General features: G+C 45.5%; 5 protein-coding genes across 6 annotated transcripts; 2 read left to right on the top strand and 3 right to left on the bottom strand.

Annotated features, from left to right (window-relative positions):
• Positions 1-1,961: 1,961 nt before the first annotated feature.
• LOC119404502 (ATP-dependent DNA helicase PIF1-like) lies at positions 1,962-14,038 on the bottom strand. The gene is given in 7 exon segments (XM_037671024.2): positions 1,962-2,359; positions 3,383-3,649; positions 5,011-5,176; positions 7,949-7,963; positions 7,965-8,221; positions 11,408-11,633; positions 13,171-14,038. Coding segments are annotated over 7 exon segments (1,791 nt in total). The 5' UTR covers positions 13,702-14,038; the 3' UTR covers positions 1,962-2,030.
• Positions 14,039-15,497: 1,459 nt separating this feature from the next.
• On the bottom strand, positions 15,498-24,125 carry LOC119404504 (putative hydroxypyruvate isomerase). Of its 2 annotated transcripts, XM_037671027.2 has the most exons (10): positions 24,078-24,096; positions 23,901-23,973; positions 23,612-23,832; positions 22,527-22,638; positions 21,141-21,240; positions 21,000-21,075; positions 20,883-20,932; positions 20,745-20,814; positions 20,540-20,674; positions 15,498-15,593 (listed from the first exon to the last, which is right to left on the bottom strand). In XM_037671027.2, exons 1-10 carry the CDS (start codon positions 24,079-24,081, stop codon positions 15,541-15,543), a joined length of 894 nt encoding a protein of 297 aa, XP_037526955.1. In that variant the 5' UTR covers positions 24,082-24,096; the 3' UTR covers positions 15,498-15,540. The 2 variants fall into 2 exon arrangements, with proteins under 2 accessions (XP_037526955.1, XP_037526953.1); XM_037671025.2 differs by having other exon boundaries at positions 23,901-24,125.
• Positions 24,126-27,050: 2,925 nt separating this feature from the next.
• On the bottom strand, positions 27,051-37,604 carry LOC119404505 (isocitrate dehydrogenase [NAD] subunit gamma, mitochondrial). The gene is made up of 3 exons (XM_037671029.2): positions 36,994-37,604; positions 28,610-28,893; positions 27,051-27,480 (listed from the first exon to the last, which is right to left on the bottom strand). Exons 1-3 carry the CDS (start codon positions 37,478-37,480, stop codon positions 27,061-27,063), a joined length of 1,191 nt encoding a protein of 396 aa, XP_037526957.1. The 5' UTR covers positions 37,481-37,604; the 3' UTR covers positions 27,051-27,060.
• A 4,872-nt stretch (positions 37,605-42,476) lies between these two features.
• Positions 42,477-51,189, top strand: LOC119404508 (28S ribosomal protein S35, mitochondrial). The gene is made up of 8 exons (XM_037671032.2): positions 42,477-42,699; positions 43,415-43,491; positions 44,906-45,131; positions 45,615-45,754; positions 46,263-46,372; positions 47,548-47,617; positions 48,956-49,081; positions 50,786-51,189. The coding sequence occupies exons 1-8, from the start codon at positions 42,552-42,554 to the stop codon at positions 51,008-51,010; spliced, it is 1,122 nt and encodes a 373-aa protein (XP_037526960.1). The 5' UTR covers positions 42,477-42,551; the 3' UTR covers positions 51,011-51,189.
• Positions 51,190-52,574: 1,385 nt separating this feature from the next.
• LOC119404507 (uncharacterized) lies at positions 52,575-60,624 on the top strand. The gene is made up of 4 exons (XM_037671031.2): positions 52,575-52,723; positions 54,386-54,787; positions 55,718-56,084; positions 57,521-60,624. Exons 1-4 carry the CDS (start codon positions 52,719-52,721, stop codon positions 58,253-58,255), a joined length of 1,509 nt encoding a protein of 502 aa, XP_037526959.1. The 5' UTR covers positions 52,575-52,718; the 3' UTR covers positions 58,256-60,624.
• The last annotated feature ends 5,047 nt before the right edge of the window (positions 60,625-65,671 follow it).

The following is a 65,671-nucleotide window of genomic DNA, read 5'->3' on the forward strand; positions in this document are numbered from 1 at the left end:
TGCTTTTCCTTTAGAAAACCATTTAGAAAATACAGTATAACATCCAGCACAGTTTGAACATTGACAAAACTTTTCCCAGTGGAATCTGGCCAATGGTAGCGCAGCAAGAGTGCATGAGAGAGCTGTCACCAATTGCAGTTAGTACCATTAGTGATAACACCAAACAGTAGGCTACAAAGATTGTCACACGCGAGCAAGTGAAAGTCATTCAACACGTATAAAATGAACTGTTAATTAAGATTACGTTATTCATATGGGTAACCACAAAAGGCCAGGCCCTAACTTGGACACTGTACACATTAAGCGGAAAACAGATGTTTGCAAGTTGTTGAACATCACAAAAGTAGTAAAACAAAGAAAACACACTCAAATTACATTGTGACACATTTTATTCGCAAACAATCCTCTCAGGATGAGCTAGCTGTCTGAAATCACACAAGAGAAAAAAATCCTCACTCGATACTCTTCAACAAAAAATCACAATAAGGGCATAAGCTAAGGAGCTCTTCGTCACCATCAGGGTAGAAAACTTTTTTAAAAATCAGATCATTAAATAATGAAATGGTCCAGAGCTACATGATCCCCCACCCACTGCAATTTCCTCCTACACATAAACAACCAACAACACGAAGTCCGGTGTATGCTCACATTTTCACGGCCGTACTTTTTACAATGTTCACCATCTCGGAGAGCTCAGTTCCGGTGAAAATGTTCAGAGGCATAATGAAGCAACCCAGTCAACTAGCACAAGGCTCTCATTGTACTGCACCAATATGAACACAGCAGGGTCAAAAAGGGAACACAAGCAAGTCACAACTGTTTCACCAACAGTTGCTTTGTAACAGCTCTTGATAAGCACAAGATGTTCATACGTGTTTGTTGCACGTGTTTATTGTTTTACCACGTGTGACAACTTCTGCACTGTTAATCTGTGTTTTGATAGGGCAAACATTTACACATAAATAGGCAGGGCTTTGTGCAAATAAAACCACTTGTTAGTCAGCACTTGTGATGTCATGTTTCTTATTGTTCTGTTCTATTTGCGCTGCGCTCTTTGAAGAGCTTCTCAATATTAACAGCAAATTTATTCATAGAAGAGTCTAATGTAGTTTTATGAACCAGTAATTGTGATCACTCCTGCATTACTGACTGTAAGGAAGCTCGTTCAATCGACAACATTGTGCACTCTGGTCATGAAGATGCCCTTTACAACTTGCATGAAAGAATTATGCAAGCCTGACTGCTCCTAAGCTGAAACTCAGTGGGATAGCACCCACCCCTACTGAGGTAACAGACAGACATCAAAGATAAACTCGGCATTCGGAATGAAATGGACGAGATCTTGGAGCAAGGCATAGTACAATTTGTTCATGAATGTAATAATAAATAACCTAAGCGACGAACAAACAACACAAAATGATGGAAGACTTGAAACCATGTTGCAAGCAATGTAGAAATAAAATGGGCTACTACTGCGAGCTACATATATTATTACTTCATAAGTCTGAGGCAAGATATACAAAAATAGGATGACCTAGCCATATGTGGAACCTGTGTATATACGTCACTGCAAGAAATTTTAGTTACGATTGCCACTTCCTTTGGCTGCACACTGCATGCAGTGCCGAGAGTCAGACCAATCATTTACAATGAGAATCGCGACACACGGAAGGCCAACAAATACGTAATGAGTGAGGTAGCATGTCCAGCACATGAACACAGCATGCATAGTGCACTACAAATTAAAGCTATCGAATGCTTCCTACTGTCATCACAAAGTCCTCCAGTGAAGACCACACAATTCATTGCCTGGGTGACAAGAATGCATCTTTCTAATGTCGCCCCCCCCCACCATTTCTCATCTACTATGTTTCATAAAAAAAGAGATCAGCAAGCGTGGGCGGGAGGGAGGGTTCAGTGCAAAAGGGGCACTGGTCCCCCCGAGCCACACCAGCACTTGCCCGCCACCCAAGCCACACAGCCACACAAACGCCCCCCGCCCCTAAGACGAAATCCTGCCACCATCCATGTCAGCAAGCACCAAGGTCTCGGTAGAAGGAAAGCACACGAGGGTCAGCCCGGACGCAGTCTTTTCTGAAGTCTAGAACCCTCAACCCTTCGAGCGTGGCCACCCTTGAAAGAGCGACGTATGCTTGACCTGCCTCAAAGACGCGACCTAGTGTCAGCTCGGCAAAGTCAAGCGTCAGGCCCTGGGACTTGTGAATGGACATGGCCCAAGCATGCCGCAATGGGAGCTGCCGCCGCACGTGGCACCTACCCTCCGCACCTGTCCGAATGGCCCAGCGCTCCTTGGTGATGGTTTGCTTGCACGAGTTCATAAACTGGACAATGGGGTCTCCTGCAAATGGTAAATTGTTAAATTGTGGCTCCATGAATCCATTTGTCGGCGTAAATTTGAGTAGACGTAAATGTGCAGTCTCTCTCACTGCATCGTCAAGGTGTCCGCTATGGTGGCCCGACAATTATGGCATCTCGTTGCCAAACACAATGTCACAAGTTTGGTTCACTGCTGTGGCTGTCGCAATTCAATGCAAGCAGAACAGAACAAGAAAGCACTTACATATTAAGCATGTGTATGTTAAAATTCCAGTCATGAAAACTAACACATGCCATCCACTGCAGCACTGCTCATAGCCCTTGTGTTCCTTCTACATTACTCTACATTAATCACTTCGACATTAACAACATATGCTGATAATCGAATAAGTGACATCACTGATTAGTTGGTAAATTGATGATGGTTTCGTTACTGGCACAGCCAAATGTAATATTTTATTGCTTCTTAGCCTAATTACAAGTGGTAGATCTGCCTTCCAAGGAAGTACTAACATTGTTTAAGACAGAGCTTTAGCTTATCAGGCTACAGTTAGCTAAAATACTGATAAGGATAGGTTCTTAGGCATGTTGGCAATAAACACAGAGCAAAACTAGCCCAATGAAAGACTGGGAGACAGACACACAATCCTGTGTGTGCGTCTTTCTACCTGCGTCGCTGTCTTTTGTACTGTGCTAGTTTTAAAATATAGTATGCTCATTTACAGTGAGCATGGGTGACAGTAATAATTCTACTAGTGACATATTATGACACTTTGTCCGACAACAAGATGGCACAACAAGCCAAGTTGCTCATGTGTGTCTAAAGTAATCAAGCATTCCATGAAAGGTAGTTACGTATAACAGAGAGCTGAGCTAGTTGGTACGTATTCATGTTAAAAGACTGGATGTGCAAACACAAAAGCAAGAGATAAGTCATTCGTGGTGTCTTGACTTCTCTCTCTCTTGTGTCTATGTTTGCATGCCCAGTCTTCTAACGTTATTATGTACTCAATCAAGCTAGAACTCTATTTTGCAATAAGCTTACCAGATGCAGAGTCGAATCCCACGACGACTCCACGTGAGCCATTTGCAAGGCCAGCTTTCACTTGAGTGTTCTTGGTCAGCATGACCTGTGTGCCCACTTTGAGGCTCAGAGTGGAGGGTGCACAGACTTCAAGCAAGTCTGCTGATGCACCTTCCGAGTCAATGGCTTTGAATATGCGCGGTGTGCTCGGTAACTGGTCAAAGCACCTTTGGTTTATGAAGTCCACATCATCCGTGTGTGTGCTTAGCCGAGTTGCCACTATGTCACCTAAAATGGCAAATCAATAATAAAAAAGCACATTTTTGCCGCAAGGGTGAAGAAATGAATGCCGATAGCAACAAATTGTAATGTTATACATAGTAAGGCTAGCAGCTAACTTATTTGGATCCGATCTCGTGTAACTCAAACGCTACAGGGAGCGAAGAGCGGTTTTCGTGCTGCTGGTCATCTCAACGCAAAGTAAGCGGCCCGTTTGCTTATGTCAGCCAAGACGGTGCACACGCCAGCGCTAGCAACCGTGCCCTTCTGGGGAAAGTTCGCAGTTGCTGCTCGAGCGACACAGCGCCCCCAGCCCTTGCCCACGGCTCTCTTCATGCTTCTTCCCCTGACGAAATATGGGCGAAACATTTCCTTTCCACTTGAAGAGCAATCCACGGCAGGCCTCGCATGCAAAGCAATGTTATCACATGCACCCTCCATGCGATGGAGATGGCTGGCTTGTTTCATCTGTTTCAGCCGCGTTCATCACCAGTGCTCGCCCGCCCACTTTTACTCACGGGTAGAACATATCATGTGCAGGGCGATGTTATCGATTTGGACTTCATACAAGAAACGACAGTGACACTGATGGCAATAAACCTATCGAGGCGGGTCCATATAATTGCTGTCGCAATAAAATCGATCGCATCAGGTTACCCATCAGGCTACACTCGAGGACAACTTTTTGTGCTGATGCAGGCAAAGCTACAGGGGGGAAGGGGGCACTAGCACATACGTATCGTCACAAACAAGTAGCCTGGAAAGGACTGACGTCACCTTCGGTTTTGATGGTGCAAGCGCTAAGCTTTTTATCTAAAGACTCTTTCTGAGGGCACGTTGAAAATTTTCAGGCAAGCTGTAATCTTGACATCAAAATTGCCTGCGGATCGCACACACACTGGTTGATGAGATTCGTCGTGACTATTGTGTACCATGCACATAACACGGACAGTTTGTGCAAATGCTTTGAGCTTCCCGCTGGCTTGTTCTTGACTGGCCAAATGTGGTAAAGTAGCACCACACCACAGGAATTCCGCAAAGTGAGCATGCTGATTGTCTGACATACATCGCACAAATTTGTCTTGGAGCTCAAGATAAAGCATTTTGGTCTTAAAACACATGTCATAGCATCATCTGTCGTGAATACTGTATTGTATTGATGCATTTAATTTGTCAAAAAGCCAAGGTTTAAATTTATAGCTATATACTAGTACTAGTCATATTATCACGTATGCTCGGTACTGTAGCTTTGTCTGCGCGGCCATGGGAAGTTGTCCCCTAGTCTAGGTTACCATTATCTTTGCTACCAGACACTATTATTGTGTAGTAGTACTAATGCATACGTAGCGGGAAACTACAAATGAGCACACCTGTGTCAAGACAGCGACTGGCCGTCTTCTTGAGCACTTCCTCGACCCAATCAGGACAGGAGCCCACCCTCACTTGCTGCAGGAGGGAGATGAACCTAGGATCACTCTGCCTGTGCACCTGCTTTAGCTCCAGGGTGATGTTGATGCACTGGCGCCAAGCGGACGTCTGCAGGTTTTAGCATGCTAATTAATTGTTGGAACGGCTTGGTGGGCTAGTTCGTACTGCACCACAAAGGTTAGATGGGGATATAGACGGAGACGAAGAAAGTAGATACGTTTGTTTGGCACATGCTACGTCACAGCAACACGTCATATGCTAATCAAGATTCACGTGTTTGTCAAAAGCATTTATATGTATCAGTAACTGCCGATAATTGTGAATACGAATCAACATGGCAGCACCCATGCAGGCGCAATCACCCGCTTCAATCCAAACTCGCCCTTGCTACTTGCCCACTGTCTTCAGAGAAATAACTAAAAATGGTGGAGTCGGCTATCGCTTTGTGTCATCTGACGCTGAGGACAAAGTATCAGGTACGTCTTGTCCTTATTATTGAGATTAGCTATTTGTTCAGACACGCCTGCTAAGCCTTGTACCCGAGAATTTGAAAACGAGTTCTGGAAACACTGCAAAACAGACATGTATACATTGCTGTCAAAGCGTCAGGACACAAATATAACACAAACACAAGCGTTGCTATAGAACTCACAGGCCATGCAGCTCACGACGGCGACTTCATAATTTCGAGGCGCAAGGAACCAGCGTCGACGTGTGCTGCCATAATATAGCGGAACAAAACAAGGACAGAGAAAGAAGCGCACAGGACGACCTTGTCTTGTTCCACTATATTATGTATTTAAGTCAAGACCAACTAGCCCAAATTTCAGCTTTAACCATGATATGATTATGAGGGACGCCGTAGTGGACGGCACCAGAAATTTTGACCACATGGTGTTCTTTAATGTGCACCTAAAGCTAAGTACACAGGCCTCTAGCATTTTGCCTCCATCGAAATGCAGCCACCACAGCTGGGATTCAGTACTGCGACCTTAAGGTCAGCAGTCGAGTAACATAACAACCAGACCACCGCAGCAGGTAAGGCTTTAGCATGCGTTAAATCTTCCGTCACACAAAGGATGGTGCCAGAGGCAGCCAAGAGGCCCTGCAACACTTTTCCAAATAATCGTCTAATGGCTTCATTAAAACAGCTTATTGCCTCACGAATCGATTGCCACAAAAATTTTTAGAATCCGTCAAGTACGAGCGGAGTTAGAAAGATTTGCCATACGCTTTAAGTGCTCTCTCTCTCTTTACATACCAGCGAACGTGCTGAAAGCTACGCAGGGAGGGAGATGACGAGGGCGCAAGATGTGTTCCTTCGTCAGCGTGCGTCATGACCTTGAGCACTTTCTTTTCATTTTTTCTTTGAACGCACGACTTACTTTCAGTGTGATCAGCAAGTCGTGGCATCTCACAGCTGTAACAATGCAGCTCGCCATGCTGAAGTCGGCCAACGGCCGTGGACTTGGGTATATGGCATCATTTGTCGAAAGGGAACAATTTCTAGCTGACCTGGAGAATTAATTGTAAATTCCAGGCCCCGTGCTGCGCTATAATGTTTGGCTCGCGTGTTCTCGGGAGCCTCAACTACCAATCGGCAGCATTTTCTGACCATGCTGAAAAAAGTGTTGCAGGGCTCCTTTAAGACTGACATATCAAGTGAAGCATTGAGTTTAATTTGTTGCTTCAAGGTTTCAACACATTAGTTATTCCTAGGAAATAATGCACTTTGACATAGTCGCCGTGGTGGCACAGTGGTTACAGTGCTCGGCTGCTGACCCAAAAGCCGTGGGCTCAATCAATCCCAGTCGCGGCAGTCGCATTTTCGATGGAGGCAAAATGCAAAAGGCCTGTCTGCTTAAATTAGGTGTGCGTTAAGGAGCACCAGGCGGTCAAAATTTTCGGACTTCTCCACTACGGTGTGCCTGATAATCACATCATGGTTTCGGCATGTAAAACCCCAGATATTATTATCATTATCAGACTTCAACATAAATATATAAAGTGGAATAATAAGCAGGTCACTAATCTGTGAAATCTGTTAAATATGCAGGCTTTGTTAACCCTTTGCGGTCCGAAGCCTTTGCCACCTTTCGTCCCTCTTGGTCCAAAACTTCAAAAAAAGTAAAGCTCAAGTAAAAGGAGTTTACTTATTCTTTTAAAGGATGGGGAATAATGCAGTGACAAAACACACGCATGAATCAACCATAAAAGAGCTCGTCCACTGTTCCGACAATGGACCACTACGACCGTGTTGCATTGTCGGGAAGGGCCAGACAATGGACCGCAAGGAGTGGAACTGACATTTCATCATAAGTCACCTTGCCTTATAAGTATCAATCCATCCCACTGGTGCATATTGTTGATGAGCTGGAACAGATAACACGTACTAGTTGATGAGCTAGAATGGATACAACGAATGGCAGCCAGGTTTTTTTACTCGTGTTACCAGAGGACGCAATCAGTGACTGCATTACTTCACAGGATTAACCTTCAGAAGCTGCCTATGCACAGACAAATCGCACGCTTAAAGTTCTTATACCAACTGTATAATAAAACACTAAACATAGAGCCCACCATGTACTTTTACCCTTCAGCCCGAGTGTCACCGTGTATCAATCATCCATATGCTATTTTACCCTATACCACAAGAATTGATGTATTCAAGTTTTCCTGCCTCGTACAATTATCGACTGGAACAAGCTCAATTCCAGTGTATTTGTTGATTGTGAATCAGCTTAAGTTTTTCAGCGACGTTTGGAACTGATTCGTACATAGTATTTTTATAATATCCTTTCCCACCCCTGCTACAGCCGGCGAGGGCTTACAGCATGATAAATAAATAAAATATAGCAGTGAAACAGTACAAAGCCAAACCTGAAAACAATAGACTTGGCGCCGGTTCCTCCTTCCGAGAGACTGGCGGAAGCTGCAGAAAGTCGCCACAGAGGACTAGCTGGATGCCACCAAAGGGACGGTCGTTGCGGCGCACCAGCCGAGCCACCCGCTCCAGCTTGTGGAAGAAGCGGCCATCCAGCATGGACACCTCATCCACCACCAGCACCTTGCAGCGCCGCCAGTGATTCACCCAGGGTGGCCGCATCGCTCGCTGCATCATCACTTCCACTGTGGCCGTGCCTGTTCCTACGCCTGTTGGAACAAGCACACATTACCTAGTGTGGGGCACAGGAAATTTAAGGAAAAAAAATTTTCAGCCAGTTTCACGTCGTGAAAACTGTCAGACAGAGAAGCTGTAAGCGTGCAAGTGTACGTGATTTTGCTAGCAAGATCATGCGGTGTCGTAAATCCACCGCTAGATTTGAAATACGCGCACTTAGACATTTTGAGCAACATCGTCATTATGTAGCATCATCATCATTTCCATTTATCTATTTCTTTGTTCACTCCCCTCTCTGGTCATGTGACCTGTGTGATGCCTACTGCTACTACTACTACTACTACCACCACCACCAATACTACTATTACTACAGCTACTACAACGAGGACGACGACAAGGATGGCCCAAGGTAGACTGAGACAGCTTCTCCTGTAAAAGAAAAACTAAAAAATACCCGCCACAGTGGTCTAGTGGTTATGGTGCTTGACTGCTGACCCAAAGGCCACGGGATAAAATCCCAGTCGCAGTGGCTGTGTTTCGATGGAGGCAAAATGCTAGAGGACCTCGTGCTTAGATTTAGGTGCACGTTAAAGAACCCCAGATGGTCGAAATTTTAGGAGGCCTCCACTCTCATAATCATATCGTGGTTTAGGGATGTAAAACCCCAACAATTATCAAGAAAAACTACACAAATGCATATGTTACACCTGTACACTTAAATGCCTGCCTAGTCACCCTGCAACGAATGGAAGCCAGTGGTACACTGCCACATCACTGCATCCTCACCGATTTGATACCCATCGTTGCCACAGGATGGACAACTTCAGCCAACTCTCTGCTTTGGCACCATAGAGTTTCTCACAATAATACCTAGAGGGAAATCTGGTGCCACCGTCTATGCGAATTTCTTAAGGGGTGCCGTTGGCACGATGGGAATGACGGTATATGTGGCTGTGAGGCTTTTGTTGGCTGGTGTTCAGCGAGGCTTCGGCTAAATGATGGATACGACTGTGCAAATAGAGCTTCTCTGAAACAAAGCTTTTATAAATGGATCTTATTCACTCGTATTATATTCTAGAATAAAAGTCCACCCACCGGTACAGCACAACAAAGCAACGAAAGAAACAGACAACAAGCAGTCGCAGAGTGAACGCTGGCCTTGTCGTCTGCCCTCTAAGTTTAGCAGCCATTTGTTACTTTTTACGTTTCATAAAATTGTACATCGACGCATAAGTTTCCAAAGTTAAATAAAACTAGTTTCTGTGCAATGATAAAAAGGAAATAGCTTACTACATGCTCCTTCATTACGAAATCAACCATTTTGACACAAGGAACGCGTTGAAGCCAGACGCTTCTTCGACGTGTCCGGGCTCTTCGTGAACAATACCAATCCGAGCCAAGTCCGAAGCTCACATATCCCAGCATTCCCATGCGTACAACAGCTCGCAGCGCCAGTTTTCCCTCTAAGTAATGGTAAGAAACTCAATGTTTGGCACAATGCGTCATACTATAGGATAGTTGATGCGAGCCTAACCATGCCCCATAAACAGTGACCACCTACTGAAAATGTGGCACCCTGTCAGCGACCTCCAGACTGGGCATAACAACTGGGCATAACAACTGGGCTTGCGTGAAAATACAGGAGGATATACAGTAAAACCTCGGTGATACGACTATCGCGGAGTTACCAAAAATATTCGTATCATCGAAAATTCGTATCACCATAAAACATGGAAAATTAGTATGCGACAAAAGAAAGTTGGCATACGTTTTGATTTAGTGTTTCTCAGGGCCGCAGCGACGTCATCAGCAGCTCTGAATGATTGCCAGTGAACTTTTTAGACGTCAACGATCATACTTGTACTCATAAATATACGGTGCATGCGCGCTTGTGTAATTAATGAACCAGATGTGCTGTGTCCCGTGACCTCTAGTAGCTTTTCGTGATCTTACTACACTTTTCTGCATGACACCAAAGTACTGCAGCAAAAGTGACTTAAGAAGGACTTTGCACACGATAGATAGAGGCCAAGCTCCTAAGCCAAGACTGTCCGCTTCGTCTCTTGGGGTCTTCGTCCGCCTTTAATGGGGCTTTATGACGGACCCGCAGCCCAAGTTTGTCTTGTTTCATAGAACGTCTGGTTGCGGGAACATGGGCTTGCATCGACGTGGCAGGCACGTGTTAACACAGTACAAAGACGCTGCTGCCTCGAGCACAGAAGCACGCGTCAACGCGTCGGAAAAAAAAAGCGCGACGTCGCCGTCATCTGTAACCTAAACGCGAATGCGCCTAAAGGCCTCCAAGATTCGCGCACACTATCTCGGAGACAACGACGCACCGTTGATGGTGGCGCAGCGCGCATGCCCGCGCCCCCGCATGTCTGCCGCGTCTTCCGCGGCAGCACCTGTTCGTACCTGTGCGCTAGCGTACGTTCGTATCAAACGTCGCAGGGTGCAAATCGGTTCGCAACAACCGTACTCCAATACATTGCTGGCTAATGGGCCTTGTCCAGGGCCGCAGAAAAATTCGTATCACCCAGAAATTCGTACAAGCCGTGATCGTATCACAGAGGTTTTACTGTAGTTGTGCAGCGTGTAGCAACACTGTCTAGGTTGCAACTGAGAACTACTCTCAGGATTAATTCTTTGCAGGTGACCATGGCAGCTGTTCCAAGTGAGCCCAATGAAGTAGTAAAGGGTCATTTGTAAGCTCTATAAAGCATATATGGTTATATATTTTTTTTCCTTATATGAACAATGATTCTGACATTGTCAAGAAATCTTCTGACATCAATATCCTAGCCGTAGACAAGTAAACAGCCACAGATTTATTGGAATGTCACTGTTAGGTAATACACTACACAGGCATCATTGAAAATTTAAGCGCAAGCCAAGACACGGACAAAAAAAAAGGAAAACAACACTACAGGAATCCAGAGAAACTTTAGGTTACAGTCACGGCAGAGTAGATCGCCTGCTGATCTCTGCAATAACGTGTTGGTGTGACCTAAGCAAATAATAGTTATCCTAGAATACTTCACAACTGGTTCTGTCCAAGCAAATCGGTGCGCATTGCTACCGTTTAGAGGTTTGACACTGACACACAAGATGTGAGCTGCTGAAATTGTGCAATGAATAGCGTTCTGCCAGGCACTATTAGAGCACTGCATGCAGTTTAAGCAATACAAAAGTATAATTTAAAAAACTAAAGAGGTTACCAGCAAACGAATGTAGCGTAGTGCCACCAATCTGAGCAGCTGCAATGCCAGTCGTAGCCGTGGCAAATGCATCTTCTGGGGGTAGCGACGACAAGATGTGCTTCAAGAGATAAGACTTTCCCGTGCCTGCACCACCAGTGAAGAACACGCTGCGGCCAGCCAAGACTGCACTGAGAACAGTTTTCTGTTCCAAGGTCAGCTGCACGGGATTCAGGCTCCTTCCAGGCTGAAAACAAGCAAGTGTGCAGTACATGGCTGTATTTCACAATGAAGGAAAGATGATAAATTTGAGAGCTCTTTTTTTTTTGTTAGACACAACCTTAATGAAAGCCAACAGACAATGAAGCCAAAAAAGGTATAGGGGACATTATTTGCAGTCTTTCAACTGTATTGTAGTAATCATGATATAAATACAAAGAAATTAAAGTGCAAGAAAAGACAACTTGCCGCCAGCAGAGACCAAACCTGCTTTCACATGCCTTCAGGCAGTATGCGTGGGCTTATTGGTCAGCTGCCAGCTCGTAAAAACATCATGTGCTATGTGTCACCAGCTGGCAAAAAGAGTGTTCCACACTCGTCGTCACAGCAGTGAGCGGCGCTGACTAACACTCCCAGGTTCACATGCACATAAATACCCGATAAAGTGGACGGGAGGACCACCACCACTGTAGCTCAATTAGTAGAGCATCGGATGCGTTATCCGAAGGTTGCAGGTTCGGTGCCTGTCGGCTGCAAGTTGTCCTTTCACCCTCTTGAATTTCTTCACATTTATATCATGATTACTACAATACAGTTAAAAGGCTACAAATAACGTCCCCTAACCTTCCTTGGCTTCATTGTCTGTTGGTTTTCATTAAGGTTTAACTGAAATATTTGCCAGCACATCTTGTTATGGCATTACCAGTACAATAAACTTACTCTTCAAGAAGATGGAACCATGAACTTCTTTTAGTGGTAGAAAGAAATTGCGAGAAAACACACTGCAAACACATGTGGTAGAGCTAGCATAACGTACGGCAGTTTTCGTTTTTGGCTCTGCTTGAAATGAATTCTTGGCTGCACAACCTTTTTCTAATGTCACATTTATGTCCTCTAGTTATTTCCATATATGACTTTATACTCTATTGGTTTACGCATCTGCTCCCACCATTTTAGGGAAAAAAGACGCGCTTTACTCTTGGTACCCCACCATCCTGAAGATGTATGCCTTATCGATGTCACCGCAAAAAAACAAAATAGCACGGTGCACAGGACACCTTTTCAGGTTACCTGGTGTTCACATAAAGACATTAGAAAAGATACATGTAGATCACAGGCACTTGACAGCTGTATATCTTCTCTGTGCATACTTCAAGGAACTGTGTAAAAAACGACAAATATACAGAAGTAGACGCACGCAGCGCTGAATCTCAACAATTTTTTTGTTGAGAAAGATTGTTCAGAGCGCATTATCTTCTATATGTCCTGTCGTTTTTTGTGCTGTACCTTGAAGTATCTACAATCAACAAGGCCAACTATCCACACTTTTGGAATGCATGTTCTCTGTGGTTGCAGTTGTGCTACGATGCCTTTTAGCACTGTAAGAATGAGCATATAAAGTGAAAATCATTCTTTTTTTCTGCACTACCTTCACTAGGAGTTCATCATATAAACGAAAACAATTTGGGTGGAGGGGGGGGGGGGAGGGGGGCGTCAAATTTTTCCTGGGTAGGTAGTGGGCTAGGAGGTGTTGTGTAGAAGAGGGCATGGTATAAACCACTGACCTTCACGCTGCTAGGTCCCATCGGTCGGCTCTTCTTCCCCGTCGGCGTAGTTTGATCGTCTTTGGAAAGAGGTCTCTTCAGACCCTGCGACTGGGTCGCATTGGCGTCGCGTAGCATCAGCGGACTGATCTCTTCGATCACTCTCGGCTTGCCCGACTTCAAGCGTTCACGAACAGAAACGTTGGGCTCTTGCGTCGCTTTCTTGGCGTGCAAGAACTTCACGAACGTGCAGAGCTTGCTGGGCGGACAGTTGGAGAAGTAGAGGTGCACTTTTTCGTCCTTGAGGGCGACGGATATCTTACCTTCCCGCACGAACTTCTTGTGCACGACGGCATTTTGCAGGGAGTAGACGACCGAGCGCGGTCCCAAGCGCGCCCTGAGTAAAATGTCCCGAAATTCGTTCCTGTACAGAGCTGCCTCGGCGTTCTGATGCGTCACCTTGCGAGCCGGAGCGCCGTTGCTTTGTAGGTGCTCCACTGTCACGGTTCCCGTAATCGTCACGGGCGATATTTGAACGCACGGATTTTCCATGACACGCACGGTCCTCGAACCAGTGAGGAAAACGCACCAGAACCCGAGAGATTGCGGTGAACGAGTGGGAGCGAGTTATGGAGGCGATAGCTGTCAGAAAACACCGGCCCGCCGGAGATTTAAAAAACTTGCTCTCCGCTTCACTGGGCTCGCCTCGAACATTTAAAAAGAAGTCACGTCGTCATTAGTCTCGGGGGCCACAAGTAAAGCGGTAAAGCCAGAGAACATTTATAGAAGATGGCGCCACAAATTAAACTAACCATGTCTCGTGGCAGTATTTCATTAATAAGTGTACTTTCAAAATGTTTTTATATTCGGCAACTAAAATATGATCATCACTGCTTTTGGTTATCCACTTGGCTTTCAAACACATTTTTTTGGACGATTTGTAGCTTTATAATCTCGGAGGCTATTATATTTTCATATTCTTTAAATCTTTTTGACAATTATGTAGTACACAAATTGAATTGAGGTTACCAAATAGCAATTTGGTATTTATAAATGTACTCTAAAATGGTAGGATATTCAATACTCGAGCATCCGCCAGATTTAATACTTTCTTTTATATACGTCCTGTAGCGCCCTCTATAGATGACAGGGATTCCGCGGGAAATTTGTCTTGTGATAATCGTACAGACAGACGCGCTGCAATGTACTATGCACCCACGCAGACGCTATTAGTTATTAGCTGACGATCAACGTTACAGCAACGCTGCATGCTAGTTACAAACTAACAATGCACTGACAACGCATGTTGTCAGTGCATTGTTAGTTTGTAACTAGCACCTTGCCTTAGAATCACTGTTATGACGGCCAAAGGCACTAAACTCTTTGTACTTTCTAGATAGCGCCCGGCAATGCTTCAAGGGACAGACAAGCATGGCAAGTACACCTAGATGTAATGCTCAACAGAGAAACGGCATGCAAATTACCTGAACCGACCTAGTGACCATAATTAAGGACCTGTGCTGGTCTACAACAGAAAACGACACAAAGTCCCCAGTATGCTCCAGAAAACTCAGACTCGTTCAGCTTCAAAACTGGCTACATTCTTTAACTGGGCCAGACAGCTAAAAAAATTTTCTTTGAAAATATGCTTCTGCACATGTTCGACAGGAAGTTGGCTCATAAACTTCGAAACACCTGATTCTCACATGCAAATGCCTTACACTTTCATCCGTATAGTCAGTACCAAAAGATGATAGTAATTAAACTGCTAAGCAACACAAAATCATGCACGTTCATGCGGCCGAGCAATGCTACTGGACACTAGAACTGTGCAGTTTATTAACTAACTTCCGAGATTTTGCATGCCAAAACCACGACATCATTATGAGGCATGCCTAGGGGGACTCTGGATTTATTTTGGACCACCTGTGGTTTTCTGGTTGTGCACTTAAATGTAAGCACACTAGCATTTTTGTGTTTGGGCCCCGTGGAAGGTTCTTATGATATGTTAACTAAATAAACTATAGCCACTATAGAAGCTGAAATGGCAGTCTTTTTTTTACAACCAGCATCAAGAGAATTTCATTGATTAACAAAATAAAATGAAGCAAAAAATAATCCTAAAGATTCATGTATATACCACTGCATATGAAAAGTACGCGATAATGCAGAGCTGTGAATGTTTTTACTCCAGTGCAATTCTACTGTTACAGGTGCCGCAATAGACTAACCAAACGGCAATCATATAGTGATTGGTCACAGCTTATCGTAAAGCAGTCTTTGGGACCGAAATAAAGCGTATACCATTATATCCACTTTAATGGAGGTGTATGTACATTCAATTCCAGAAAAATATTTCAATTTTCTTAACTCTCACATTTTTGACATTGTTCACAGGCTATAGCCATAGTCTTTAATCCACGAAATTCCATCACCACTTTGCCCTGAAAAATAAAAGAGACAGTATATGTCAAAGACAACAGAACATAATGCCAGTATTCTTAGAGATACCAGAAGTTAGGTATCCGAACAAGACAAAAGTTAAGGGGGTACTGACACCAATTTTCAAAGGCGAGTTAACCGAGCCATACAAATTTCCTGTATACGGAGACGGCTCTGAGCAAGTGTGAAGCTCAGTAAATGCAGATAAGATGCTTTATTTTGACAGTGAAGTCACTTCCGCATGGTGCACCTACTGACCATCACTATCGTGACGTCACGCTACAGTGTCAATTCTGGTAACTTCACGCTCCAGTATGGCTACCTGTGATGATGTGAGGTACCAAAACATTCAAAACGGCTGTTTGTGTGGCATCAACAGAGTGTAGCAGCCGTGTAAACATCACGATATCTTGCGCGAGCACGTGACAAGAAGCTCATACCGTGTTTTGACGTCAGGGTACATTAGGGAACTGAAACTAGCTTTTAAAAACATGCTGTACAGTGCAGTCCACTTATAACGATACCACATATAACGATATATCGGTTATAACGATGGGTCGAGTTATGTGTGTCATTTTATGCATTAAGTCTATGAGGGAAAAAACCATATATAACGATATGTTATTGGCCGCATATCGGATATAACGATCAAAATTTGCCGTATGGGCGGCATTTTCTGTGTATAATAATCGTTACATTTGCGTTTCCAAGTTCCCCTGAAACGAACGATGCCGAGACGGGGCGAAACGTTTACCTACGCGAGTTCGTATCTGCCGCCATTTCCGCGCTGCGTGCGCCGCCCGCCCGCGCAGCCCACGCGCCGAGTGCCATCGCGAGCTTGCGCAGCGCGCCACAAGATGGCGCTAGCCGCACATGTTGTGCCTCGCCACTCGCGCGTGGCCCACAATCGCACCGAAAGTACTGTACCGAAAGGAAAGGGAGAAGAAAAGAAAAAAAGAGGCGAAAAGCAAGTTGGCGCGCCGCTGCGGCGTCGCGTGTATCGCGGCGTCCCAAAGAATTACGTCATGATTACGTCACCGACACCATCTTGTCGGCCCGCCTCCGTGCCGACAAAGCTGTGCGCCCCGCGCCGGCCGCGGAGGCCGCGCGCGCGCCGCGACGCTAGTTTTGAATTCCTCGGCAGCAGCGTTGCCAGATGGTGAAATTCGGCACCAGATTGGGAAAATCTGGTGAAAATTGGGGGCTGCTGGTGTTGAGGTGCCGGAACAGCTACACCAGACAAAATCTGGTGAAATGTGGTGAAAAATGTTGAGGAATGGCTTGCCACTACAATTATTCGTATTTACACCGCGTTGTTGCCGACGACTTGTTCGCCCTTCATCCGCATCCCACGGTAGCGCCAGTTTCTTGCTGAAACTAGCACTCAAATCTACAAACCATCAAACCAAAGCCGGCCGAGCCATAGAGTTTTCGTGAGCAGCCCGATTGTGTGGCGAAGGTCGCGGGACAGTTCGCGGGCCTGCTGGACGCCACCATGTCCCTCTCCGCTTGTTCCTCTTGTCTTCAATAAAGTTTATTTTCTCCTTCTCCTTTTTATGCATATCCACCTTCATAACTCTAGAAGGCCACGGGCCCTAAGGAGGAGGTTAAAAAAATTCTAGAGTGGAAGCAATCGAAACTTCTAAGGAGCGAATGTGAAGCCAGCGTTTGGGCACACTTTACCTGAAAAACATAGCCTTCCCGTCTTATGTCCGACCGTGACGTAAATGCTATAGTTTAGTCATTACGTATGTGATATGTCTAATATAAAGCTTGCCAAGACATTGGTAAGGAAGCCACTAACACAGAGGCTCATTGGGAAGTATCTGTCCGGAACAATTAGCCATCGAAGGTCCGTATTCAAAACCAACCTTTTCTTTACCTCTTGTTTTCTTTATAGTTTTCGGGCCCTTAACACGCGCGGATAAAACAGTAAACAGGGCTAAATGACTGAAGTCGGTTTGTAGACACTGGCTTCATCATACGAAGAGAAAACGAGAGGTAAGGGCACGGTAAGATACACCGTGGGTAAGGGTAAGGTAATTGGTTTTAAACTAAGAGCACATGTGACAGCTGACTTTCTACTTTTTCTTAGCTGACGTTTTATCGTTCGGCTTTTCCACTCCAGCAACGTCCTTGGGTGGGCCACCCAAAAACCTCCTTGCCTGTTTCTAGGAGTGCGCGAATTAATATTCGATTCGGCATTCGAATCGAATAGTGCATATCCGAAATACCAAATATTTTTCCAGTATACACTATTCAGCATGGACGGAAAACCCCGAAGTAACGATACGTTGGAGCATTGAGGGGTCATTTTTGTACACGCTTACATGTCTAACAACAGACCCAACCACGGCGCGGGCTCGTTTGTAATTTATAGCTTCCAAGGCATAGCGCATCCAAGACGGGACAAGGCGAATGACACGTACACAGGCATACACATATCAGGGGGTTAGCCGGGGGGGGGGGGGGGGGGGAGGAGTTGGGAGTGTTCAACCCCCCCCCCCTGAAAATGGTCAATTTTGCTCGCGTATACACGCACATATACAAAGGCACGCACGAACATAAGTATGGTTGATCCCCCCCCTCCGAAAAAATTTCTGGCTTCTCTCCTAGCTGCTACACATCCATACACAATGATGTGTGTTTATGCGTCATTCGCCTTGTCCCGTCTTGGATGCGCTATACCTTTGGATGCAAGTGTTATCGTGATGTAAATTTCTTGCAAATGCAGTTTTCAACAATTATATTTATCTGTCTCTGGCGCTAAAGCCCATTACGTGATAACTGGTTGGTTTATATCTGTCTCAATAAATGTTTAGCTCGATGTGTGGTGTTCGGCTAAAGAGTGCTTAATTCGTATGCATCAATTTTATTTAAAGGCTAGTGACAAAGAGCCACCTTGAATGCCCTCATCACTGCTGTATTTCAATGTATAGTTACAAAATAACCCGAATGCTCCAGTCGCTGATGCGTACGCCTACCTCAGTCTACATAATTGTAGTAGTTTTTGTCGATTAAAAGTAATCGTAATGTTACTTTGTTAAAATTTGTGAATATTTCTTGCAAAGGAAGTGTTATGGAGTCCTGGAGCTGTTCCGAAAATGGTTGCCTAACTATTCGTGCGTCACTTCGCGACGGTAGATGCTCCTGTTGAGCGCCACCGCCACGTGCAGACGCGTCTTCGTTTGCGCGCACCCGCCGCGCCGAGGAATTGTGTGCCCCCCTCCCCTCTTCCCCCCTCGCACTCACACGTACAAGAGATAGCTACACCCCATATGCTACACCCTCCCCCCCCTCGCTGTTCTTCCCATCTGTACATAGCCCATTTCATCCGTCTTCGGCGTTGTTTCTTTGCCTGGGGCTCGGAAGAGCCGCCTACGGACTATGCAACTTCAATCGTGCACCATCCACCCTCTTCTTCCCGTGCTTTCTTTTTTTTTTTCTTCGAGAAGATAACCCTGCTCCCTCCGCCGCCCTCCGTTCACACCACCGTCCCGTTTCTTCTATTTTTATATATCTTGTTTTCCTCCCGTTCTCGTATTTCACTCCGCGGCGCGTCGTTTGTTCGTTCCCGCTCTTTTCGCTGCCCAGATGTTGTAGGAAGCGCACGCCTGCCTTTTTTAATGGCAGCGGAGGGGCCTTTCGCGAAACAAGCATCGACAAGGGTACTTGAAACGAATGCATGGCTGAAGCTAATTGCTGCTGCAGGACACACAAAGGATCCACTGAAGAATTCACCGAACATTGCCGAGTCGGCTGGACTATTCCGGCACCTACAGATCAGTCGACGCTCCGAAAATCTTTGTTTTTTATATACAAATGCGCACAATGTAAAAGTGCAGAAATATTCAAATCACTCTCCTTTGTAATAAGATCGTTATAAACAACACAAATATTTTCTCTGGGGCGGGGCTTTTGCAAAGTAAAACGCTAAAAAGAAAAAAAAAATGACGTCACAGTCGCCATATTGAAGTGTTGGTGAAATCTGGTGAAATTTTGTTCTAGGGTTGGTGTCGGAGCCCTTTTCCAATCTGGCAACGCTGCTCGGCAGTTCCGTTGTAGCACAAAGCGAGTGTTGAGCGCAGGCACCAGGCTGGCCGTGCAGGCAGGCTATGCTTGGCGGACACCTGCAAGTCTCCCGTTGTGGTTGGCGGGTCATTGTTCGCTCTTGAGACTTATCGGAGTGGTCGTTATGTCAGCCGTGCTCCGCCGCCGCCATACAGGAGCCCGTCCTAGTCGCCGGCCTTCGTATGATGTTTCGTGATGTCCCGTTACATGAAGCGAACTTTGGCCGGCGTGTGCAGTTTTTGTGGTGTTTGCGTGTGCGCTCTTGCCGCCGTGGTGGTTAACGGCACGCACCATCATGCAATGGCGCACGGATACTTCAAGACTGTTGAGATATTTAGGTGCGCCTAAAGCTTGACGCTCTCGTTGGTGCTTAAAATAAAACTTTGTTTTTGACATCCTGCTTTCTAGAACATCTATTCTTTAGTGCAAGTGGTAAATTCGGGGTCGGAGCTACGAAGATACGTCCCGCAGTGTTTTTTTTTTTTTTTTTTCGGCAGTCCAGATATAGCGATCACCGGTTATAACGATCATATTTTTCGTTTTTCTCGATATCGTTATAAGTGGACTGCACTGTAATTACTTTTTCAGTGTGCACTCACGTTTACCAGTACATTTTCTAAATTCTTGAGGGCTTGGCGTGCAAAAAAAACAACAACTGAAAGTTTTCGTCTCAGTATCCTCTTAAGGGGAACGTGGTTATTTCAAGTGACTGGAAATGTTGAAAGGGGAATGTCGCAGGAGACATTTCTACAGGAGGACTTGTCACAAAAGACTCGGCCCTTACCGAGGTAAGTCCCTGTTCAAATGTTACTCACACAACATTCCATGTTCAACAACTTCTTATCACAGAGGTCAAGAAGGAACACCAATTCCTCACCAGATGGCGTGTACTCAAGGCCTATCCAGTCATCATAGCCAAGCTCTTCGAATAGGTGCAGGATATATTTATAATTTATTTCACCAGGTGCGTTAAGCTCATCCCTACGTGGAGCCTGAGAAACTTGTATGTGACCTGCAGCAAAACACAGAATTTTGTCGCTTTAACCGAAACGGGGAAGTCGCAAGCATTTCCCTTCACGTACCTACAAGCGGGTACACGCTCGCGATCGTGTTGGTCAAATTGCCCGAGCTCATTTGAAGGTGGAATACATCCTGAAACGGAAGTTTGTTTGTTTGTTTAGAATGCCACACAACCAACAGTATACAAATGGTGCATTTACCAGGAGTAGACGCAAGTTCTTGTGGTTCAGCTGTGTGACGTAACGTGCAGCTGAAATAAACGTGCAGTTGCTCAGAGATAAAGCGCACGAAGCATGCATGCAATGTTCAGCATATACCTTGTTCGTAGTTGTTGAGAAAATATCCCGGTTTAACCTCCTTGCACAGGGGCTCTATCACGCCTACAATTCCTTCCTGGAAAGCAGTGAATGCAGGTTAATGGATGATAGCTGACTATCATCATCAAATAAATGTGTTACCTTTTCAAGCAGTCCAGCTGCTTTTGTCAAGTTCGTGAGGTATGTTTCCTCCATAATGCTGTTGCGCTCTGTGCCAGTGATTCCTGCCATAATATGTATCCTTAAGGGAAAAAAAGGCACAGGTCAATATGTGGAGATGACTGATATAAAGACAGGTGCTCCAAGACCATTGCATCACTAATAGCACTTTCCTCCCATAAAGCCCTGAAGGCCAAGCCCTTCTCTCGAGCAAAACCAGAACTTCATTTCATAATAATTCTTCTTGAAGTTTTGCATAGGTGACATGAGCACTTTTCAGGAAAAAAACACAATTTGGGAGCCCCTGTATAAAGATGTTGGAGAGTGGCTGACCTGAATTAAGTGCCCCTTGATGCTGGCTGCATAGAGCTTTATGTAAGCCTACAGAATACACACTTGACAATAAAGACCATCACGTGAGATCACAGCAGTAGATAAGCGTAAACATTTAATGCGCCGGCCACAGCTGTGACAAGCAAACTGCATCGTCAGCTTCCAACTGTGCTGTTACAAGTGATGCCTTTAGGTAGCATACGAGGATTTACTGGTCAGCTGCTTGATCCAAAGGCTCACATTCTTATGTGATGCATCAGGCAATAGGAATGTTCCACAATTGCCATGGCAACGAGTGGCGCTGGGTTACATATACAGTAAGACTCTCAGAGAATGGAAATCTCTTGAATGGAATTGCTGCTTAAGTGGAGCACCTGCCTCTAATATGGTTGGTTTCGTACTCGAATTCTGAACCCTTGTTCATCACTGAGTAAACGGAACTCCTGTTAAGCGGAACACATTTTCCTGGGCCCTTCGGATTCCATTTTACGAGAGTCTTGTAAATATATCTACCCGAGAAAGTGGATGGGGAACGCCTAGTGTGCTGCAAAGGTAGTGCACCGCACATGTAATACAGAGGTTGTGGTTTTTGGTTCCTATCTGCAGCTTGTTGTTCTGGCCTACTTTCATTTTGTAATTACCATACCTTAATTAAAAATTTAAAATGATGTCCCCAACACTTTCCTTGGCTTCGTTATCTGCTGCCTTGACACGGTTGTCTATTTCTATAGTCGGGTACAACTTTAGAAAAAAGCGGCATTTGCACCTCAAAGGCGGATGCACACGCGCTTCCACCAATGGGCGCGCGCTCTAGACTGACGTCACGAGCCGGACGGCCGGTGCCTCCGCTCAAGGAGAAGAAGCGGGACTATTTCTTTGCCGCGGAGGCAATCGGCTGCCGCGCTTCGGTCATATGGGCGGGGCCTCTCCTTTTTTCTAAAGTTGTACCCGACTATAGTAAGTGTTACAAACACCTAATGTGACTGAACAGAACGGTATACAGTAATCGGTAAGAGCCAAGAGTGGAAGGCATACTTCTTGCAGTCCAAGGCCTTGGCATATTTTATCGAAGTCTCCAAGCTGCTGAGAAATTCCGATTCACAACCCGGCTTTGCAGCAAAGCCCAACTCGCCCTTAGGCAAGTCACCTGGAAGCCACGAAAGTGTGTGATCAGTCATTTTACCTTGCAAGGTTGCAGTGGGCTTTGGTACAATTGTGTGAAATTGAACCCACGCTAAACAACACACTGGCCATACTCATAACTTTATGGACTAGGCATGATGATAGAAAGATGTAAAAGAAATACAGAGGCCTTTTTTGTTTTTTTGGTTGTTGTTTTTTCTAACCTGCGCCATGACAAACCCTAATGGCGAGTTTTCTAAAAAAAATCACAGTGGCAAGGGAAAATCACAATGGCAGGGGTGAATCCTCGTGCAAATTTCCTGCTGGAGCACGTTCAAAGCAGCTGATGGCAAATGTTTTTGTGGCATATTTGTGCATATGTGCACGTGACTACACAGGGGCACATCAATCAGTCAGACTCATAAAAAAACATACATATTAAATGGATTGTTTCAGCTCAATTGACACAAAGCTTGTTTGAGTTAGTAAAGTAGCAGTAGTAGTGTACAACATAATCAGGTGTACCTCATCTCCTGAATCTGTAGTTATGTGTCATGAAAATGAAGGTGGGGAGTAGAGCATCGAGAGGTGTGTGTGCAGAGGGAAGTAAAATACACATCTAAATGCATGTAAAGCTTTTATAGAAGCGTGAACTGTTGGGCCACTTGGCGTTTTTATATTTCCTTATATATATTATGTTCGCTTTTATATCTCTTTTGTATTTGCACGTTTTTGCACGTTTCTGCGCGTATTTGCACGTATATGAGCACATTTTTCTCAAGAGGCACACTGGTTCTGGCCCAAGCACGGTTGTTGTCCAAGTTCTTGCACATGTGAGATTTTCGTCTATAGGATTATTTCATGCCTATCTAACTCAGTTCAAGTTGAGCGTCTTTCCCGTCTGTGCTCCCTTTCGTCGATGTAGTTTCATCGTCAAGTTTTCGCTCTTCAAACCACACATAACAGGCCACCAGGCGAAAGTACGTATGGTAGACTACCTGGATACGAGTTAATGAGCACCTGCACCATTCCACAGGTCTCCTTCTCACTGCGGATGTTGTCGATGCCGACGTCGTAGGGAAATTGGCATTCGACGGCTTTGAATCCGTGCGACTGCGCTAAGCGGTAGCGCGTCAGCAGCGGAGTCTGCGTGAACATGGTCGAGATGTTGGCGGCGAACTTGAGCGGCATCTTCGAAGCCAGACTGCTCGAGTAACACCTGCGTTTCGAGAAATCCGAAAGTGCGATCACTCGCGCCCCAAAGGATGATAAACAACCGGTTCATACCTGGTAGTGTGCCAAGCACTCGCCGTGCCGTTGAGAGCAGTCACAAGAGATCGATTCCACCTGAAAAGGCAGCCTAAGCGCATAATATGCCCCGGTTAATCTCAGGGAATATCGCTACTTATCGGCGACGAAAAGCGGAAGATAAAACACGCGTGGTTACCGCTTGCTACCGCTTACACATGTTTGTAACAATCTCCTGGAGCAGAGCAGCGACAACTTGTCAGGCTTTTTCTTCTGGCCTTCGGCAATCTGTGATTGGGCCAGGAGAGCTTATTGCGGTCACGTGACCTAAAACCGCGACATTTAAAACTGTTGTTTGTTATATTTTGAGAGGTGCTACCTGGAAGAGAGAGGTTTGTTGTTCGCAACGGACCCCTTCTCATTCTCTTTCGTTTCAACACAGTAATACATGATCTTGCTGTTCGGCCGATCTCCCTGCATGGGAAGGTCAGGGCTGGCGAGCGTTGGGTAGGCGCCAGGGACCCGGGGGGAGGGGGGGGGGGGACGCGGACACTACGCATGCGCAGAGAATGACTCGTTACGTACTGCACCTTAGCAAAGCGATCGAGCTACTGCGGCACCTCACACAGATCACTCGCGTCAAAAGCAAAAACTATATATATATATATATATATATATATATATATATATATATATATATATATATATATATATATTATATATATATATATATATATATATATATATGCTTCAATTCGCGTCAAAGATTCTACCAATTCTACTCCTGCCACTGTCGTACAAGCGGTCTGTTTCATGCAAGGTACACCCGCTTACAATTCAACCAACAGGCCTACGCTAATTTCGAAAAGCGTGAGACCGACGATCTACTGAAAGGGTCCCATAGACTCGAGGGTGGCACACTGACAAGACTGAAAGGAGGAAATGGACGAGGGTTACCCTTACGAATCGTAAGGGTAACCCTCTTACGATAGTAAAATTATGAATATACGAGTCTGCTCCGCTAAGACAGATAAATGCAATAATTGTGGTTCTAGAGCCACCCTGGAACATATACTATGGAAATGTCAAACAGCAATGGGGATGCAGCCTCTAGCGATCGCCTCCGCGCGCACTTGTAAAGGCGCGTTTACACTAGAGCGACACGAGGCAGACGCAGACGGTCGTCCGACGAGTCGTCCGCCGACGATGTCGCCGGACCGTCTGGTCACACTAGGCCGACAACGACGCCGACGCCTCCAAAGACAGCATGTCGTAGTAGTGTAACATGATGGCAGACCAAAAACACCAGCAGAACGTATCGGCCGACGTGTCGTCGGGAGGTCTTCGGGAGATCGGTGGCCGAGCGAAAATTTTCCCATGTCGTTGCTTCGAACGTCGAAGGGGTAGATCTTGGGGGAGATCCCCCTCGACATACTCGGGCATTTGACAATGGGCATCTCACGCACCCCTCCGACGTCTTTTCTTTGCTTCCCTTTGTCTGTCCGCACCCCCGTCTCCGACGCCGGAAGGGGTGGCGCCGCTACCCCGAGAGGGACAATGGTAGAGGAGGGAGGACGGCCGAAATGATCTGCAGGTGTTCCCCCGTTTTCAACTTTAGCGCGCAAGTTTAGTCGGTGTCGCTGTGCGCGCCTTCTGTGTGACAAGAGAATCGGCCGACGAGAGGCTGGGAGCACGATAAGACGCAGACGGCGTCTTTCATAGACAATCGGCCGATTGTTGGCGTCGTTTCAGTGTAAATAGGACGACGACACGACAAAAGACACCCCCGGCGACTTTGGGCTGTCCAGCGGGCCGAGGAAGCCGTCTCCTAGGCAAGACCTTTTGCCCGTCCCACAAACTTGCAGGACCTTTCAGTAAAGTTCTTTGACTTTCACTACATCCCCATAACTGGTCGTTGTTCTCTGCCCCCTTCTCCTTTCACGTCGAGAACGCTATGTCATGAAAGCTGTAGCCTGTGGCCAGCGCCTGCATTCTATGTCATTGTCGCCTTTGTACTCGCCAAGTTCGCGGTGCATATACTTACGCCAGAGTGATCGCACGGAGCACACACGAAGAACCATGGTCGAAGAAACGTGAACACGAACCGACAACGCGCTGCAGTTCGTCGTTGCCTTTGTGTGTCCGCGTCAACTATCCGCACTTCACTGCGGCAAAAACAGCGCTGACACGACAGTGTTTACTGAACAAATTAGACAACGCACTATCAGGTTTCTTTCCCTTATTTTTTTTTCGGCATTGCAGGACGGCCTACAAAAAATAATGCGACACACACACACACACACATATATATATATATATATATATATATATATATATATATATATATATATATATATATATAACTCATCAAATTAGATTGAGATCGAACGAAGACAATGTTGCTGTAATGCAGCGAATAGCCAACATAGGCCGCTATTCAGGCAACACTACCAAAGATAGAAAACATTAGCCAGTGACGGTAGTACACGAGAAAACACGATATACGCTAGCTAACGATGACATTCACTCGCGAGAAGCTGTCGACAACATCGACATCAACAAACCCATACCCTGTAGAGTTAAAAGTCAGGGGAAGGGGCACATGAAGAGACTGTCTTCAAGCTCAATTGATGGTCGACAAATTGATTCGTTTGTCCGTCAGTCGTCCTAGCTGTCCTCTTGCGCAGTTTTTGCCATAATGAACTTTGCCATTACGGAGTAACAAGCCCGGCCAAAATCTGTTGATGGAAAGCACAAAGTATCCTCTTTGCACGTGTCCTATGTGCTGCACATGTGATCATGAGCTTTGTCGTTAGAGGTATGTGCTCACTCTCTCCGGAGCTGCCGGCGCATGCTGTCGGCCAATAGCCGCGGCATAAATCAAGAGCGGAGTTTGGTTCAGATGCGCTTCTTGCCACGGGGCGCCACCACATGCCGGCGCCATGCTCCATAGTTTGCTAATATTACATATTACACAGCAGCCACACTAGCACGCACAAGAATCGCAACGGGGTAGAGCGATCACGTTTCATCACGCGTGCTCAAGGCCATGCTTCTTTCCCCCCTGTCTTCCCGCCCTGTGTAGCTTGTGATGACGAATTTAGACATGAATAAACAGATAGTCCAGCTCAGATCTCTCAAGCAACTTTTTATACATATGTTAAATAAATCAAGTCCTTTTAATCGCTATTCTCCGAGGTCACGCGTGCGTGCGCTGCGACTCTTCGAAGTGTGGCCTGTTGTCCAGCGGCACGGTCGTGTGGCGGGACACTTCGCGCAGCACGTTGTCCACCACATCCGTCGTTGTCGCCATACCTCCCAGGTCCTGGGTGTGGATCCGGTCCTCGTTGAGCGTCTTCTCCACGGCGTCCTTGATGAGGTATGCGTGGTCTCGCAGTCCCAGATGCTTCAGCATGTCCACCGCGGCGAAGAAGCTCGCGGCGGGGTTGGCCAGGTTCTTGCCCACCAGATAGCTTCCGGTGTTCCTGGTGGCCGTCTCGAACACCGCGAACTCGCGGCCGTAGTTCCGGCCGGAAGTGATGCCGGGTCCGCCCGTCAGGCCGCACGCCATGTTGACCAGGATGTTGCCGTACAAATTAGGGACAAGCATCACATCGAACTGCGAAGATAACGGAGCAGTGCAAACATTTACAGAATCACTCGAGAGAGGAACAAAATTTATTTTTAAAATATTTCAGCCATTTCCACGCTGTGAAAACTGTCACGCAACGAAGCTGCATAAGCGCGCAAGCGGATGTGATTGGCTAACGAGATCACGTGGTGTCGTAAATCCGCCGCCAGATTTGAAATACTCGCGCTCACACATTCGATCATTTAGCGTCATCGCCATATCGAGCATCGTTATCATCATCATAATTATTATTTCGATCACCATCATTTCGTTTTATTGATTTATTCACTTCCCCCTCTGGTGACGGAACCTGCGTGACGCCTACTACTAGTACAACCACGACGACGACGGCACAGGGTAGACTAAAACAGCTTCGCAGTAATGGAAAGAAACGCAAGGTCCTCAAACAGGACCTGGACGCAGGAAGTCCTCAGTCCAGGACTCCCACGAGACGTGGCCGCCCGGCGCGCTCTCTTAACCAGATCTAGCTGGTATCGGGAGTTCACGTTGGACAGCGGGCCTTCCCACTGCTTTAATATCTGGGTTGTGGTAATCCTCGGTTGGCGTTCACGCGCTGGAAGGCCCAAAAGGCGTGGTAAAGAGTGGTCGGTGCTTTAATATCTGGGTATTATTGTGGACCTTCGGTGGAGTATGTACAATCGGCGTCAAAAGTTTAGAGACCACTAGGTCCGTGAAAACTTTTAATTTCTCAGCAATTTGTGATTGTATTCGATCGAATTGTACAGTACATAGCGCGCTTTTTATAACAGGCGCGCGTAGGGTTATGGCCACGCAAGTTTTTGACGATAATGGCGGCCGAAGGCTCCTAACGTTGCTTTCCTAGAACTGTTAATTTTACTTCCCACCTTAGCTTCCGGAAAGCCAGGGACCAAAGGCAGGCCACTGTGAGAAGCATGTCATCGCTTCATTTTCATTTTTGCATCCATTGTGAAGCACGCTGTCTTTTGGACCTCGACCAGCGAAGGGAATTAAGATGAGGGCGGGGGGGGGGGGGGGCGCTCCGACAAGACTTTGCCCCTCCTCCCCCGCTAATGGGGAACCGCAAGAGCCGCGAACTCGCGGAAGGCTCGTAACTGCATTGTATAACATACTGTACCTGCGACGGCCGCCGCACCAGTTGCATGGCGCAGTTGTCAATGATCATGTCCTCGACGGCGATGTCCGGGTATTCGCGCGCCACGTCCAGGCACGTCCTGAGGAAGAGGCCGTCCGACAGCTTCATGATGTTCGCCTTGTGCACCACGGTCACCTTCTTGCGCTTGTGCGTGCGCGCGTAGTTGAAGGCATAACGGGCGATCTCGGTGGACTTCTGGCGCGTGATGATCTTCAGGCTCTCGACCACACCGGGGGCGCTGGCGTGCTCCAGTCGGCTGTACTCGCCTGCAGGGCACGAAGCGAACCATTATTAACAATGATTGTTTCGGGGATTTTACGTTCCAAAACCACCATTTGATTATGAGGGAGGCCGTAGTGGATGGCTCCGGAAATTTCGACCATCTGCGTTCTTTAATGTGCACTGAAATGTGCACCGACCTTCGGGTTAGCAGTAGACCGTAGCGGGTAAACAAGCCATTATTAGCACACGTGCAACCATAGCCGTCGGCAGTGGGGGGTGACTATATACGTGCTGCGTGTTCGCTGCTTTGTGACAATGTTCGAGCAATGAATGTTAATACGGCGCGAGCAGGGTTGCCAATGGTGGCTACTTTTCGCCAAATTGGCGAATTTGAGGGGCCCGTGGCGACCTAAAATTATGAATGGCGACATGGCGAATTTTTGGCGATTTTCGGCTTAGGTCTCCACTGAGTTATGCATCCTAAGCTCAGTGTCGTCCCAACGAATGAGCGGCAACATTATGTGTATTTTTGTTGGTTTTAGACCCAAGAGTAGAATGTGCACATTACGCGTCATTCCGTATGTCCGTCCTGTAACTCGTGCGTATCTCCTCAATTCATCTAGAGGCGGGAGATACGGCAACGTCCCCCAGAGACATTCTAGCAAAATGTAAACCGCGAGGGGGCAGTGTTTGACTATAAGTTAATAGCTTTTGGCGCTTTAGGCTTCTCTAAAGTTTCGCTTCTGAAGGGGCTCAAGGTTCCAACCATTTGTTCCGTCAAAGCTCCAAATGTTCTGAATAGCTCGGCGACTTATTTACTGTTGCAGTACCCCCAATTCAGCTGGTAAAGACTGTTTTGGAATAGCGAAGAGAGGCGGGTACGCGGCTGTTTGTGCAATAAAAAATTATTTATTCAGGCATTTTCCACTGCTCTCGGTGAGCGTGTGCAATGAAAACAATTGCTATATAACATTTTACATTGCCTACCTGTTCATTAATAACGCATCGGATTGACGCGTGTAGATATAGGGGACTATAAGAAAGGGCCGGTGACGTCCTTTATCATAGTAGTTCACACTGAAAAGATGTAAGACTCAGTAGTGATCGGTTCCTGTAAGAATTCTGTCGTCTTACCTTCAATAAACCTTTTAATCCTTTTAATTCATAATGTTCGCGTAAAGCTGGCTACAAACAACGCTTTCACAGTTTTCGCCCAATGTTTACCACACTTCTACCTTTGAAACGAGCGGACAGGGATGGAAGGATATCGTGAGTGTTTCATTCATTCACCCTTGCTCCACCACGCACATCTTGCGGCTAGTCGGAGAAACCGCAGCATGCACTCCCATGGTAATGCGGGCCATACGACTGTCATTGAGAAACGTCAATATAATTTAAGGGTCTTGGATGGTACTGTATTCTACGGGGCTATACGTGAGAGGAAATTTTTATTACTAGGTATGACGCACATATCTAGAATGGCGACTTGTTTGGCGAAATTTGTTAAAAAATGGCGACTTTTGGCGACTTTTTGCTCGTAGTTTGGCGACATTTACTCGAAAGTCAGTGGCAACCCTGGGCGCGAGGGTCATTTTCTTTCAAGCGTCGTAAATGTTAGTCAATTATGTGTTTGCATCGTGCAAGTAATGTCCAACGCTTGGAGTATGTGAGCTAACGAGTAAAGTTACGCTATATGTCACAGGAACAAAAAAAAAAAAAAAGACTGCTTAAAAAAAAATGAACAGAACGCACTTCATATGACATAATTGCATGGTATCACCGGCCTGCTTGCGCCGTCAAAGCAAATAAGGAACGATAAAGATGGTAAAAGCAAGCCGAAAATAGTAAAAGCAATCCTTTTCTTGGTCCTCTGTCTTTTTCGCTGTTTTTTATTTCAGGTGTGTCTTACCACCTCGCCCAAGCATCCACTCTAGCTGCATTACCGGCCGTTGCACTGCCACATGTTTGACACAGTTTTGATGAGTTTTCTTTTTCCTTTTTTAATGTCAGATATAAGTTGCGTTTTCCGACGTGCCACGAAACAGCAGCTGTGGCGCACGGAAAGAAAATTCGGTGCGAAGTGCATCGCGGCTAATTTGCGTACCACGATTTCGCAGTGAACTGAAATCTCCGCGCACGTAAAGGAGAGTGCTAGTTCCTGTCAAGTGGTAATAGTAAAAAAAAAAAGTACTGCAAAGGGTCATCGGCCTACGAGCGTGACGTGACGCGTCTTCGACATTTTCCGCTGTTACTGGGAAGGCGTTGATCTTTGACATCGTACTCACGCGCGCGGCACAGACGTCACACCTTCCGGAATCATGACGACGTTTGCAGAGCAAAACCGTGACGTATACCGACGTTGTTGGCTATAAACAGAGGGCTCCGCTAAGAGAAGTTACGCCGCGCGTACAACCATTCGTTTCCGGGCATCGGCGGATTCTTCGTCGTGTTTCACTGCCACGTTATCATTGCACACAGAGCGCGAATTCCCATGGAACTGGTCGCATTTACCAGTGTGTGCTACGCGCCCGTACCGTTCTGTTTCGGTGATGCAAGCAGATGCATACCACCTTATATGGACATGCCAAGGGTTACAGTCGGAAAGCTCCCGTCATCTCCTGCAAGCTGGCCCTCAGTGACACAAACAGTTATGACCGTTGGATACATGACAACACATTCCACAAGACACTTCTTCACTTCATACAAAACACCGGCCTCACAGCGCACATTTAATACAAATATACAAACAAATATTATGCCTTAAGGGCACGTCTATCTCGCAAATAAAAAAAAAATAAGCATAGACAGTTGCTATAACAGCATTACAACAGCAATGAACTTAGCTGTATCAGAAGAACGACATAAAAAAAAAAACAATGAATAATATTTGAAAGGGGAAAAATGCGTTCAAACTTAAAAACACATATTGAGACATGCAGGGTTCGTACATTATGTGGCTCACTGTCGGAATGATGCAGCAGTTATATTCAAGTTCCATTCATTGCAGCCAAGGGCGTAGCCAGAAATTTTTTTCGGGCGGGGGGAGGGGGGGGGCACCTCCTTTGATCTGAAGTGGGGGTCTGGCAGGCAGATGTGATCGAGTGTCATTTTGAGCGCTGTATGCCATGGCAAAAAAAAAAAAAAAACATCTCGGAGGGGGGGGGGGGGGGGAGCACGGGCCCGGTGTGCCCCCCTTCTCCCCTGGCTACGCCACTGATTACAGCGCTATCTGAATGACCCTCTAGCCTCTTATCCTTCGCTGCTTCTTGTCAGCGCTGGATCAGCGTTTCAGAAGTAGCGGGACAGGCACCGTCATTGCGTAGATTCTATTATCTGTGCGGTGCACCTTGTCTCTAAGTGCAGGGCTGTGGATGACGATACGTGTGACCGATTAGCTAGCTTGCAGCCAACGTCACAACGAAAGGGATTGACACGCACTACGGTTGCACAAGGAAGGGTAGGCAGCTTGTAAATCCTGTCTCGCAATGCGGGCGAGATTATTCCTCATCCCTAATCCGGGGTGATCAACGTACGCGGACTCCGAAGCACAATGAGCTATGACTAAAGCGTGTAAAAGTTTTTTGAGAACTCCTATACTTACACTGTAAACCACTTTGCACAATTAAGGCGGTTTCAAGCAAGCAAAACACCCTTTTGCCAAACCAGAATTTGCAAAAAACTAGGGTGTAAGGTGTTTTCCTTCCCCAAATAGCCTTTAAGGGGTGATGTTCTAACTAAAACATCCTTTAGGAGTTAAGGGTGCTATGGGTTACCGGAACACCCATGGCCCATACCACAGCGTGCCAGATGATAACTGAGACTCGCTGATTAAAAAGTCGTTGGATCTTAGGCAAGTTTAGATTAAAAGATATGTTTCTTTTAGGGCTATCTACAAGCATAAAATAACTTTACACCTATTCTCTTAATGTTTAATGTTCACCCCATGATAAGGGTGTTAGGCCAGTGGCAACACCCTGTGGTATGAGTGTTTTGATACGTGAAAGCAACTTTTTTCCTAGGGTGGTGTTAGTTATAGACACGGCAAACAGGTAATCGAAATTGTTTAAATTAATTAACCACTGTCATGCTATGTCGCGTTTTTAAAATACATTAATGTTCCTTTCGGGCATCCACGTCACACATTCAGTCGCTCCAGCCGCCTATAAAAGTTTGAATTATCCTTTCGAGAGGCGACTGTGGCGCAGTGCGAAGGTTTGCACTTCCCTTGGTTTTTAACTTGGTTACATGCAGCGGAACTGAGGCGAAGGTAAAGAACACATAGAAACATACGAGTGATATGTACCTATGTCGTCGTATGATTTGTTTCGCATTCGGCTCAGTTGCGCTGCACCAAACTAAGCGTGAACAAACTCACCCGAGTCAAAGTGCTATTTGACCAGCTTTTTTTTTTCTTTCTCGAATAGTAGAGTACAGACATCAATGGCGAGGTTCTATTTACTCCTGACAGAGCGCGACGTGCATGCAACTGCAGCCACGGCCATAAATACATCCGAAGCCATTTTCGACCGAGGTACGAGATATCAAAAAGCGCTGTAGCAGAACACATAATGGGCGCCGCATCGGGAAGGCTTCAACTATACATTATGTACAGTACGAACGGACTGAAACGCAAAAACATGGGTATAAGTAATGCACGTAGTTTCATCAGCATCTATGATGCAGATCGTGTCATATCGGCGTAATTATGCATCAGAGCCAACATTATCTTTAGCGGCCAGATCTGCAGTGACATGACGCAGTTATCATGAGTAATTGCTCATATATAGCTGTCGTTATTACGAAAGAACATGGTTGATCCCTTCGTGTTAGGAACCGGTATAACACTAAAGTAAAACGTGTCCTTACAAAAGTATAGTTGAATGTTTACTGCACATGATGTCGTGGTTTCGACTCTCGTTGTCATGGGTTCGACTGCCGTTGTCGGACCTTTTTTTTCTTTGCCATCTGATCATGGGTATTTTTTGACGTCATTTCCGTGACGGAAATACGTCACTGAAGTCTTGGTGGACCCCGGCATAAAACACTTTCGTATTATAAAAAACGATGTCGCGTCTCAATCGTATACCTGTACAGTCTCCGCGAAAAGTTTCGAGGCCATGCAATTTGGCCCTGTCGTATATAGGGTGCACGATACTCGGTTTGCAACTCTCGTCACTTCAATGCTAAAGCCACTGACACTCCTAGCTCAAGTTCATTGCCTCAAGCATCGTACTGCCCGCGACGTCTCATCACTCAAAAGTGGCTTTCTCAAAGCCTACAATGACGAGTCAGCAGACATGCACAGAGCGCGGGGGGGCATTGCCCCGATCGCGAAGCAAAGAACGCGGTGTCCGATGACTGCATAGCTGCCAAGTTCCAAGGTGTCGACGCGTCTCCCTGTCTGTGCAACACGAGTCCACGTCCGCGACTGCGTAAGCCGCTGCATTTTCAGAAACAATGCCCTGCAGTTTGCGCGATTGCTCAAAGCACTGCGCCTTAAACACAGCTGCACCCTGCAAGAAACCCACCCTTCAGGTGTGCCATAGAATGGCAAAATCAATGCTGCGTAAGCCCTATTTTTGGAAAATCTGTTTCGAAATTCCATTACATACAGGCCTTGATTCGGGCGGGGAACAATTTTCAATTTGAGGTCACCTCTACCTGAAAGCCGACACTCTGATATGTTGATGAGAAAATATGCAACGCGTTAGGATTTAAGGGGACACTATAAAGAGAAAAACGATTTTTCTCATATTAGTAAATTACTCTTTCACAATTCCAAAATCACCAAGCTTGCCGCGAGAAGACGCTTGGTAAGCGAGAAAACGCGCAAGACGAAAATGCAGATGGCGACGCCACCTTGAAATTTCCGCACCCAATCTCGTGACGTCATATTTTGATGGCATCTACTAGGTCCTACGTAGTTTCTCAGCAGTGAAAATGAAGTACATTAATTGTCCTCTAAAAAAAAGGGGGGGGGGCACAGACTTAACGTGCCAAGTTTGAGAAAATTTCGTTGAGCCAATGTAGCCAAAATCCGAAAAAATACGCTTTGGAATCCGTGACGTCACGTGCTGCGATTTAAGCGCGAAATTTAAAAATGAAGCTTTGACCTTGACTTTCTAGTCTATTAATAAACCTACGATGGTGAAATTAACGACATTAGAGTTCTCAGAGTACAATTCATCAATCTAAACCGATTCATTCTTTCACTTTACTCTCCCTTTAAGAACATGCTGCCGTTATGAATATCAATAGGAGAGGGTCTTCAAGGTTATTCAGCAGCAGCAGTGAATGCGCTCGCTGACGTCATCATGTGGCAGCCATGTTGCGTATCGGTATACGTTAACATCGCTATGACGTCACCTGCAAGCTATGAATACTTTTCCCGGGTGATAAAATTATCAGTGCCCTATACATGCACTTGACCGCGCTGGAAAACCCCCGTAGCACACTGACACCATTTCCTTTCTCTGCGTGCCCCAACGGCACTCGTATACCGTCGCGAAAGATAAGCGCGAGGATTGCACAAAAGGGTCAAACACAGGCGACGTCCGCGTTACTGAGCGTTATCTGCATTACGCGTCTCTGATTTAAAACGGCAGCGCTGCGCAATACACGGTGTGTTGCCGTAAAATATCCGCATCCATAAAACAGCCTGCTGCAAAATTAAAATCCTGGCCTGGAAATGCATATCAAGCTCCCATAAATGTTGACGATGCGCAAGCAACGGGAAACGGTGGATAATTTGACGCGTTCAGCAGTGTTCTACACTTAATTGCCAGAGTTTTAAGCGCCGAAACTACGATGATTATGAGGTGCGCCGTGGTGGAAGATTACGGAAATTTCGGCCACCTGGCGTTCATGTCACCTCCATCGAAGTGCGACCGCCGCGGCCGCGATCGAACCCGCGTCCTTCGGGTCAGCAGCCGAATGCCGTAACTGCGCAGCGCACTGCTTCAATTCGGCACCGTTGCGTTAATTATACGAGGCGTTTTTATTCTGGTGTACTTTGCACATGCGACTTCTCAACTTTCTTTTAACTTAACGTATTTAATAACTTGAAATTGCGTCACGCGTTAATAAATGACGTCACAGTCTCGAGGAGAACCCATACAATCCAATGCGTCTTCAGACAAACAGCGCAGCGTGTAAAGGTCAAAAGAAACGTACGTCATTGTTTAGTCGCCAAGCTGCGTATTGAAATGTCTGACGTTTTTGCTTTAAGGAGATATTCAGTATCGCCGATGACTAATTTTGTTGATTGTATTTGTGCTTATCAGTGACAGGGCATTCGATCACGGGACTGTAATTATCAGGGGCGTAGCCAAGGAGGGGGGGGTTGGGGGGGGGTTCACCCCCCCCCCCCCCGAAATTTTTCAACTTTGCTTGCGTATATATACACGCACACATACAAACGCACGCACGAACATACATGAAGTATGGTTGAACCCCCCCCCCCCCCCGAAAAAAATTTCTGGCTACGCCCCTGGTAATTATATATATGCAGCAGCGCCAGCTGTGGCTATTCCAAGCGCAATTATAAGAACTATAGCTGTCAACCTATACACACTTGCCAAACCGTCTTTACGCACGCCTTGGCCTATAGTACAATGCAGCAAGAAGCAATTCTACTTTTTTTATCATTGGCGTAGCCGTTATGGGGATGCCGGACCTCACAAAACCTTTAAATATATATAAATGTATTACGCATTTATACACAAGACCACCCTCAGTTTTACCCCGAAATATAATCTTGGCTACACCCCTGATACTTCAAATACGAGCGCGTAACTACACAGCGGTACAAGACAAGGGCCAGTGTATAGTTAGGCGCTGGTATTTCAATTATCATGAATCACCATCTCGCCCATTCAGCTATGCTGAAAAGTTACACCCCTGTATTTTATGTAGCTTAAGCGCATGATGGGGCACGGTGTTCGCATGGATGAACTTAACATTGAAAGGCGCGTAACTTCATAATTTAATTACTCTGCTGAGCACAGCGTTCGTCGAATTGAGGCATTGCCAACAGCTCGGTAAGTGTACCAATGACACGCGCATAATTAAAAATAATTAGCTGAACAAATAAGCTCCATAACCTTCCCCTCGTATGAAAATCCCCGCACAAAAAACGCACGCACCTTCGGTGTTCTGCCGAATGACCACAATGTCAATATCATTATGCCTGGTGCGGATGCCCGGATGGTTGCGGCAGTGCACCACGTTCACATCCAGCTGGAGTCCGTTGCGGAGCGCCAGGTTGCGCGGTTCCACGTTCAGCGGGTTCTCCGTCTCCACGTTGCCCTTGAGGGCAACGCCGTTGCGACGTATCGAGAGCAGGGCGCTCTCGAGGGACTCCGGCGTGTCGTCGACCTCAACTCGCTCGAAGTCCACCGGAACGTTGGCCCGCGTGAAGACGCTCTCCACGTGCGACATCATCTCGGGTCCGATGCCGTGACCCGGCAGCATGGTGACCAGGTACCGGCCGCCGTACATGGACTTGAGACCGCGCCGGCCGGTCTTGGAGACCGGATCTGAGGTGGACCTGGAGTTGGAGCCGGCTTGGACGCCTCCGAGCAGTAGACGACGGCAGACATAGGAGGGTGGGAGCAGACGACAGCCGGCCATGTTTGAAGCGACGCGCGGACGGCGTAGTTGGTGAAAGAAGAGCACAATCCGCGCAGTCTCTCCGAACAGAACTTATACCCTTATACTACCTACTGCTACGCCACTCTGCGGCGTATCTGCGTATTTTTTTATATATTTTTTTCTGCTACGGCGTAGAAGTGAGGAGGAACGAGCGACTATTGGCAGCGTTTTGCGAGACTACGCGGCAAGCGGACCGAACAGCCTTTTCACGGGCAGATGAACGGATGAAAGTTGGCTGCTCTGCGAAGTTGGCCGGCAGGGCCGGCAGGGAACGAGTGAAAAGAACTACCGCGGGCGAACGAACGCGTCGTGCATTGCGATAGCGGGCGCGTATGTGCCGAGAAGCCGTCTTTCCTCCTCTCACTTGCTTCCCCCATCATTTTTTCTTTTTATTGTTTATCGTTGTTCCGCTCGTTCCGGCCGGCTTTCGCTATCCGTATTTCTGCGTACACATGACTCACGTTGAAGCGACGCGCCGCCCTCCAGACGTCTGTGAGGTCGCGGACGCAAGTGGTCGCGGCGAAGCTGCAGGTGCGAGAAATGTCAAGCACAGGTCTCTTTTCTTTTCTCTCTCTATTATAGCAAGTCGCTTTCGTGACGTAGTGCGTGGACCCTTTCGGCGACGGCATATCGTGCGCAGCTGCGCTTCCAGGCGTAACTAGTCGCGGATATCAATATGTCAGAATTCGGTTGAAAGCTCACGGGAGCGGGTGAAGGCATAAAGATGATAGCGTTTTGAGCCGGATGACATTTTGCTTCATGTTAATTGCAACGTTAGAACTGTAGCAGAGCGTCCGGCCCCTATGCGGAAGGTACTGGGTTCGATTCCCTGTGCCGCCGGGCAACGATCGGTTTTTATGCTGGGGAGAGAGCCTCAGAGGGTGCGCGTTGTGTGGACGCTAATCTTGAAAGGCAGCCTCTCGTTTCCTCTCTGTTCTATCTCTGCGGAAATTAGCGTCTTTCGTAACCTCAAACTATACTATTTGTTACAAATTAAACAAACGAAATGACATTGAGAGAAGCGGTGTTGCAGGCATTTTTACGTGTAAGTCCGTAAGGCTGCATTTTTTTTTTTTTTCAGTTTTGTAACGCATGAAGCAATCGCGCAATTCGTTCTGTTCAGATGAGTTACGATAAACCGCACTGCCCGCGTGGATGATCGATCACATTTGCAAGGAATTAGGTTTAACTATTCGCTATGTAAACGACGCATGTTGCAACTGCGAAATTGAAGGCGAGCAGAGAGTTTAGCATCAATCCCAGGAGTGCCGGTCTGGAGATGTATCCATACCCTAAATCGCCTTAAAGGGGCTCTAAAGTAAAACAACAGATTAGACTGATAAATTGTACTCTGAAAACTCTGTGTCGTTAATTTCACCGCCACATGTTTATTAGTAGAGGAGAAAAACAATAACAGTAGTTTCACTTAAAAATTTCCCGCTTATCTCCTGTGCTGACGTCACGGATTTCAAATTATTCTTTTGTATTTTGGCCCCCACATCGGCTCAACAAAATTTCCTGAAACTTGGTATGTTAAGTCTTTGGCTACCTCAGAAGGCAATGCACTTCATTTTTACCGACTAGGAACTGCGTAGGCCCTAGCATAAACATCTTCAAAGTCTATGACGTCACAACGACTGGTGCGGGAGCTTCAAGGTGGCGTCTCCACCCACATTTTCTTCTTGCGCGTCTTCTTGCAGCAAGCGTGGTGTTTTTGGTATCGTGAAAGAGTAATTTATTAATACGTGAAAAAAATTGTTTTGCTGTTTAGTGTCCCATTAAAGAGACTTAACCTTCAGTCGAAATAAAAACATCCCGAACTGCATTACGCATACTTTCGGGATTCTGCGAACTGGAATTGCAATGTAATACTTCAAAACCTGTAGCACACGCGTGTACGCTGTAGACCTATACGATTCCTGATAAGAAAACATGAATTAAAGAGTGCTCAGCTTCAAATATGCAGTTACAATAGGTAGGTTGGTTGGTAACAACTTTACTGATGGTCCTGCAGGGCTTTCGCCGACCGGGCTTTAGGTCTCCCACGTATCCTAAAAATTAATAACGACAAAAATTTGTGCATCTCTTTAATCAGCTACCTAAATCCTAATTTTTCACGCACGTACGTAACATCCCCGTTTAGTTTGAACAAATGCACACGCACATGGCGAAACAGCGGCATTTGTCACAAACGAATCTGTTTTTTTTTTTACCTGACAGAACTAAAGACAATAAAGGGGGAAATGTGGTGTCTTGAAATAATATAAACACGTCCTCCAAAGCAGCAAGGCGAAGAGAAGAAACTTGTAAACATCATCCATCACTTTTGACAGCGAATAAGCATGTAGTTGAGCTTTATTCTTCATATAACACCGGTTTTGAATGCGGTTACTGCGTGCACGCTGAGTTGGGGGAATCGTTGATGTGCTATATGATCGACAGCAGAATGCAAATCGACGCAGTGAATGATCCGAAACACAGGAAGTCACGCATATGCTTGACGGTAACGGTCACTTCCGGTATGTAAATTAGAATGTGGCATCTTAATCTGTTAGAAGTAGTTTTCCATCCGTACGACTTTCCTTATATATATATATATATATATATTACGATCTGGCAGCTGACAGTTTTTGCTCATATTGAAGATATCGGCAGAACTCGACTCTTAGGTATCCTAGGTATGATCGCAGTGGCAGAGCACTCGCATTCAATGCAAGAGGTACTGGGTTGGATTCCCTGTGCCGCCGGACACCCACCAGTTTTTATAATGAGGAGAAAGGGTGCGCGTACTGCCACGTGACGTTCTCTGAGGCCGTGAGTGTATCATTCTCTACAGCCCACAAAGTGGTCCATTGAATTAGAAGCGCCACGTACTAACCTTGATCCCAAAATTCGCAGTTGTCGCGGAAACCGTGTCCCTAAAATTTTGTTAGACCACCGTATATGTACTAATTCTCACTGCATCTTCGTCGCGACTGTTATCGAATGCGTGTGGGTCAGGGGCTCAACTGGGACACACCTCCTATTTACACCTAGATAAAGTGACGAAAGAGCGCGCCGCCGCCGCAGTCAACGAGGAAGACGCCGCATCGCGGAGCGACCCGCCATTATCGCTTATCGTCAGAGCTGGGCACAGAGGGGTAAATGTGGGTCACGTTTCCAGCGATAAACAGGAGCCCCTGTTGCCGCCAAGGTCTGAAAGAGTCACGCGACAAATTAATATTCAAAGTGGATTTGAGAGTTTTTAGTAGTGGTCACGGGCATCTGGATGGAAACGCACACGTGTTGTATATAGTGGGGAGAGAGAGACATAACTCTATTTTTGTCCTTGATGGGGTCAAGGGAGGCGGGGGCCGGGAGACTAGCCCCCCAAGACGTACGTTGGGTCCGGCCCCATATGCTCCTTTTGTACTCTCCCCGCCTGCCTTTCTTTTTCTCTGTTTTTTTTTTTTTTTGTTCTCAATATGCCAGCAAGGAGAGTACAGAAGAACGCAATACCTTGGGTACGCAGGCCGCTTGAGGGACCCAGTACTAAAACTCTATTAACGATTCAGACAAGCAATATAATTTTATAGTGAGACTTAGAAGCTGATACACCTGTCACAGAAAGCATTAAATCTTCGGAAACAGAGGCTTTTATGAAGAGAAAGAGGGGAAAAAAAGTTATATGAACAGCTGAGAAAACGGATAAGAACACTTTATTGAGTCAGTGGCGACAATATCATGTGACATAAAATTCAAGTATACAGTGCATTATGCACTCTTCTGAATAAACCTTCAGCGGCTGTTACGTCACAACGTTTCTGTGCGTCTTCGCCCAAAACCATGACAACTTCATACCCACATCAAAAATCTACATCGGTCATATTGAACGATGCACTGATAACTTTCTTAGGCAGCATACTCTGAAATAAAAGAAGAAAGGAGCGTAAGCGGTTCCGGGAGACAGCGATTCGGGGCTGCAGCAAAGTTGCAAATTTAGGCTGGCTTTGGAAGCATTCTTAACCAAAATGAATGTGCTAGGCTTTGCGTTAAATCGCGGAGGCCACGGTTAAGCAATGCTAAGGTTCCTTTATAAATATGGCAGTGTTTCGCGATAACAAACAGCATATAAAACAGGAAAGATTTACGCACAGAGACGGCAATATAAGGTTTCGACATCTAATTGTGAACGCCTGATACAAAACACAAATGTCATGCATGTTGAAAAAGCCTTGCAGCACCATCGCATATTCAGAACGAATCCGACAGAGACATTTTACAAATACGTGTCTGTACTCGTGTAGCTGGTCGACTTAAAGCTGGCTTCCCCACAACAAGAGGCTTCAAAGGGAGAAGCCCACTTCTGAAACTACACTCATTTTCGGCAGTGTTTACGCTGATTTCCAGAGCATACATAGTAAGCGTGGCAATGGTAAGCGTCATTTGAAGTGAATGACTGTCAAAGTCACATAAAGGGCAATGGCGAAAAACGGTAATTGGTCTTGGCCTGAACCAGAGTCCAGATGGAATCTGGAAAAAAAAAGCCTCGACAGCGCCAGGTGGCCAGGTGATGAGGGAATCGGAACGTTTTTGGAACGGAGAAAATAAACAACCAGAAGATGGCCTTCGCCTTCGGGTCGTCTTAGACGAATGCATAAGGGGCCCCGTGAGTTTTAAAGATTGTCATAGTGGCGGCAGCGATGCACAGGCTTGCATGCGTGAAGCGGTGGGAATACAACCCAACACAAAGCCGAAGAGACCCCGAGAGCTGTCACGAGAACATAAGCTAATTCAACGATAATAAAGCGCTAAATGTAGTAGTTAGACAAAGATTTATTATTTAATCAAAACAATGACCTGTAAGAAAGAAGAGCCCGAGCGAAACGCGCTAAAGCGCTTATTGCAACCAACAACTAGCGCCGCCCTGATTCATAGCGGCGAAACAGCCCTATTAGCCTTCTCCTTGCCGTGCAATCCTAATGTCGCAGTGGGATTGATAGTTTCGGTCGGCGTGTTTCGCACGTGTGTGCGGACTTTCTCGTGTGATTTAAGTTTTTCCGCAGTTGATATGCCACCGGCACGTAGCTTCGCAATGCTTCGCGAAGTGCATTACTGCGTTAGAATACTTCCCTCAGCGTCGAACAGGGTGATAGCGCGAAGGATGTCGTCATTCGTGTCCAATGGAGACAAGTCGGACGCGACGGAGTTAGATGAAGGTGAACAGACCAGAGGATGCGTGATACGCATTCTGCTGCTGGCCTTCGATTCACTAATACGATCAGCGTTTATTTCTATAAGGCAGATGACTAATGCTACATGAGAAATCTGTTTGTGACTTTGCGATGGGCATCAAGGAGGAATGCATTTGCGAAGTTGCTTTCACTCGCGTTGATTGAACGAACGTTAGTGGAGGCTGTTGGCTGTGTAGGTAAATCGTGACGTGATGTTTTTCAATGAAGGTCAGTTTAAGTGAGTACCCTGTCGCGTGTACTTGTTATTTAACTTCCAAACACGTACCGACTCTCGCAACTTGCTTTGCTAAACACAGACAGGCGGTAAGGAAAAGAATGACGCAGATGTGTTTTGGTTCCAGGAATAGTTTTGTGTCTACCACTTTCTTGGAGGATTGAGGGGAAAAGGCAGGGGCCTGGTCTTTACTATGAAAATTATGAACTAAATTAGAGCTTGAGAAGTTCATCAAGCAATGAACGCGACGTTTTACGGCTCGCAGTATTTTTGTAATGAAAGCTTATTCAGTAAATGTAGTCAAAATGACAGCATCAGTGCGCATGTGATAGTTTGCTTGCCTGGCATGGCTGACAACTTTACTTACAGCTGAAATGCAATTGCAGTGTCGTTTAAGCTCAGTAGTTATGTCAAGAGAACTCGTGCGTGAGTACTGTACATTTATTGTTATGCTGTCCTTTGCAGATCGGAAGTTTCGAAAGCTGGATCTCTACAGGCCAAAAGAAGCGCCCAAGCAAAAGAGGGCAGAAATCAAGTATGATGTAAGCTCATCTCTGCATTCATAACAGTGGATAAGTTGTTATTTCACAAACACGCACACACACGCACAGACTGCATTAAAGACAAGGAGAGCTGATAATTACATTGACACATCATTTGCTGTTCATTGCGTTGAACAGTCTCTGCTTATAATCTTTGATAACTCGGCCATGTGTATCTAGCAAATTCACACCAGTAAGCTTGTTTTCATTCCGCTTGCACTGAATGTAATGGAAGCACTGCACATTTTTGGGGGGTCGTGTTCTGCATCTTGTTTGCATTGGTTCATGTGCTTCAGCAAAGTGGTCACACTCGAAATTCATATAGAAATTAAATTGGACCACACATTTAAAATGCCGCATATAGTTTTCACGGGGGGCGTGTAAACTGATTTTCCTAAATATGTGCCACATTTTTAGTAACATCACAAATATTTATTCTGTCATTCACAAATTAAGGAACAGGCAGAAGTCTCTAATCATTGTAAGGTAGAGGAATACTGCTTCAGAGAATACATGTGCAATTCATTAGAGTTCAGTGTAAAAATTCCTTTTGAGAGTTCCACATAGTCCACACGTTCACTATGCCTCAAAGCATGATTGAAGTGTGCCACTTATTTGTGCAGAATAACTCAGTGCAAAAGCATATAAAACCCCAGAATGACAGTATTTGTACCAGATGAAGCTAGCCCATCTTTGCTAATAATTTTTCATTACACGCCTTCAGTAGTCGTGAGTTTTTAATAACTGACATAGTTGAGTGTTTGCAGTACTTCCATGCCACAGAGCATCTTCCAGTAGAGCAATGGCATAGACCTTTTGGGCTTAACTGTGGCTATAATAATTGCGTATACAAGGCATACGAGTATACGAGTGCACTGCTAGGCTTGAATGTAGCTAGAAAAAAAATTATGCGCAGCTTCAACTGAATTAACATCGCGAAGGTTGATTAAAAAGCCGAGCTGGTGGCATCAGTGCGCCTTTTGCTCCACTTTCGCCAACGTTCAGCATGCCCTTCTTCCTCTCTCACGAGCACCACCCGTGCTCGAGCACAACGCTGCCATTGGTTGACTACCTTTACCGGCACAGCCAATCACGCTCCTGCTCTCTCCACACCACCTGCTCTGCTTCCGCCATAGCTTCGTCCTTGCTCTCCTCCTCTCTACCAAACTTCACCCTCTCCACGTTGCTACCCTCTCTCTACCAGGCTCAAGTCACTACACTAGGCTTCCCTCTCACCTACTTAGCTTTATTCATGCTCTCCCTCTAGTCAGGCTTCACTCTCGCAGCTGGGCTAGAAGGTGTGGACGATGATCACCAGGGATTCACCTCGGCCTTAAACAACTTCACTGATGAAATTGCACATGCATGCACATGGCCCCTGCCGTTTATGTGCTCAGTTCATTTTTGGGAACAGGTTCCGCAACCACGAAGCGAGCGCATGCCCGTGGACCAAGACTGGACAAGCGTGTGGCCCACAGCTCAGTCCTTTCGTCCCTCAGTGGTGCCACTTCCGCTGCGCCAGGGCTATCGCGAGAAGGGGGCACCGCCGGGCAAGTATGCCAACCTGGAGCTCATGAAGGTGCCCAACTTCCTTCACCTGACTCCTGCTCACCTCGCCAAGCACGTCAAGGTCCTCCGGCGTGAGTAGGCTTCACCTCCACTCTGAAGCTTAGCGAGGTAACATTTTATATGCAGCAGGCAACAGTACAAACACTAAGCAGGCTTTTGAAACTATTCATAATGCAACTAAAGAATAAAGTGTCACTTATGAAGTGAGAAATATGTAACATGTACCAGGGGCGTAGCCAGAAATTTTTTCGGGAGGGTTCAACCATACTTTGTGTGTTCGTGCGTGCATTTGTATGTGTGCGTGTGTATATACGTAAGCAAAACTGAAAAATTTCAGGGGGGGGGGGTGTTGAACCTCCCAACTCCTCCCCCCCCTGGCTATGCCCCTGACATGTACAGAGTTCCAGCACTCACAGATGTATACCAGGGCGATGCCAGTGGAGGGGCATGAGGTAGGGGGGAGAGCTGCTGCCCCCCACTTTCCCCCATGCTCACTGAAATTCGTATTTCAATGTGAAGAGCACATCACAGCACATTACCCTCTCTTTGCACAGCATTCTGCACCCCATGGCCAGCTGGCTTGGAGACGGATGAAAAATGTGAGGAGCACTTTCCAGTGGAAGTTATTGACAGTGACTACTGCCATGCCAGCCCATCCATCAGAGACGCCAGATCCAGGATTGTTACACTGAGGGTACGACGAGACACTTATCTGTTATATCTTCACTCACGTTCACGTGCTTAGATTCCCTTAGTTTTCTTTATTTTTAAGCATTATATCAATTATGGCTCTTGGTGTTCTGTTATGCATTTGTATGGGAAATTTCCAGTGACATACAAACAGAGTAAAGTTGCAGTGATTTTAATTCACAGAATGGAAGTCACCATTTTTTCTGGTTAAGCTGACAAAGTAAGAAAGAATAGGCAAGCCAGAATAACATCTCTGGCTCACCAACTAGCTTGATTTCAAAACTTGCACACTGGAATTAAGAGATACTACATAGCATAGTACAATGACCATCTCAGCCCAGTCTCATCTGAGTGTATATTCTAGTGCATCAAACGGCATAAGCAACATGTCATGTGTATGCTCACTGAAATATGGCTTTCATCATATGCATTGCAAGAATATTTACTTGTGTACATGGTAAGCTTCTGTACGTTCCCTATGGACCTTCATTATAGCTGCTATGGATTTTCAGGTAAAATTGTCCGACTTGGAGCTCGACTACCATGCTAGGGATAAGCTTCTTCGGTTGGTTGGTGACCGCTACGACGCTGCTACAGACATCCTCACTATTGTCACTGACAGGTAGGTCATACCAGCGACAGCTTGATTTTTTTTTCTTTACTCTTTAACAATAAACTAATGGTGATTGAGCCATTGCAATGGGCCATTACCATTGCATCTGTTTCCCTCTACTGCCGTTATCGTCACAAACTGTTTTGCTGTGCTAATAGTCACATTCACACACTTTTCAACTTTTTAAAAATCTTACTGCACATAGACACAAGTGTGATGCACAAGTGTGATGCTTATGAAATTTATATACAGTGATTCGTGGATAATTGCAGTGCTAAAGTGCAGCAGCAAACCTGGCAACTATGAAGGCTGACAAGCTGCTAATTGTTTTTGGATTATATTTTCAATTAGAGATATTTTTTAACAACTTTGCTGCCACTGATTTGGCATACTTCAGTAACCTGCGTTAACAAATTCGTCTGAGGAGCATACTCCACTGCCTTAGGTACATTCACAGTCTCTTCTCATGTGCTTTTTTTTTGTCTTTTCTTACAATCTTGCCCTGCCCAGTCTTTGATACTTCAAAACCTCTTGTAACCGTAATGTAATTTTCACGAAACATGATGCGACATTCATAAAATGAACCCATATCTGTAAACTTAAATATTCAGGAGCGTTGGCAGGCATGCAGCTTGCCGTTCCAGAGCACTATTAGCGTAGCAACTAAGCTTTCCTGCAAGCATAATTGGACTCATGTGGCAATACTAAAACGCAACCAAATATCCGACCTGCTTATTTTTGTAATAAATTCCTAGAGCGGCCTCACACACTGCCTGAGTAGCACTGCCTGAATATACACTCTGAAATGACCAGTCAAATATGACGTAAGTTACATTTCACTTCGCATAATCTAAAACATTGCTGACTTTGTGTTTGGAGGCACCAAACTTCTTCATAAGCAGAGCTTAATTTACTATAGTATACTTGTGCAGATGACGAACACACTCAAATATACCGTAGGCAGTCTCAGATTTTAAGTGCATTGCCAGTATGCATCAGGTCTACAAGCGAGGACATGCAGCTGCATACATTTTACAAATTTGCTGTGCTGTTATGCTGTACTAAGCTTGTCATGGCATAGTGAATTGTGGTATGTAATACATGCTGCACGGCCGTGTGTATAGTACTAGTGTGTGTATGCCAACACAACTGTTTCTATTTGACTTGTGTCCCATGTGTCGTAGGTGTCCGTTGAAGAAGCAGAACTACGACTATGCCCATTACCTTCTCACCGCTGTGTACCACGAATCTTGGGTGAGTGTGTACTTTGTGACTTGTCATATTCATATGCTCTAAATGGATTTCTGGCTGGTCCGCAAGCAACTATGACAGGGAAAATTTACAGCCACCCTATTGTACCACTAAACTACAAGGAAATCCATACAGATTTCTCAGAAAGAAAGCATCTTAGTTTAGTTGACAAAAAATTTGTCTTGGTACGGGGATCGAACCTGGGACCAACGCCTTTCCGGGGCGCTCGCTCCACCAATTCAGGATGCCATTTGCTAATCAGGATGTTAGCAAATGGCAGCGCAAGGGCGAATTAATTGATGACTCGAAGCACATCGACACTGAATATTGCAGAACTGATTTCTAATATTAGGCTTATAACCGTTCATAAATTTCCAGGTTAGCCGTGAATGCAGTAGCGACATCTTGAAATGCTTTGTTGAACTACGAAATGTTCAAAAAGTTTTTCTGTGGCATGAGTGTTATTGCCTGTTACTGTCGTCGAGTGCAAATCATAAAATAACTGCATGTTAACAGTTATGCCACTACTAATCAACAGTTAAGTTGAATATGTACGTAGATCAATGCAGTGCTATGTGTTCCCTCTGGTTAAATAAGACTTGCATCACAAAATGTTGCTACTGCACATTTTTTCGATAACTTGGCTATTCCTTAAACAACAATACACTTTCAAACAAGCTAAAATTCTAGTGTTATAAGCTGTTTTAACACATGGTAGACATAAACAACACTCTTTGCATGCAGTCATTATGCTTACTGACAGCATTGCCACTGCATCTATTAAGGAAGTCACTCTTGTGCCTGACTCAAGCAGGTGTGCTTGCAGAAGGCTTTCCTGAGGTCATGTTTCAACTCATTTATGCAATGCCAGTTTGCCTTTTACATCTAGAATAATCGCTTTGCTTTTGTAACTGCCAAAGTGGAGGCATGGCTTTCTTTTAATGTTTGCACGAGCATAGCAGCAGCATCAGCATAAGGTGTCATGGTACTATTGAAAGTACACTCTTGGTGAAGCTTGGTGTAAAATTGATCTCTAAAGTGATGTTTCTATACATTTTTGTGCACGCAAAGTAACAATGCGACAGTGTCTAGTGCCTTCAGATGCGAGGTTGCTTTGGATGTCACTTCCCTATCATTTTCTTAATTATGAGAGGAAGAAATGTGACACAAATCCAACGCAAATCTGAAGGCCCAGCTGTGAAGCTGTTCGAGTACTATTCCAAGCATTCACAAGCTGTGAAGTGTGAAATGTCTAACAAGGACCCTGATGCTCATACCAGAGACTATGTTTGTTGTGTGCGTGAGACTATAGCTCAAAAGTTCAGTCTTTTGCAAACACAGAAAACAGAGCCATGGGAAGCAGACAAGGCCGAGTCTGACATGGAGTGCTACTTGTGGGAGAAGAGCCGGTCAGAAGCCAATGCGGTCGGTTTTGTCAAACGTATGCAGCAGTCACTGGCTGGTCAGGTAAGGCTGCATGCGCAATTAACCAGAGCAAGCAACTATAATGTGTTACTTGTCATGTGTAGCAGCAAAACAGTGTGGGAGTACTCTCACCCCCTGTAAAGTCATTTTTACCTCATGGTGCGCACGCATCCGTCGGATTAGTTGTTGTTAGCTTAAACACTGCCGAGCGAGAGGTGGAGCAGTGGCGCCAGAAGCGCCGCCTGGCGGGAGCGAGGCTGCGCAGGTGCGTGAAAAAGAGCACTTTTTCTTTGTTTGGGGGCCTTGTTGTAATTGGCAATGGACAGCTGTTGGAGAGGTCCGTGGGTGTGATACTGCAGCTCGTTTCCGCGGGCTCCCTTGGGGAGTCTAACATTGGCGACGCCGTGTTCGTGTTACATTATATGTTTATGAAGGAAAGCAGATGATTTTTCAAGGGCTCGTTTATCTTTGTTAGACACAATATTAATGAGAACTAACAGACAATAACGCCAAGGAAAGTACAGGGGGTGTTATCTGTAGTATTTAGAACATAAATGTGAAGAAAGTAAAGTGGACGAAAAGATGACTTGCCACCGGCCGGGACCGAACCTGCGACCTTCGAATAACGCGTCCGATGCTCTACCACTGAGCTACGGCGGCGGTCATCCTCCCGTCCACTTTCTGGGGTATATATGATGATTTAAACCTAGGAGTGTTAGTCAGCGCCAATCGCAGCCATGGCGGCGAGTGTGGAACACTCTTTTTTGCCTGTTGGCGTCACGTAGCACGTGATCTTTTTACGAGTTGGCAGCTGACCAATAATCCCTCGCATACTACCTGAAGGCCTTAAGTCTGCCAGGACGAGACCCTCGCTATGAATGAAGGAAAGGCTGCGATTGGCTGCGATTGCGTCACGGCTGCGATTGGCGCTGACTAACACTCCTAGGTTTAAATCATCATATATACCCCAGAAAGTGGACGGGAGGATGACCGCCGCCGTAGCTCAGTGGTAGAGCATCGGACGCGTTATTCGAAGGTCGCAGGTTCGGTCCCTGCCGGCGGCAAGTCATCTTTTCGTCCACTTTACTTTCTTCACAGTTATGTTCTAAATACTACAGATAACACCCCCTGTACTTTCCTTGGCGTTATTGTCTGTTAGTTCTCATTAATATTATATGTTTATGTTTTTTTGTGTGTGTGTGTTGTATTAGCATTTTATTTGGGTTATTGGGCATGTTACTACTAGTTGCGTTTTAGATTCATTCAGCAGGCGAGCTCACCGTTATGTAAAAGCAATTAATAAATATCCATGTGTTCATTTGCTTGACGCCGTGACCAGGGGTGTAGCCAAGGGGGGGTTCAAACCCCCCCGAAATTTTTCAATTTTGCTTGCGCATATATACACGCACACATACAAATGCACGCACGAACATACATAAAGTATGGTTGAACCCCCCCCGAAAAAAATTTCTCGCTATGCCCCTGGCCGTGACTTTGTCCGTGCGTTCCATGAGCACGGCTCTTTCCTTCGACCCCACAACAGTAGGAACTTATTTCCACATTCCCATGCTCCTTTTACTGTTAAACCTCTTTTAACACTTGGTGCAAAACTACTACCACATCCTTGCGTATCTCATCCGCGCTTATCCTTTCGTATCTTTCTATGTGCCAGTCTGTTTAGCTTAAAGTTTCAACATGTGTGTAAATGCTTCACGCGTGCATCAGAACTGTGTTTCTGCCTCGCAGGAAGAGATCACCCTCCCCCACGTTCAGCATCTGCCGCCAGATTTCTCAGATGACGACGTCAAGGGTGTCGCTCAAGTGAAGGACTATGCAGAGGCCGTGTGTGAGATTCACAATGAAGGAGAAAGCCTGCAATCGTGGGACAAGTACAAGCGCTCCGTGTGTTCGCTGTTAGGCCTAAAGCACAGTGAGCTCAGTCCACTGGCCGGAGAAGTGCATGCATCGTGAGCTGTGCGTGTTGGACATCGCTATTAGATGTGGCTGCAATACTTTTAAGTGGCATTGTAAAGGAGCTGCACTGTAAAAGAGACTGTGCCCGGTATCCTAAGTCTGCTCACAAAACTGCGTGAGCAGTGCCATCACTGTTGTTTGTCACTGTAGAATAATAAAATATCCTGAGTTGTTACGTAGCATGTTGTGAAGGGATGACTGGCTTTCTTTAAACACTTATGCAAAGGTGTACCGACACGCCATTTTTAACTTCTCATTTTTTGTGTTGAATGAAGTCCTCGAGGCTTCCTAAATACTCTACGATAATAACTTTGCAACAAATCAGATTTGGTGCATGTGTACGGTAGTTATTTCGGAGCAGAACACTCTGATGTTGGCACTCACTCCAGCTCATTCGGTAGTCTGTTATATCGCTGCTCACTACATGGCCATGTGTGGCAGTAAAACTTCCTGACATGCAGCAATAATGCACTGTAGGATGACATTGCATTTAAAAAAATTATTAACACGAGTACTGCGCGAGTTTGTTTGAGGGACACTGAGTGAGGGACACTGAGTGAGGGACGCTCGATGAAATTGCATTTTAGATAATTATAAACACGAGTACTGCGCGAGTTTGAGGGACACTGAAGCAAAAACAACTTATCTTCTACAAGAAAATTCTCACTTCACTAAACTGGAAAGCAGCACACTTGTTTCGAGAGAATGCTTGGAAAGCCAGAAGATGCGCAAAAAGAGGACATTGCAAAGAAGAAGAGTGCGAAGCGATGTACAAAGAAGATGCCTTGTGGCGACACTGCCTCGTGGTTCCCGCACGTGCTCGCTGCGACGTCACAGATTTTTGTGGCGCCTACTGGTGCCTACGTCATTGCCGCTCAAAATGGGCACCATTGTGCTGCAATACAGCCACAGACGACTTAGCAGGTTTCATGGATTAAAAAAAGAAAATGAAAGATAGATGCGTGACGTCGCACTGGCTTTCGGGTGCCGTAGTTTCGGCGCGAAATTCAAAAATAAGCTTTTGACATTGGTTATTTTTTCTTAAAGAAAACGAACCCGTGATGGCTAGAAAATAACAATTCATAAGTCCAGACTGATTTGACGTTTCCCTTTAGCGTCTCTTTCAGGTTATGTTTGTAGCACCAGCCGCAATCGCCGCGCAAATGGCATGAACGACGAGACCAGATCTTAGATAGCAAAGCGGGTAATCAGTAACTAGAAACTAGAACATTACTTCAATCCAGAATCACTGCAAAGAAGTACATTATTTTTGCTTAAGTTTAGACAGCTTTGAGCTGCATTCGAAAAAGCGAAAGTAGAAATATTGCATCCGATCGTGTGTCGCCGATGCCGCGACTAGTGTACTCATTGGATCAACGACGCAACGTTAAAAAGCATATAAATGAAGCGCGCATAAGATAACTTTTAACTGCACCCTGAGTAATTGTGTCGTTACTTTCACGCAAGTGCCAGTGGCGCGCAAGAACTCTTCAAAGTGGCGGTGAATAAAACTTGTCCAGGCAACAAGGGCGACCGTCATGGCCGCGCCCTGCTGAACATGGCTGCTGAATGCAAAATTCTTGTCTGACAATCTTACATAGTTTTCGTGGCCAGTAGCCCTGCCCCAGGCGGTGGCACGGGTGATGTGAATGTCACCGAGTCGCGCAGGCGTGAAATGTTGTAAACGAAACTTAATGGAACCGAGATGAGGTAAGTATAAACCGCAGATCTCTATTTTAGCTTGCAGCATTTAGCGAGTCATAGGAATCTAGCAGAGTTTGTACTGGCGCTAAATCTCACACGCTTCCCGAAAAACAGTTTCCAGCAAGTAGCAAACTCACTCGCTCGAACAAAGGCTGGAGCGCGAAATGCTTGATCAGATGTTTCGGACACGAACCAAGCTTTCGCAAGCTGACACCATGGAGTCCTGGCTAAAAAAAAATAAAAAAAGAACAATCATTCCCGAATCCATACGGTAAGGTGCGAATTTGTCCGAATGTTATGTTAGTATCACGCAAGCGCATTTGCGTTTCGATAACGAATTCCAGTGCGTCCTTCTAGGAGAAATCGCTTGATGACTGTGTCCGCGTATATGAAACTTCTCATTGTCTAGCACTCGATAACCTCGAATCGAAAGCTTTTGGTTCACGGTTCTCGTTTCAGTTAATGCGAGTTTTAACTCGTTTATGTTAATTTGAAGCACCTGGATCATAACAGGAAAACAATGTCAATCTATTTTGCATAAAAAATTGTTTTCTGTTCTTGGTGACACACGCTAGCCACGAAAACAAACAAACGTTTCAGAGACGCATAACAATCTTGCAACTAATAAATTGAAGACAGAAAATCTATACATAGTCGAATTCTAGAGCAATTTGCATGCTTTTCATCTGAGCAGGTTGACACTGCAGTGTGTAGGAGCTACCACAAAATACAAATTCCTAAATTTTAAGAGTCGTTTTAGCTTCTTTTAAACATATACGAAATATATGTAAAAATCGCATAAATTATTATATATATATATATATATATATATATATATATATATATATATATATATATATAATTAATGCGATTCGATAATGCGATATTGCGAATAGGATGTCTTGAGCTAGTGCAACAGTTCTCACATCGCAACGTATCTAGCTAGTAGCTAAGTTTGCTGTGTTCTCTGTTCATTTGTACAACTGCATATCGCCACTGAAGTGCACTCCACAGTTCTGACAGCACATTTCAGTGGAATGCCAAAATATTCGACCCACCAGAACTGTGGGGCACATCGACCGTGCAAACACTCTGGAGTTCAACAATGATGAAAGCGTTAACTGGTCGGCAGTGAAGATAAGCACGATACATTGAGAGCATTGGTGGGGAAAGAAATGCAGAGAAGAGATGGAGGGTGGAATTGGCATAGGCATGAGTAACTTTACAAAGTAAAGATGAAAAATTCGTGAACATGGGGTGTCACTGGAGCCAATGTTTCGACAAGCAGTCTTGTCTTCTTCAAGGCTGCAAATGCAACCCTTCTACCCTTTTGTTGCAAATCCCGCACCACTGCCCCACTTTTTCTTTTTTTTAACTGACTGTTTCCTTTTGACTAACCTGATTTGGCATGCCAGTTCCTCCTCCTCCTCAGTTGCAGCCTCAAGACTGCTTGTTGAAACATTGGCTCCAGCGACACCCCGTATTAAAAATTTTTTTCCTCTCTTCAAGCTTCCACCTTCCCCTAAACTTCTGTCTTTTTTGGATTTACAAAGTAAAGCAGTATGGTAACACATAACTAGCTGTGACTATTTACTGACGTTTGACCACAAGGGGGATGCCATTAACTATCACTGATCAGCAGCATTGTATCTTGACAATGTCCTGCAGTTGCAGCTGGCGGAGGGTTGTGCCAACACCGCGCGCCCTCACCCTCTTTCTGGTACTGGTTGGCTTTGGGCTGGTGCTGTTCATCTACCTGCCACGATCATTCGAGGAACGCCTGGTCCGATCACCGCGCCGAAGAATTCCAGTGCTGCTAGCCTACGAAGGTGAAGCCGAGGTGCACACATTCTTCTGCGACACCCACACGACGCAGTGCCCACGCATCGAGTTCACGCCGGCTTCCGGGTGGCAGGGAGGGATCCCGGGTGTACCCGACCTGCACCTGCTCTCTGCGCACTACGACACTCGCGTATGGGTGCACGGCGGGAAGAATCGGCATTATGTCAGGCTACTCGGTGTCATCAAATCGGAGGATGCAGACTCCCTCCGCTTCTTCTGTCAGATGTGGTGAGCACTTTTTTAGTGGTCGCGTAACAGACTTTGTTGAGCACGTTAACAGACTTTGTTGAGCACGTTGAGCAAGTACAGACCCTAAGTGTTTGATGTAGTGGACCTCTTTATTAAATATAGCAGCATAATACGATTTCCCAGCATTAGATGCCTATCAGTGGTACATCACTTAATTTTGTACGTAGTTTCACTCCATGCTTGGTGGTAGTGAAATTCTCATTTTGAGGCTTTTTTTGATGGCTATCTAACATGTTCAGAAATAGGCAAGGAGAATATGAGGAAGTGTACACTCATTTTTCATTAATTACAACCATTTCATGAAACAAAGAATGAACCCAGAAAAGGAATGGTGGACATTATTATGTTTCATCAGAATGTAGATATGGTAAGAAAGATTAAAGTAGCCAGAAAGACAACTTGCTGCTAGCAAAAACCAAACCCAGATTTTCCGCATGTGCTGTGCTTTGTCATTGCACTACTTCAATGGCCATCCACCTTTCTTGGATATTTGCACATAACTATAACTTATTATGAAAGCGTTACGAAAGAAGGGGTATTGATTGAGAGCTCATTTCTTTTTGTTATACACAGCCTAATGAAACCTACAGACAATGAAGGTAAGGAAGCTATATGGGACATTACATGCATGTTTTAACTGTAGCATAGTAATTACAACATAAATGGCAAGGAATTAAAGTGGATGAAAAAATCAACTTGCAGCAGGTAAGGACTTAACCTAGAACCTTCGGATAACGCATCCGATGCTTTACCAATTGAGCTACAGCGGCAGTCGCTTGCCCGTCCGCTTTATTGTGTAATCCTGGAAATGTTAGCCTGTGCATTACATCACAAGTGGTGAGATTTGTCTTGTAGCCATGGTGGTGCGTTCAGGTGAATGCCACTTTCGTGCCGGTGATTGGTGTGCAGGTACCAAGAACTGCCGCATCCCATAGTCGTGGAATCGGATCGCACCGAGATATGGCTACCAGCATGGGACGGGCGTTCCCCGCCTGGCCGCTACTACCGACCTTTCATCTTCTCCTGTCCCGTGCCATTTAACGTCTCTAGTCCTCTCAACAGTGGTCCCGCCAACGTGTCGCTCGTTGCTGAACCGTGTGCCTGTCCTCCCAATTCTCTAGCTCTCTCGAAGACTCCCGAGAAAGACCCAAAACGTGGGATTGCGGTGTGTGTTAAGGGGCTGGACTTCCCCGAAGACATCTCTGCCCGCCTGGTGGAATGGCTCGAACTCCAGTTCCTCCTAGGTGCCGACACGGTGTTCTTCTACATCTTCCAGGTAATGCTTAGGGTAGTCTTAAAAACAACCACTGAAATTAGAAAGCACAAGTGTGTTATTCTCTCCTTGTGTTTCCCATCTTTTCCGCACAATTTGCAATGCAGCAGCCTGTTCACGTGACGTCATGAGGAAGTAAGCTCTTGATTGGTCCATATACGAGGGATATCAGTTGTGAATTGTCTCCCACCCTGCTTTGTTGTTCAGTCGCACGCTCGTCCTGCCTTGTATCGCATGACAATCGTGTGCAATCAACTGATTTCACTTCGGTTTGTGCGTTTTCGACTGTGCAAGCGGAGATAACAGCATGTATCCGAAAAGCGTGAAATCCTGATAGGCTCATCGGCCAGTGCTGACTTGTCCACGTGTTTTATGAAGAAATAAGTGGTGAGGAGGAGATAGTGCCTGTAAGAAGGGTAGTGAAGGCACGGAAGAAACCACTCTCTGGAGTGGTTTAGGGGTCCTTTAAGAGTTTACTGGTGGCTCAGGACTGCTTGGTTCAAGCATGTAGCATCAAAATTATAGGAATGAAGCATTGGTCACGAACACTGCTGTTGGCTTTCCATTTGTGGAGGATTTTGCATTTTGGGTCATGTGCCATGGTTTTGTAAAAGTTCGGTACCTTCACAAAAGATTTGCCCGGTAAACATTGGAAGCTAATAATGCATAACTTGTGTATAATAGAAGAGGATGAGATAAGCATAGCGACATAATATACAGAAGGATTCACAAAAGCTTTGGTTAGAAAGGTACCCCTTGTACGAATGTACAACAAATCAGGTTAATGCGAACACAACTAATAAGTAAAGTTGTTACCATGTGCTATCGCCATCAAGAGAATCTAAACATACTATAACTCAGGTATAATTATTGACAAATAAGGTGCACAAACCATAATAAATGGCATCACACATCATTAGTTGAATAACTATAGCTTCATGTTGGTCACATTGATATTTAGTTCTCCTATATTTTGTACACAAGTTTTCAAGAGTGGTAAAATCCACATTTGCAGCTGTCAACACCTAATGTATGACAGCCACAGTGTAGCTAAAGTAGCAGAAATTCTGCCTCTATATATGCTTTTGAATTATCGCTAGCTCAAGAATACAACCTTTTTGCAAAGTCAACAATCTCAAACATTAGAGTTCCATATAGAGTCTGTTCATGTAAGTTGTGTCTGTTTTGATTGTTTCCAACAGCTTTCATTAAAAACTAGTTATCGTTTTCACTACATAATTTAAAAGCTATAAAACTGCCATTTCAAACCCACAGTATGATGCAACGATTAACTAAGCATCAACAGAAAATACTGTAATCACTGTTGAGTATTTTTTGTGATATTCCTGTAGCCGCCTTGCGATGTAGTCAAATTAATACGCAATCCAAATTTTCATGGATCTAAGCATTTGAAAGATAATGGCAAATTCGACTCGCAGGTTCATCCCAAGGTGGACCTCATCTTGCGTTACTACCGCCGGTTTCGTCGGGTCCAATTCGAAAGAATCCAACTGCCGGGTTTGGATGAGCCGCACATTCCAGCCAAGCGGAGGCAGTACCTCACCAACAACACGTGGCAGAAGCGCCGGCACGAACTGGTCCCTTACAATGACTGCTATTACCGGCACATCCCAACCCACGAGTTCGTTCTTCTCGTCGACATCGACGAAGTCATTCTGCCGCGCCGGCACTCAACGTGGCAGGAGCTGCTCAACGACATCGTCTCCACAAAGCCTAAAATGCTGGCGACGTACGCCTCCCTGGCTGTGCCCAACGTCTACTTCTTCGACCACTTTGAGCGTGAGAAAAGCTGGTCTTGGTTTCTCAGCCGAGTTACGCGGTCGGCCAACTTCACTCGACCCGGGTTTGCGGTTAAGAGTTTCTTCACCACAAACTCCTCCCTGGCCGTGTTTAACCATTACACTCTTGTGCCACTCTATGGGAAGCTCCAGCGAACTGTCCTGTTAAGCAAGGAGGACGTGCAGCTAAACCACTACAGGGCTAAGTGTCCTGCCGAAATGGAAGCCCTTTGTAAGGACGACTACTTCCGTTTCACAGTGAAGGATAAGACATTGTGGAAGTTCGAGAGCAAGTTTTTTAGTAAAGTAAAGGAAACGAAGGAAGGTCTGAGAACAAAGTTTCTTGTTCATGTTGGAAAGGAGGGCACCAGTTGATGCCGTCGGAAAGTACCGGATAGCTCAATTTCTGCAAACCAGAAGTGGCATAATTAAGCGTTCTACACAAAAGCCAAATACAGGCCGAGTTACATTGCACTTTCACATAGAAAGCTTTCGCTCACAAGACTGCTAGCAAAGGTTATGTAAGGAACCTAAAACAGCAGGAAAAGCGAATTCATGCCTCAAGTTACTGTATTGTACCCATATTACCAATAGTGTAAACAAATGCTCCATGAAGAATGTGAAATACCAGAGGTATAATTAGGCTAGGTCAATGACAAGTTTTTGTTGTTTAAAGGCCAACAGCGATGAAATTTCAGGAAAGCTTAAGGGCTGGTAAATGTCCCAACATCCTCATGGTCAGCGGATATGACACACATCCCGGGTCATAGCCTCCAATACGTTTAGTGGTGCAGCGCAAATTCCTTGCAATCTCAGAGGTCATGTCGAAGAGTCAGCCACACTGGCTGGCTGTATTCTTTACAGTTCTGCTTGTTTTAAGAGATAGTGAATATTTGCTAGCATTTTGTTATCCATCCACTCAAACTTCGAATGTACAGTTACACACAGGGGCCGTTTTGAACCTACAAATCCCGAACTCGCCTGTTTATGCATTCCGAAATTTTCTTGCAGTGAGCCTTTAAGAAAAAATGGATGTTTTGCTTTTGTAATTATTCTCAGTGCATCGTATCATTTGTGTTGCATTTGAAGAATTGTGCACAGCACTTCACCCAATCAGGCCACACAACATTTTTTTTGTGTGTGTAGTGCAGGCTTTTTGTGATAGTGGATTGCTGAACACGATAGTCCTGGTGCAGCTAAAAACTTGAGGTAGTGAAGAGACAACAGAAGGCTGCATTTCTCAAACTTTTATATACACCCTCCATTTATGATATTTTAGTCATGACAATGAGCTTAGTCCTTAGTTTCATTTCCGTAGGTGCTTAGTTTCATTTTTGTAGGTGGCAAGTTTGAGTACTCCATGCATGTGAGAATGGAAGTTTGTAAGAAAGAATTCATAATCACTATATAACACTAGCATGCAGAATTTGGGAAAAAAAAAATAAAGGATTTGCCGCCAGTACTTGCCTTAACATGCAGAAAGAAATGTAAAGAGAGTCCTCCATAAGGCAAACATCACTCCAATTCTAAAAACACTAGTTACAATCAAATCCTAAGACTCACAATAGTAAAATGCCAAGCTTTCAGGTATTTTTCTTTTTTTTCTTCTTTTGCATAAAACTAGCTGTGCAATGGGAGCTACACTCTCCCTGCACGTTCAGTCAGGAAAATCACAGTTGCGCTCGAGACAGAGCGTTAGCTTCATGCCATAGCGGTGGGTCCAAGCCTCAATTGAGACAGGAGTTTATCAGTCATTGCAGTGTCCAGCACTCTGTGCTCATGTTTGTACAGCTTCACTCACTGGCAGCTCATGAGGCATTCTACCCTCCTGTCATGCCTAGGAACCCCTGTCTTTTTTAGCATGACTGAATTGTTTAGATGCTGTATATCTTTGACGAGATCTACAGTGGCTGAAAGGTATGTCTTGGAGTGAATGTTTTGACAGGGGACTTCGTCTTGGTCAGGCCAATGCAACCAACCCAATTAGCTCGTTTGCACTTGATATCTAGATGGTCCCTCATCCATGTCCATTCAAGTTTCTAGAGTCGACAAGTCCCCTTGTCAAAGTATTGGCTAGAGACATCCCTACGCCTTTTTCTTCTCCATCCTACGTCATGTTAAAGAATGTAAAGTTACTTGTGGACATCAGCAGAGCCATTTTGGTAATTTAATACAATCTCAGTGTTCTTTCAGGATCTGAAATTCAAACCAGTGATTTTTTTTTTACTACAACCATCCGAGTGATACGACGAACAAAGTCAATCTGACGTGTGCCATTATCTGCTTGTGCTAGCAGAAATGATTTTTTTGATGAACTTTTTCATTGTTTCGTCATAATGTAGTGGATGCCCTGGGCAGCTGTTTTAACTCTCCTTTACAATGAAAATATTTTTACCGGTGGCCATGGAGCCCTAAACAGTGCCTTACCAACGTAGAGGAGCTGTGTTGATACCAGTGTTTTTGTAGGAAATGAGTGTAGATCTGTAACCATGTCCAATGTCATGATGCCTGTTGTATCCATTTATACTTGGCCATGTTTGATCTTTTGTTACTTTTTTTAACGGCATGCCTTTTCATGCTTGTGTGTATCTCGTCGTAAATGAATCTCACACGCGTAGTTGCCTTTTAGTGCACTTTTAGCAAGAAAGATTTGTGTTGTCTTTCTCGGTTTTTGTTCAGACAACCATTGTATGTGAAAATTGATGCAGCTTTTAAAATACATCTACGTGTTTACACTTTTGTCATTCCTGTGTCGTTTTAATGCTCACTTGAAGCCGATCTAGAATGTTACTGCAGCACCAACTATCCACTTGGTGGTGTAAACATCAGTTAGTGTTGCAGTAAAAATTCTTTCTCCACTGCTGCGTTACTTTAGATTGAACTTAAGAAATCAGTATCGGGCATGATGGTGGTATTAATCAGTTGCCAGAAACATTGAATTTTAAGGTGAAAGCCTTGGGTGCCTCATCAAATGCAAAAAGTGACCATCCGCGTCAGCGGCGTCAACACAAGTGATGCAAAAAATCATCATCATATGATGATGTCACCCTATAATGTCACAGGACGCTGAAATTTCTTGTTCAAGGGTGGGAGGATCCCAGAAGCACTCTGAAAAACCAGTTTAGGTGCACAAAGCATCAGGGGGGGGGGGAATCAACACAATCAACTGAGAAGAGAAAGAATGCTTTCGCTTTAAAGTCGACATAGACGCATAAGGGACCGTGCGAGTTTTCTTATGTCAAAACCATGCTTTACACTGCAGGAATAGCATTCTTTCAACAGCAAACCGTGTACTTTGGTCAAGTTCCACTGTTCAACAAGACAGAAGTTAAAGGAAAGATCGAGGCTTGAAGTGATAAGAAGTCCTTAAGCAAGAGGTGTCGCTGTGGCCAATGGCTTTGACGAGGACTTTTTTTCAGGGCCCTGACGAAGGCAAGCCTCATTTTTAAAACATTAACTCCAATGGTTTCACATCAAAGTTTTCTATAGGCGCTTCTCTCACACCTGCATTGACCAGTACAGTACTCACAGATTGAAATGCGGCATTGTTTTTCTTTACTATAATGACTGCTATGAGCAATTGCTCGTGATAACCGGCGTCATGTCGCTGCAAATCTGGCCGCTATAGGTAATGTTGGCTCTGATGCAAGTGTTCTAGTCAAAATTACACCCATATGACACAAACCGTAGATGCTGGAAATGCGAGCATACCTAGCCCTAAATTCTTGCATTTCGATCTGCGAGTACTGCACATACTGCATTGCTTAAAGAACGAGTTTCTATCGACCAAAGGCAAAACACCAAAATCATAAACTGTAAAAGCACACAGAGCACACGTTAAATGCCAAATGAAAAAAAAAATTTTTCACTTTGACTAAGTTTGTTACATTCACACACCACATGCCATCAGTTTCGGTTTATTATTTTTGCGCTTGAAGGCAATAAACCTTTTTTTTTTGTGTGTGAAAGAAAGCCCAAGTTAAAATCCTTAAAAAATACTGGCAAGCCTCTGAGTGTCTAAGAGCATCCGATGAATCGGATCAGTCTTGGTTACCAGGAAGTGTATATGTCGTTACGTTGCTACTTGGAAGTTTTTCAACTCCGGAGCAGGACATTGCAACCTCTTGGCGCTCTCTTCAAACTCTCTTATGTAGTCATTTCGCTTCAACAGGTTCCATTATGAGTAGCAGCAGACCAGATAACTCGGTGCGAGTGTTAAATGAAGATCTAAGGCATCGACTTGACACACATCACACGAGCAAGAGGAAAATCAAAACATGTTATTACTACGGAAGATGTGGAGCTAGACGTAGTACATCAGTCTCATTCAACATTAATCAAATATCAGATGTCACAAACATCTGCAGGTGTGCTGCACAAGGTGGGTATCCTAAATTGTTTTGATACGAAATATTACTATAGTCGGGTACAATTTTAGAAGGCAGCGGCATTTTCACCTCACAGTGTGCGCAATGAGCGTGTGCTCTAGACTGATGTCATAAGCTGCAGGGTCAGTAACCCCGCTGTTGAAAAGCATCGCTGAGTACATGAGCGAGATGGCCACGCTTTGTTCATACGAGAGGGTCCTCTCCTGTCGTCTTAAGTTGTAACCGACCACAAAGGAAACTCTGGCGTCATATTTATTTCACCTCCATGGGAATGGACGAGACGACTCGAAGGCGAAAGCCATCTTTTTCTTTCCACTCGATATGCTGATCCTACCCCACTCTCCTCTGCAAGCTTTCTGCACCTTACGTGGTTCTTGCACTGCCTCCGTGATTGGCCCTCCTTTGACCAAGCAAAGATGGTATGCGACGTCAAATTATGCAACATCATGGTGACGTCATAATGACGTCACGAATTTGGGCAATTTGTGACGTCATGATGATGTCACGTGGCGACATTATCAGGTGACGATTTTATTGCGACAGCAATTATATGGACACACTCGGCGGGTTTTTGCCGTTGCCGTCACGTCCCAGATATACTACGACTTATATCCCGAAATGCGAGGATTCTTAGATTTCAGTGTATCGGTCATGGCAGTCGGAGCTGTAAGGTAGCAGACGACGCAGCGCGAAGAGCGGACGCCCTCCCGCTAAAACCTGAGATGGCACGGGAGGAGAAAGACGCGGGCGGAGAACTTTTTTTTTCCCCCTTCGTTGCGGAGGCGACAACGCATCGGGTTTTGTAAAGGCCCAACCGCATGCTTAGCACGCGACTTTCGAGCGAAGGCGAATGCGACGAACGGGCTCCGTCGCGCTGCTCGATTGAAAACTATCGCGCGCACGCAGGGAAATTACGAAAAAGAATTACAGAGTAGATGAATGACAACATGCCAAATTTATTATTGTCTTGTTTGAGATAAAGATGCCATAAAAGCGTTTCGGGACTTCCTTTTTTCGCAATCTTATGTTTAACCGCGGCAGTAGTATCTGCTGTGATCCCATGGGGCGCCCGGAAGCGTACGCTGTCTACGCTACGTCGCACTTTGCAAACTGCGTTATGTTGGGGTTAATCCACGAGGCGCATCTCGACAACGTTTCCTCTTGCTGTCATAGAACGCTTAAGAAAAGCCGCAGCGCCTCACATCGTTGCTTCGCAGGGAGAAGGGCTACCTCACACGACGACGATGTTGACATTGCAGCAAGCTACCACCAATGCAGCAAGCTACCACCGAAACATCAAAACGAACCGTCGATCATAATTAACGACAAAATACGGCCGCTGCCTCGCTCTCCGCGTGAGATGGGGCTGTAAAGAAGGTAGTCTATAACTTGCATTCCTTGAAGTACGCGCCGATTGGAAGCATCACGAGCAAATTGCAACCGAAGCGAGGGTCAGAGATGCTGCCATGTTGTCGGATATCGTCATGCTCACTTCCGGGCGACAAGCGATGTTTCTGGCTTTCCAGAAACCTGGGGTGCTATCGCGGAACGATTCTATTTCAGATTCCAATGCCTTTCGTGCTTTTCGCGCTTGGCCAGTGGTCAGAACGACGGTCCGTCCGCGTTATCGGCGCGATCAGCCAGCCGTGTGGAATCGGAAATAGCATCGTTTCGCGATTGCACCCCTGCGACAAGCGACGGCGATGGATGGCCCTCCGCGACAGCAAATCCTGTCGGCCGTTGCTCAAAACTCGCGTGCATGCAGTTGGGTCTTAAAGGATTGCAGCGATTACATGGACGACGATGTCACGGTAGCACCCGAAGATCGCGACGAGTCCGTGTCGGCCACAGATGCGTTGGACTACTTGAGGAAACTCCGCATATTCATAGAAAAAAAGCGGAACAGCGACCGAAGCGGCGCATAAAAATGCGGACGGTCTAGAATCGTTCGTGATGCAGAGTTTGTGCTGCACCCGTCAAAAAACGATCACGGACTATTTCAAATAAACGTGCCTTGTCTGACGTTCACGTGTGCATTGTTGTGAGAAACGAGTTCAAGGACGTACCGTTGCAAAGGTAGGACGTTTGCGTTACTGAAATTCTATTGTTATGGTAAATTTTTGGGCTTTCACTATAACGACCTTTCAGAATAACGAACATTTTTCCGCGGTCCCCTGAAGTTCGTTATACCGAGGTTTCACTGTACTGTGTATATATAAATAAAAGCCGGAAAGAAAGTTAAATCAGAAGAAAACATTTTCGAAGTGCACCACCGGGATTCAAACCTGTGAGCCCTGGCTCCGCTGTGCAGCGCGTTAGACAACTAGGCCATGCACCATCCATTGTTTGGAATACTAAAAGTGACCTATTTATATACACAATTTACCACTGGTGGTAGGCAGAGCTTGGAGGCGCTTCAACATGTGAAGTCACCAGCGAGATTGCCTAAAACGCACGCTTTGAAGCAACGCTTTTAGATTTTTCTTCAGCGTGAAAACTGCCCTTGAAGCACAGAAAAAGTGGCCCATTTCTGTACACACTCACGATGTGGAAAGCCAGGTAAAACAATGTGTTGAACGCCACCGCATGGCAGGAGGCGCACAGGGGTCGCAACGCGTGCCACACTTTTCAAGAAAAACAAATATCTAAGCGTATTTGGTTGTAGTGCGCTGCTCAAACACGAAGTAACAACTGTGGCAACTGTTTGTTTGCGCTCATCCTGTGTATACCTGTGCGTTCTTTTCGAGTGTCCTTCCTTGTGTTTGAGCTGCGTGCTGCAAGTGTCAAGCTGTGATGGTTGTTCGTTCGCATTTGTCCTGTGTGCATTCTTTTTTTTTGCGTCCTTTGCACTTGAGGGGTGCGCTGCATGTATTGAGCTGCTTGCCATTTTTTTGTTACATTCTAATTTCTTGCTATCTCATTCATTGCTCTGCCCTTGCGGCGAAACTGTGACATTTTTTTTTTAAACATTCGTGTTGACGCCACAGATGCAGTGCGCCGACGGTCAATTTTCATGTTCGACGAGGCATCCAAGGCATTCACCATAATAAATACAAACCTACTAGCCCGTCTCACGATCTCGCTTCAGAATCTGGAACTGCAGACACCATGATCCAAGAGGAAGAGTTGTAAAGGCATTAAATCCCACAGATGCGGCATACAGCTACATGCAGGCACAGACAATGGGAAAAGGAGTGTAGTGTCAATCAACAAGGCTAGGATATGTGAACTCAAAAATTTGTCAGCAGTCTTCTGCATAGCACATGTTTTAGGCTACTGAGCATTCAAAGCAAAGAAAACCGATAATTTAGTTTTTTCAGAGCGGCGCCATCTCGAGAATCTGGCTTCTGCAAAGGTGAAAGAATTTCTTCACTTTTTACTGAATCTGCTACAAAAATGTGAA

Source organism: Rhipicephalus sanguineus, chromosome 9, assembly GCF_013339695.2.
Source record: "Rhipicephalus sanguineus isolate Rsan-2018 chromosome 9, BIME_Rsan_1.4, whole genome shotgun sequence".
NCBI classification, from domain to species: Eukaryota; Metazoa; Arthropoda; class Arachnida; order Ixodida; family Ixodidae; genus Rhipicephalus; species Rhipicephalus sanguineus.

Bases quoted from the DNA above. Each gene is read 5' to 3' on its own strand.
- LOC119404504 (XM_037671025.2), bottom strand. From the start codon at position 23,983: ATGCGCTTAGGCTGCCTTTTCAGGTGGAATCGATCTCTTGTGACTGCT. The intron at 20,675-20,744 runs GTACGTGAAGGG...GTTTTGCTGCAG, and splicing joins GAGCGTGTACCCGCTTGTAG to GTCACATACAAGTTTCTCAG. The intron at 15,594-20,539 runs GTGAGGAATTGG...TTTATTTTTCAG, and splicing joins CCTTGAGTACACGCCATCTG to GGCAAAGTGGTGATGGAATT.
- LOC119404505 (XM_037671029.2), bottom strand. From the start codon at position 37,480: ATGGCCGGCTGTCGTCTGCTCCCACCCTCCTATGTCTGCCGTCGTCTA. The intron at 28,894-36,993 runs GTGCGTGCGTTT...CGTGCCCTGCAG, and splicing joins CATTCGGCAGAACACCGAAG to GCGAGTACAGCCGACTGGAG. The intron at 27,481-28,609 runs GTACAGTATGTT...TTATCTTCGCAG, and splicing joins TGGTGCGGCGGCCGTCGCAG to TTCGATGTGATGCTTGTCCC.
- LOC119404508 (XM_037671032.2), top strand. From the start codon at position 42,552: ATGCCACCGGCACGTAGCTTCGCAATGCTTCGCGAAGTGCATTACTGC. The intron at 45,755-46,262 runs GTACGACGAGAC...ATGGATTTTCAG, and splicing joins CCAGGATTGTTACACTGAGG to GTAAAATTGTCCGACTTGGA. The intron at 46,373-47,547 runs GTAGGTCATACC...CATGTGTCGTAG, and splicing joins CTCACTATTGTCACTGACAG to GTGTCCGTTGAAGAAGCAGA.
- LOC119404507 (XM_037671031.2), top strand. The intron at 54,788-55,717 runs GTGAGCACTTTT...ATTGGTGTGCAG, and splicing joins CGCTTCTTCTGTCAGATGTG to GTACCAAGAACTGCCGCATC. The intron at 56,085-57,520 runs GTAATGCTTAGG...TTCGACTCGCAG, and splicing joins TGTTCTTCTACATCTTCCAG to GTTCATCCCAAGGTGGACCT.